General features: G+C 35.7%; 3 protein-coding genes and 1 long non-coding RNA gene across 12 annotated transcripts; 2 read left to right on the plus strand and 2 right to left on the minus strand.

The window, feature by feature from the left end:
- Window positions 1-5140: 5140 nt before the first annotated feature.
- LOC144965082 (fanconi-associated nuclease 1-like) lies at window positions 5141-28355 on the minus strand. 2 transcript variants are annotated; one of them, XM_078899998.1, is made up of 14 exons: window positions 27642-28355; window positions 26403-26543; window positions 25895-26096; window positions 22293-22427; window positions 21103-21201; window positions 18965-19099; window positions 17415-17643; window positions 16859-17020; window positions 13732-13891; window positions 12576-12775; window positions 10034-10132; window positions 8093-8221; window positions 7169-7274; window positions 5141-5677 (listed from the first exon to the last, which is right to left on the minus strand). In XM_078899998.1, exons 1-14 carry the CDS (start codon window positions 28333-28335, stop codon window positions 5643-5645), a joined length of 2526 nt encoding a protein of 841 aa, XP_078756124.1. In that variant the 5' UTR covers window positions 28336-28355; the 3' UTR covers window positions 5141-5642. The 2 variants fall into 2 exon arrangements, with proteins under 2 accessions (XP_078756124.1, XP_078756123.1); XM_078899997.1 differs by lacking the exon at window positions 5141-5677 and having other exon boundaries at window positions 7015-7274.
- A 55-nt stretch (window positions 28356-28410) lies between these two features.
- Window positions 28411-46482, plus strand: LOC144965083 (uncharacterized). 7 transcript variants are annotated; one of them, XM_078900000.1, is made up of 7 exons: window positions 28411-28618; window positions 32136-32524; window positions 34495-34698; window positions 35817-35956; window positions 36924-37078; window positions 37853-37970; window positions 39983-46482. In XM_078900000.1, exons 3-7 carry the CDS (start codon window positions 34599-34601, stop codon window positions 40229-40231), a joined length of 762 nt encoding a protein of 253 aa, XP_078756126.1. In that variant the 5' UTR covers window positions 28411-28618; window positions 32136-32524; window positions 34495-34598; the 3' UTR covers window positions 40232-46482. The 7 variants fall into 7 exon arrangements, with proteins under 7 accessions (XP_078756126.1, XP_078756127.1, XP_078756131.1 ...); XM_078900001.1 differs by having other exon boundaries at window positions 28411-28546; XM_078900005.1 differs by lacking the exon at window positions 28411-28618 and adding an exon at window positions 28679-28750.
- Window positions 46483-49313: 2831 nt separating this feature from the next.
- LOC144965084 (uncharacterized) lies at window positions 49314-52685 on the plus strand. Of its 2 annotated transcripts, XR_013643969.1 has the most exons (3): window positions 49314-49471; window positions 50309-50481; window positions 50775-52685. It is a non-coding gene; the product is annotated as an uncharacterized LOC144965084 (long non-coding RNA). The 2 variants fall into 2 exon arrangements; XR_013643970.1 differs by lacking the exon at window positions 49314-49471 and having other exon boundaries at window positions 50243-50481; window positions 50775-50975.
- Window positions 52686-55542: 2857 nt separating this feature from the next.
- On the minus strand, window positions 55543-61308 carry LOC144965086 (large ribosomal subunit protein eL43-like). The gene is made up of 4 exons (XM_078900007.1): window positions 61270-61308; window positions 59273-59401; window positions 58783-58865; window positions 55543-55636 (listed from the first exon to the last, which is right to left on the minus strand). The coding sequence occupies exons 1-4, from the start codon at window positions 61270-61272 to the stop codon at window positions 55573-55575; spliced, it is 279 nt and encodes a 92-aa protein (XP_078756133.1). The 5' UTR covers window positions 61273-61308; the 3' UTR covers window positions 55543-55572.
- Window positions 61309-72089: the final 10781 nt, after the last annotated feature.

Here is a 72089-nt window from a genome sequence, read left to right on the forward strand (position 1 = left end):
CTCCTGTCCATTCCTTGATATTGTCCATCTAAACTTTCCTTTGTCTTCCTCTTCTTCTTCTTCCTTCAAGGGTGCCCTCCATCGCCGTTCAGCTCATTTTTCTGAATTGAAAAAAATCACTCCAAATACCGGAGCATACTCAATATCTCAATCGTTTCTATGTTACATGTTTGTGTGAGAATATTGGCTATTAAGCTTAAATGCTGGCCAACTAACTTCGCGGCGTTTGTGTGTGTTGAACCCGTGACGTCAAGAAGTTGGGGAGAGAAGGCTCTAATAAGACTAGGGTTAGAAGCGATCTTTTTTGGGGTCGTGGATAGCTCATACGGTAAAGTCACGATCTCCCCGGCCAGGCGGAGTTGTCGTACCAGTATGGTCGCGGGTTCGAGCCCCCATCGCCGCCGCGAAATTTTTATGCTCTATTGTCTTCTGGCACTTTCCTACTCACTTCATTTCTTGTTATTTAGGTCATATCAGCGCCAGTAGAAAGGAAGAATATGGGACAGTAAAAAGTTCTAAAATTACAATTAAAGCACCAAAGAACAAGCAAGACAAAGGGGAATTGGTTCAAATAGGGAACCGATGTATATTCCAAGAGCACACTATGAGTGTACTTAGTTTGAGATCACTAAATGTTTCATCCTCATCCAGACACAAGCACAGGTCCCCGCCAAGAGGAACACACTCAATTGTTTACGAATCATACATATAATAAAATAATACAGTGCATAACAGATAGATGATTTACAAGGAAAACTTATTTTCCCAAACCTCTAACAATACATTTGACTATTTCCTATCCAGCCAGAGCCAAGACAAAACCAAATAATCTTATTCCAAGCATGGGTGCTAGCAGGAAGAAGTGCTGAAACCTGAAACTAAAATCTCGACACTTTGCCAAACCTGAACATGTTCTTACTTACTGATATTTCATCACCGTTTTTATACCATTATTAAATGATTACACAGCAAACATATTGACACAATGAGGAAATTAATTTGATTTTAAAACCAACTTATAATACATAGTGAAATACTTTTATTCAAAACACTGAAACCGGAGGTATTTGACTTCGAGATATCGCGAAACCAGAATTCCGGCATGAACTGGCACCCATGATTCCAAGACAAAGACAGAAAGCATGTTGGAAAACAGATATAGGGTGGGTAGAAGACACAGTATGTATCTCGCTGCCGACTATGGGAGGTCATGGACCCCACCCAGGACAAAGACAGAGAGCAACTTAGAAAATAGATATAAGGGAATAAAAGACACAGTATGTGACCTCCTGTTCACAGTAGGAGGTCAAAAGACTCCACCCAGGGAGTCATATTTGATTTTAAAGTCTAATAAACAAACAAAAATCAACATATTTTATCTTTATTTTTTTCAACGAGCATGATTTCAGTTATAATTTATGAAATGTATTTAACATATTGCTTATTACATGAATGCATTGTAATCATTTGTATTCAACAGAACAATGAGGTCAATAGTAATAACTAGAACTGAAGCCAAAATAATATTTATAAAATGAAGCTAGATATGATAATTATTCCTGTAGCAATATCATTTGATAATAACAATGTACTTTATTCATTCAAAAAGGAAATTTTTGTATAAACGTATAAAATAATGCCAAATGATACAAACATTAACAAAATATAAGTAAATAAATGTGGTAAAGAAAAACTAAGTAATAGGTATAGTATAATAATATTGTAAAAAGTAAGAACAATTACATAGTATTAGTATAAATTACAAGAGCTGTACAGATTACAGTAGACTCGGGATAAGATAATGCCCAGGGGAACAGACAAAAAAATTAACTTAACCGAAAATCAACTTGACCGAAGTTTAGCCAAATGAGCAAAAATGCGGATGAACAAAGCAAGCCATCTAGAAGGCTGGCCCTGAAAAGGGCCATTGTAAATGGATGGCCCTGAAGAGGGCCGTTGTTAATGGATGGTCCTGAAAATAGCAGTTACAAAACGATGATTTCACTTCCTCCTGAAGAAATGAGAAATTTTCTGCTGGTCACACTTCCTGTAAATCGTCTAGATTGAATTGGCTGGTATGCCAAATTCCTCTGCAATAATTTTCTATCGCTTGCCAGACTTTTCAACAGTATCGATCGGCTTGATCTTTCTTTTCAGCGAACTAAACTGAGACTTACAGCCAGCATACTGACCACTAAGAGAGAGAGAGAGAGAGAGAGAGAGAGAGAGAGAGAGAGAGAGAGAGAGAGAGAGAGAGAGAGAGTTGCGTTGTGCCGTATCCATCGTGATCTTTATTGAAGTTTTGTGCTCAGTCAAACGACTCACAACATTCGCCAGCCGGAAATAATGTACCAACACAACCCTATGTGTAACCTTGAACGTTTCGTCTGATTAATAGTTTAGTGAGAACTGCTCATAAAAATAACTGGCAAAAACCAGTGTGACGTCAACGTCCTTGTGCCCATAGACTGAAACTGACCCAAAAAAAAATAAGAAAAAGAAAAAGAAAAGAAATTAAGTCATAAAACAAGACTATGATTATGAAAAAAAAAAAGAAAAAAAAAAAAAGTCGATTACTGTGAGTTGCGTTCAATATTATTGAGCACCACTAATAACAACTCACTTTTCTTTTTCTTTTTTTTTTTAGCTTGTGGTCATCGCCATGTAATGTGACAAAAATTTGTGGTCAGTCTCAGGCATGGCCATCTTCAGTGCTTGTCTGACGAAACAATCAGACCCACAATGTATGAGGATTTATCATAATATACTGACACACTAATGAAGGAATTGCATTGCGACACATGACAATGCCATGCTTATTTTCCAATCGCATGTGACAAGCACAAGGTAGCATTGACTCAGGGTATAGTTTTACGAAGGGAAGGGTGCGCGTGTATAGACAAGTGCCCCCCCCCCCCCCCTATCCCCTTCCCTCCATTCTTACCATTTCCCCCATATCCTACCGTGTTATCCAGCATCCCATGTTGTGTGGGGTTGTGGTGTGTGTTTTGTTTAAGCGAGTAACTCAGGAGTGAATGATATTCATTGTTTTGCCAACAAAAAGGCATGAATCTACGAGATCAGGACAGCAAACATTGAGATCATTTACTTGTACAGAAAGATACATGATCACAGTTTGTGTTTCTCGTCTTACATGTGTTCACATGTATTCATCAAAACATGGATTCCACGAGCTTTTCCAGCTGTCCCATCTAGTTCGTCGAATGCGTGTTGCACTGCATCTAGTAAATTGTATAGATAGTTCGAAGATCACGTCACTCAGGTCGTTGTTATTGTTTTTTGCCATCCGCGTTTATGAGTAATGCTCACTGAACTGTATTAACCTGACTTTAAACATTCATGGATACACACAGTTTTGTTTGTTGGTCCGTTATACTTCCGGATGGCAATGTTATGAGCTTCTTAGCCAAGCGCATACTATCTATATACTGATGTTCACATATAAGTAAACACATTGAGTAAAAGCTAAGTAGTAGATACAGTATAATAATATTATCGATTAACTGAGAAAAATTGCGTAGTATAAATTACATGGCATGTCTGATTATATAAATGTAAAGATGTAATAAACGGTTATATAAATTGATGTTAAAATTGTAGATATGGAGCAAGGACAGCTGTACTGAAAGGACATTCATGGGAGATCTTCAGAAAACGTGAGTGGGGGCCAACTAAAAATTCTAGCAAATTCAAATCAAAATAACAGCATAATATGGCAAATGAGTGATTGTGAATTCTGGTCCCAAAAATTTTTTGAATGATTATTATTCTCAGCAGTGAATAAGAGTAGCCAAGAAACGGAAAGGATGAGTAGTTAGATATTCTAAAAACTGACCTTATAGTGATTGATTCAGGATGATTTCTTTAGAAGCTTGATTCATGAATGCAAGTGGTAGGTGATGATGATGATGGTGATGATTTCAAAATTTTATGCAAACTACATAAGTTGTAAGCTTATAACAGTTAAAGCGAATTGTTTTTATTCAGAATCAAGTATGACGTGAACTCATCATCACAAGCTGGAACTGAAGCTGATAGTGTGTCTGCACGATTTTTTTTAAAATACAATGAATTTATCTCTTACTTTGTGATGCGTAACTTGTTTACATGTTTAACAGTGTAAAATCTCTAATTTTATGACAGTAGTTTTAGAGTAGTTTTTTTAATAGGTCTTAAAGAAGAAAACTTTTTTGATATGGCATCAATACAGCCAAAAATCTATATTCAGTTAAGACAAATTGGTTCAGAGCTTGACATAAATTTTTACAACTTTTGACAGAGGGACAGCTGAGAAAAATCAGAAAAACACGCGCCATTAATAAAAAATCTGATCATAGTTCACTCCTTACAGTCAATGGAGTAGCATCAGATCCATAATACCCTTCCATAGTAACTTAACTAATAAAGTAACAGTAACATCTCAGATCAATGAGGCAAAACTATATATTCAGAGTACTAGTCCCATTCTACAATTGACAGCCATATCAGCAACACCAGATCCATATATGAGGCATAACTATATATTCAGAGTACAAGTTCCATTCCATATGGCATATGGCAATAATAATAATATCAGATCTACTTCTAGCAACTGTAGTAGGAAGGACTGTTTAAGTCTAAGTCTAGTCTAACTCTAGTCTTACGTGTAGTCGGTGAAGTTGACGCGATGAGCAAAAGGACCCCCTAGACTAATACAATAAAGTCAATATCAGCCATATCGAAAAAAAAGGATATAAATATAAAACCAAAGGCCTCAACAATAAGAAACAGTAATCCTAATCAGGATGTATGATTCTGACCACCATCTACTAGCCGACGTGCGAATCGACAACAAGCACGACAATGGGTTCAACATCGTCAGCAGAAATTACAGCCAAATGTTAATTGTAAACATTTGTTAGATACTTATTACTCAATTATTATTGGTACTTACCACTTTTCAAAGATTCTGGCTCAATAAATAATCCAGGGTTATTAAAAGGTATTGAAACAGCCTCTGTAGTCTTTGTTGTTCTTATCTTTCCTAAAGTCTATGATTAATTCTTTAGTCTTACTGACTTTCAGTTCGAAATCGTTATTGTCGCACCAGGAAACAAAGTTATTTATTTTTTCCTTATAATTTCTTTTGTCATTATTAGTAATTAATCCTTGTAGAGTAGTGTCATCTGCAAATTTTAAAGGGGGTATATTTATATCTGAGATTTTACAGTCATTCATATAAAGTATAAAAAGCATGGAAGAGATTACACAGCCCAGCAGTGCACCAATATTTACAGTTATGTTATTGGAGACATCTCCTCTAACTTGTATATATTGTATTCTATTTGTGAGGAAGTCTAACACCCAGGAGATGATAAAAGGATTTATTTTAAAAGTAGAAAGTTTTTGATCAAGGTTGGGAGCTGAATCGTATTAAAGGCGGACGAAAAATCAACAAAAAGAATTCTAAAGTAACTTTTAGACGTGTCTAAATGTTTGTAAATATGTGCATATCACATAAATGGATTCACCAAATAAATACTGTATAAAATATCTGTACGAGTGTAGTTCCACCACTATTACTGATCTCTTGGTGAAAACAAGAAATTTATGTCAGACTTGCTAGTAAAGGATAAGTGGCATCACGTGCTTGGCCTAAGCTTCTTAGCAGCTACAGCTGGAAAAACACAAGAGAGAGAGAGAGAGAGAGAGAGAGAGAGAGAGAGAGAGAGAGAGAGAGAGAGAAAGAAAAAGATGTTACATCTTACAGCAAACAGAATAAAAAATTTTTTTTAAATTTTAAAATATATCAGCTTTCATTTTAGCACCTATGTGACTCATCGTCTCCAAATGGAATTATGTCAGCATGTACAAGATGCAGAAAACTGTATATCAAATCTAAATTACTGATATGTGGTCTAATGGTATGACACTCGCCTTTGGATTGGGAGGTTCGAGTTCGAGTCCTGCTCTGAGAGATGCCTTGTTGAGTCCTTGGAAAAGGCTTTTTACTTACATCCTCTCATCGCACTTGGGTATGAAATGAGTATCTAGCTGTTAACAGCTTTGTCTCTGTCGGAAAAAGAATTGTTATATCACCTAATGGGCATCATGTCTCGTCCTCCATGTTAAGTGTTGCTGTTGGCTATGGACCACTTGTAAAACAAGTGGATATTGCACTATACAAATGCCCAAGTTTAAATTACGAACATTAAGTGGGCTTAAATTGTATTATCAAAAAGAATGAGTGCCATTTGTGAGGCTGGCTGAAAAAACCCTGGAAGATGCTGCAAGCTTCGATTTGAAATATGAGCCAAAATCGATGATAAAGTGTTTCCTATCGCAACAAATTTTATTCAGAAAAAAAATTCATAACTTGGATTCCAATAGACAAAGAAAATTTAAAGTGGTAAATGATGGTCATCCATCTTTATGAGTAATTCTCACTAAACTGTATTAACCAGAGTATAAACAATTAAGGTTACACATAGTTCTGTGTGTTGGTCCATTATAATTCCAGATGGCAATGTTGTGAGTTTCTTAGCCAAGCACACACTATCTATAGGGAGGGGATTACCTTCACAAGCAAATGGACCTGTTCCAATCCTGGATGAAATTGAGGTGGTTTTTTTATGACCATCTGTCCACCCATTGGTGAATGGATAGTTGGGTCTGTTAGATATGGACGGAAGTACTTTGTGAAATCTAGACTAGCTTTCTATCCAAAGGGTAGCAAGCATTTGTTACGCTATAGAGACTGGAAGAAACTTCAGGACTCGTGGCTCTGGATGACAACTTTTGTACACCAATTTCAGACTCTGATGCAACCAGCCGAGTGGTGAGAAAAGTCGACTGTCAGATTACGGTGTTCGAGTAGCAGAGCGCCGTTCTGAAATATACATTTTCTCCCCTTCTTCAGCTCAAAGCTATGAAATAACCGTGAATCCTATCAAAAAAACATAAACGTTTTTTTAAAAGATGAAGATTTGAAATTTAATTTTAAACCCAACACATTTTATTTGGCAAACTAAAAATGAGAAATAGAGAGTTACGATTTGAGTTGAATTTCTCTGTTTGCCAATAAAGCCATGACTCGATAAGAGGGTTTGCCGTACCTATTCAGAGAGTATCTCTTGATAAAATGTCAGATACAAACATCGGTTTTTACCTTTGACATGACACACCTCAGCATCCACACCAAGACCAAGTAAATAATCTAGCCACAAAATCTGTTTGTGTGACAACTTATCTCCAGGACCTTTCACTTCACAGATCTAAAGATATATAGAAAACAAATAGAAATAAAATTTAATTATGAAAAAAATTTTTAAAAATAGAGCTTTTATATGGCGCAATATCCACTAAGCGTGCTCAAAGCACTTTACAATTAATATGAAAATTTATATAGTGCATTTCCACCAATTTGCCATGCTCAATGCGCTTCACAATTTTTCAATTACTCCTCTAACAGGCTACATTTTCATTTCATAAAGTACCAGTTGCCTGTCAGTCATCCATTTTGTACAAGCACAGACTTGCCAACCAACCTCAGCCATTAAAAAATATTTATCATATTTTCCCGAATATTTAGGCTGATTTTCTCATATTAGCCCCCTAAAAATCATATTCTCAACATCAGCAATTATCCAAATTCCAAACTTAATATTCACTCAATTTACGTAGACCTATCGAGCTGATGGAGGGGAGAAAATCCCTGTAATTTCTTTGGCAATCATCTGGCTACTCAAGTTCCCATCAAACTGGCCACTATATTTGATAACACACTCAACTCTTCCACTTTTATTATTCTCTTCCCCCCCCCCCTTCCCCCCGCCCTTTTTTTTGGTTACAAATCCTGACTTTTTGCATTTAGTATATTTTTGTCGACATTCTCATATTATCATATTTTGGACCTCAAAGCGTATTAAATATGAAAAGTCATACTAGTTCTCTCCCTTCCAAGCTCCTGTGTTGACATTCTAAAAAGTAAGATCAGGGAATCCACAGCATGTGTGCTGGGATGATCTAGCGTATCTGCCTAGAATTCCACTATAGAGCCTTCCTCCTCCCTCCACCCCACCCCCTTCTCTACCTTCCAAGCTCCTGTGTTGACATTCCAAAGAGTAAGATCAGGGAATCCACTGCGTGTGTGCCTGGGACATCTAGTGTATCTACCTAGAATGCCACTCAAAGCCTTCCCACCCATGCATGTGACAAGACCCTGAGGAAAATAAAATGTTGACATTCATGAATAAATATATTAAAAAATGAATAAACAAATATATAAAAGAATAAAAGCGTGTGGCAATGTGGTCTAGTGGTATGACACTCACCTTTGGGTCAGAAGTTCCAAGGTTCGAGTCCCGCTCGGAGTGGTGTATAGTTGAGTCCTTGAAAAGGCTCTTTACTGACATTTTCTCACTGTACTCAGGTGTAAAATGAGTACCTGGCTGTTAACAGCATTATCTCTGACCGAAAAATTGTAATACCCGTCTTTTTTTTCTTTCTTTTTTTTTTACAGGTTTTACTACGCCTGCAACACATTAAGTTCATATCAGCGCCAGTAAAAAGGAAGAAAATGAGATAGTAAAAAGTTCTAGAATTACAATTAAAGCAACCATGAAATAGTAAGACAAAGGGAATTGGTTCAAGTAGGAAACAGATGTAGATGCCAAGAGCATACCATCAGTGTACTTAATTTGAGATCACATAACTGTCACAAGCACAGGTCCCCACTAAGAGGAACACACTCAACTGTTTACAAATCATAATGTATATGAAAAACAAAACTTAATACAGGGCATAAAAGAGAGATGATTTACAAGACAAAAAATATCAAAACTCTCAAAACTCTAACTGTATATTTCATGAGAAATCCTTTGACCACCATGCCCCCCGACTGTGGAACTCCATCAATATTGAAACTAAAAATAGTGAAAATCCACTTATCTTTAGAAAACGGTTAAAAACTGAGCTTTTCTGTAGGGCATATAATTTGGACTCTTAGTATGTATTTTATTGTAATATATTATGTTATCATCGAATTTGTGTGGTTTTAACATGCCAGTTCTATATTTGTATATCATACATGATGTGTTGATGTAAAGCGCCAGTGAGCAATTCCAAATTGGAACTAGGCGCTATATAAGTTCATTATAAGTTAAAAGTTCATTATATTTGACTGTTTCCCTCCCAGCCAGGGCCGGGATAAAAACAAGTAATCTCATTCCAAGACAAAGACAGAAAGCATGTTTGAAAACAGATATAGGGGAATAGAAAACAGAGCATGTACTCCCTGCCCAATATGGGAGATCAGGAACCCAATACAGTGTCTCGTCCTACATGTTAAATGTTGACCCCCAAAAAGCGCTTTGAGCACGTTTAGTGAATATTTTGCTATTTAAATGCTCAAGTCTTTTAAATAAAGAAAGAAAAAAATAAGAGCAAATAATCAAAAGGCCATTAAAAAAGAAGTCTCAAGACTGGCTATGAGCAGCTTAAAGTTGAGTCCACGGAAAAGGCTCCAAAGTCACATTCTCTCATGGTGTGTAAAACAAGCACTTGGTCAGTAACAGCATTGTCCTTATCAATAGCAATAGTAGTGCCTTACAGGCATCAATCATATCCATGTCTCCACCGACATCCAATCATGGTGCAACTCAATCATTTCAATTTGCTGCTTCTCAATGTTGGAATTTCTCACCAGTTTTTCTTAGGTCATCCCCATTCCTTGAAATTTTTTGAACACACTACTAAAATCCCACTTATTCCTGGCTTAATCAATTAATGATTTGATTGTTTATATTTTTGTTTATTTCCATTAATGCATGAATTCAATGTAAAGCCCTTAGTGCTTGTTTATATGGGTTAAACCGCTATAATAAGTGCTATTCATTATTAACATGTTAAGTGTTGCTATTGGCTCAGAAGTGAAGAAGTGCTGCGAGTACATAAAGTACATATTGCACTATTGAAAATCTCAAATTCTAACGGTAAATGGAGGTTTTCTTCATTCTTAATTCATTAAGCTCACCTTGACATCATCGACAGAACTAAACCTCTCCCAGTTCATCCCAACACACAGTTTGCCATACTCCTTGCTCCACGTCTCTTCTATCATTTTACTCAAAGACTGAAACAAAAAATCAAAAAGAGATACCGTAACTATTCTCCCATAAACCAGAAATCACAATCAATACAAAGACGTCAATTTTCTTTTTAAAAGTAGGAGTAGTCCTTCAGAGCCATTAGACTCGTTGAGCCGGAGTTTATCCAGATTTCTATAGCGTAAACGGACAATAGCACCTGCTTGCTACCCTTTGCGTAGGAAACTAGTGAATATTCACTCTAACTACATCAATCTCTCATCTCAAATTCGTCTTTAGGGTTTAATTCATCGAATTCTGCTGATAAAAGGGAAACCTGAAACATACATATCATATGTCTTCATTTAATAAATTAAAGCTCCAGAAAGTAAAGAACATGGCAGCCCACATTGTTCTGCAGAAAGACAGGAAAACTGCAGCTCCCGAATTACTATGGCAGCTGCATTGGCTGCCAGTGGACCAGCGCATTAAATTTATATCTTCAACTATTCTATTCAAATGCTTGGAAGGCTCATCACCATCATATCTCTCAAGCCTCAGTGAACGGTATATTCCACAGCGATCACTTCGATCAACGAACAACCTCGAATTGAAAACACCCCGCTGTCGAGTGAAGACTGGTGAACACGCCTTTCAGCATTCTGGTCCAAGGTTGTGGAATTTGCTACCACTTGAGATACGTTCTTCATCTTCACTTGAAGATTTCAAGCATTGATCGAAGACATTCTTATTCCGACAGGCTTTTTTTTGATTATGTGTATAATTAGCGTTGTTCATGTGGTGTGTTAGGGCTTAATCTATGTTATGCGCCCAGAGCCCTCTAGATGAAGGGATGTTTGGCGCACTACAAATCTATACCATTATTATTATTATTATTATTATTTATTTTATAGAGCAGTCATCGAAAGTGTTTTGTCATTTTGTATAACAGCTTGGGGAAGCAATTGCTTAGCAGTGGAAAGGAACAAAATAAATTCAAATATTTAAAAATCCATTAAACGCTATATAAATGATGTTGACGATGTAGATCTTTTATACGAGAAATTTTGTATAAATAAAATAACTAAAATATTAAATGACCAGTATCATCCACTAAGACCATCAGTTATTATGTCAGAAAAAAGTGGTCGCCCTTTCTCTATTTCAACGAAAACAGAGAGACACCGAAAATCTTTTCTGCCGTCCAGTATTAGGCTTTATAACAGCGAGCAATAATCATTTTATATAATTATTTCGCATTTTTACTTTCAAAAAATGTAAATATTAATTTATTAATTTATTTGTTTTGCAATCTTTTCAATTTTCAATTTATAGTGACAGTTTTAACTATTTTACAGTGTTGAAATTATTCATATTATAAAGCGCAGCTCTGGTTATGGAGCTGTTCCTTTTTTATTTATACATCCTATTTCCATTGTATTTTTATTTTATTGTACAAAAAATGTCCTTTTTGGGATGCAATAAAGTATTATTATTATTATTATTATTATTATTATTATTATTATTATTATTATTATTATTATTATTATTATTATTATTATTATTATTATTACATTTTTAATATTATTATTATTATTATTATTATTATTATCATTATTATTATTATTATTATTATTATCATTATTATTATTATTATTATTATTATATTATCATCATTATTATTATTATTATTTCATTTCCTATTCATATTTATCACTTTGCAGGACCTTGAGACTGACATCTGTGTTATCTTGTTCTTTTCCCAAAGTAGATTGGAAATAAAACATTTCTCTGAGGGTAAAGCATATGGAGTATTATTTATCGCAATATCTTTTTGTTGTCAGTCAATCAAGAGTCCTTAGAACTGTGCTCTTCAGTCCAATACCATGCAGTAGTGCAGGGTTGCCAATTCAAGAGGCAAAAATTTACTGAACTTTTATACAAACACGTTAAGCGACCGACCCCTTTCTGAGTGCTGAACTCCGGTAAAAAGACTTTGAGTACTTTCTATTTTTTTACCTTTAGCAGACGACTGGGAAATATACTGAAGCTTTACAACATACTGAATTCCGTAAATATAAGGAAAAGTGGCAACCTTGCAGTAGTATGCGGCTATGTGGTCTTGTGGTATGACCCTCCTTTCAGATCGGAAGGTCCTGGGTTCGAGACTCGCTTGGCACATAGTTGAGTCCTTGGAAAAGGCTCTTTACTCACTTTCTTTCACTGTACTCAGGTGTAAAATGACTACCTGGCTGAAAAAAAATTGTAATATCGCCAGAAGGTGTCATGTCCCGTCTTAAATGTTAAGTGTTGCTGTTGACCAGGGACTCCTTGTAAAGCGCTTTGAGCACTGTTAGTGGATATTGCGCTATATAAAAGATTAATTTTTTCTTTCTTTCTTTTTTTTTTTTTTAATAAGTGTTTTCTATACTGTGGTATGGAGGGAGATTATCTTAATTTTAATTGTATGTAACAAGACCATTTCCTTACATCTGACAGACTTTCCTCAATTGCTTTGAGTCTTTTATCTATAACTTCCTTCCGTGACGTGTAAAACGCTGATGTGGAATACAAGTCTAATGGTTGGGCTTGGTATTGGCTGTGGAAAGCATCTGGAACTGGCATAAACAGAATGTCCCAGAAAAATAATCCAAACAAACTGGTAACAATCGAACCTTCGGCATGAAGACCTGTGGAATACAAACAAGACGAAGACATTTTTGAAATACATTGAAATTCTTAGCTTTGAAAAAAAATATCTTGTGTGATTCATATTGATGCTATGCATTTAGGTAAAATACTCACATCTACCAACGGGATATAATGTACCAACACACAAAGCTATGTGCAACCTTGAACGTTTAAAGTCTGATTGATGGAATTTAGTGAGAACTAATCATTAAAATGGTTGTCTAAAAAATTAACAAAGATCTGAAAGACGTCAATTTCTTTTTATTTATCTAAACTATCTATCCTTTTTATTAATCTATTTATTCAAATGAGATGGCAACAGCATGTACCAAATGACAAAGTGAATACTAAGCTGCTAGAAGCCATGGACTGTAAAAAGTAATGAACAAAAATGTATATAACAGCTTCGAAAAAGATCAAAATTCCAAACACAGAATGTTTCGGATTCAAAACCCTTCTTCAGCCAATAACAAAAACAAATAAAAGCATAAATTTATTACTTAAAATCAAGATAACTTGTGCGGCTATGTTGTCTTGTGGTATGACACTCACTTTCGGATCGGAAGGTCCTGGGCTTCTAGCCTCGCTCGGCACATAGTTGAGTCCTTGGAAAAGGCTCTTTACTCACTTTCTTTCACCGTGTAAAATGAGTACCTGGCCATTAACAGCGTTGTCTTCGTCGGAAAAAATGTCATATCGCTTAACAAGCGCCTGTCTAGTTCTATATGTTACATGTTGCTGTTGGTCAGGGACGCTTTGAGCATGTTTAGTGGATATTGCGCAATATAAAAGCCGATTTAAAAAAAATTATTTTAAGATAACAGCAGAAAAATATTTGGCAATGTTTCATAATAGGACCTGGTTGGCAATGGTTCATACACACCTTTTTTTTTGTCTTACACCAGTGCCTGCCCTCAAATTGTTCACTTTCATACTTTAAAAATGAAATCCTTACCCGAAGGATACCCGTTATTGCTGTAATGTTGCATCACAAATTCCTCCACTCCACAGACAGTCATCTCCTGGGCATTTCCATTGGAATAGGATCCCTCTGTCAGGAAACGAGGCCCTGAAGAAACCACCCCTTGGTGTAGGATTCTGCCCTCTAGGAATACCTTTCAAATAAATTACAATACTCATATGTGTCTATTCTTAGAGATTTCATGGCAAAATAAATATAGTGATTAAAAGTATAATATAATTATAAATCATTTGAAATCTTATTTATCTTGAAATATATGATGAAGATTCTTAGATCAGGAATCTTGTCTTACTTAAGGGGATGGGCGGGTCCTGAAGGCAAAATTCTAAAATGTAATAAGTAGCTGACTTTTAGTGGTAATTTTAGCTTATGTACGTCCTAATTAGAGGAAAAAAAATTGAAAACCTAAATTTCAGTTTTTGGTTACCATGGTAACGCCGCCATTTTGAAATTTGATACCCTATAATGAAGTAGTTTTCAAAACACTAAGGCTTCGCCAAATGACAAGTTATTGACATGAAAATAGGTACACAAGTAGTATTTGAGCCATTCATTTGAGCTAAGCATCGATTTTCTAATATCTTCAATAGTATTGTTTTTATTGATTTTCAAAGTTCATCAATTTTGAAACATCAAAAGTTGACCCATTTTTGGACTTTTGACCCACATTTACGCAAAATTTATAAAATAAATCTGAAAAACAACTGCTCAGTTTTATGAAGCTAGTAATACTGTATGCACATGCGAAAAATCATGCAAAAATGTTTACAAATAAAGGAAGAGTAGCAAAATATATGTAGAAAAAACACAAACAGAGAAAAACGCATTCAAAGTCTCATGCACAGGAAACTCAGACAAGATCATGCATTCATGCGTCAAAATGACCCTGCTTGATATGCAGGCCCTCCTTCTTCAGCCTCCTGTTCTTGCCTTGCCTTTTCTCAGCTTCACACACACACACACACACACACATGCGTACGTACACACACTCACACACTCTCTCTCTCTCTATCTATCTATCTATCTATTTATCTATCTAAGCTATGAGCGGCTTTATGGTCTTGTGGTATGACTCTCGCTTTTGGATAGGAAGGTCCTGGTTTCGAGCCTCGTTCAACGCATAGTTGAGTCCTTGGAAAAGACTCTTTACTCCCGTTCTCTCGCCGTATTCGGGTGTAAAATGAGTACTTAGCCGTCAACAGCGCTGTCTCTGTCGGAAAAATTGTAATATCGCTTAATAGGCGTCATGTCTTGTTCTACATTTTACGTGTTGCTGTTGGTCAGGGACCCTTTGTAAAGCGTTTTGAGCACTGTTAGTGGATTTTGCACTATATAAAATCTCTCTCTCTCTCTCTCTCTCTCTCTCTCTCTCTCTCTCTCTCTCTCTCTCTCTCTCCTCTCTCTCTCTCTCTCTCTCTCTCTCTCTCTCTCTCGCTATCGTTCTCAAGTGCATAACAAACCTCTCGCTCATTCATTTACAACCAATACTCAGTCTAGCTCGACAGTAACTGCATTCATTTCATTTAGAGACCTCAGCGCTTTTTCATTTTGCATCATATTACGAAGGAGTGACAAATTCTAACTATAAAAATTAATAATAATATTACTGTTCCCATCTTGTTCGAGCTGCTGATTTTGCATGTCGTGCAATTCGAGTCTTTCTAGGCATACTTGTTGCGTACGTGTCGGTACTTTTCACAAGTGAAGAAAAATGCAGTTGAAAACAAAACTTTTATGTCTCCGGGAAGAAGAAAAATCACACACAGAATAACAATGTTTACATATGACGCATGCGAAGGTGGGGTTAAAGCATGAACTTTGACTCGCCCGCTAACAACTCAGAAAGCAGTATCAGGTCATGTTATCATCGACTATTTTGATCAGCCAATAAGAACAGCGCTAGCAAGGCAAAGGTCAGTAAATCACTCACAAATTTACTACAATCGAGTCAACCCCTCGCAATTGGGTCAGAGAAGGGGTTTTTGGAAAGGCTCTTGACTAAATATAGATAGACCGAAGACCTTCACAGTGGGCATTTCATATTGAACAAAAATAGACGAAACTATCGATACCAAACTTGCCTATTATTATCGATGTCTTATGCTCATATTGGCCTAATGTTTATATGGCTTTTTCGCTGTCAAGCCAAGCTGTAACATTATATTTACTGACCCCCTTGGACTTCAAGAGGCCAGTTTGGACCTAAACTGACCCACCTGAGAGTCAACAAACACATTTTCATGTAGCAAAGGTTTCAAACTTTTCAAAAATAAAAAAATCTCAAAATCGATATTTTACTCGATTTTTGACAATCGAGGACCCGCCCATCCCCTTAATGTCTACCTTGTTTTCTTAATCATGTTTGAAAATGAAGATAACATTTTGCTTCCAAATTATACTTTTTTAAAAAAGAAGTAGTCTTTCAAAGCCATTGGGCCCATGGAGCCGGAGTTTATCCCGGTTACTAAAGCGTGAAAAGGACAATAGTAATTACTTGCTACCTTTTAGATAGGACGCTAGTCTACAAAAATGTACTTTCCACCAGATCTAACAGACCCAGCTCCCAATCACTGCTGGGTGGACAGGGGGGTCAGAAAAAAAAATATCGACTACACCCGGAATCACTTTCAGTCCCTTTGATTGTGATGCAAGTGTTCTACCAACAGAGCTATCGGGACCCCAAATTAAAAAATCATAACCTTTTTTTAATACTAATTGTTCGAGTTCAATGATTTACATGTTGTTTGTGTGTCTAAGTAAACTATTTGAAAATAGTAGCATTATTTGCCATAGAGTTGATTCACGTTTTCGCTTGTGGTACCTCCTCGAAGAGAAAGTCGAATATATATTAAAATATTCATTGCATTATTCAATGCTAATTTTTCAAATTCCAAATATAAAAACTCAAACTGGAAAGGATCTTTTGACCTCCCAAAGTGGAAGAAAAGAAAAGAAAAGAAAAAGAAAAAGAAAAAATATATTTAAATATTCATTGCATTATTCAATGTTAATTTTTCCAATTCCAAATATAGAAACACAAACTGGAAAGGATCCTTTAAAAGAGAAGAAAAGAAAAGAAAAAAAAAAATAAAAAGTTCACCTTTGGTATTTTCATGACAGGATCGTGATGGAAATCTGATATTCGTTGTTTCAATTTCAGCCTCGGCTTACTACAAATGGATTCAGCCCTTTGGTACAAAGCAAGTCGATGACCTCCGATGACATGCTGGTCTTCCAAACCGGATGCCACAGCATCTAAAGACTGAACTTTTAAAAAAACATTTTTTTAATGAAATTTTTAACCAAAGCATGACGATTGGTGCCTTAGATTAATGACCCTTCAATCATTGGTCGTTTTTGACAGCTTACATGTCAACAACTGTCAGCTCATCCTATGAGAGGATAGGATCTATAGTCAAGGGTGAAGATTTTCAAGATGACTCTGTTAATGTTGCATCACTCCCTCTGACTTTATGAATTCAGTAGTGAGGCAAGGCATAGAGGTAAAAAGAAGCAAATTTATGTTCCAGTTCCTTTTGAAACACACGAAGTGGCAAACACAAACACTAACACACACACATATAAACATACCATACCCAAATCAATATACTTTAGAGTGTACATTGAGAAACAAATCAAATAACAAGACATCAAACCTGAGACGGATTTTTCAGATGAACGTCCAAATTGAGAGCTAATCGTTCCCACCAGTAACCTCTATGAGTGCAGCAGTACAACTTTTGATTGAGTAATTTCTTAATCAAAGTCACTGCATCCTCGTATTCCTTACGCCTCTGGAGGATTTCAATCCCTTGACTCATTAATCTATAGAGGGCAGACATGGCTGTGAAAGACCTCAGAAAGTCTGGTAAATTCTCATTCCATCTGAAAAAGGAAAAAGAAAATAAAAGACACCTATATAACCACGCCTCTCGGACAGTCATCATAATGTAAACAATGGCAGTGATTGGGTAACATCGAAAACTACAATGACAGGTTTCACTATCGATTTTACTACTGTCTAAAAAAAAAATACCCACTTTTCTATCGCGTGATCAATAGAAACAACACAGAAAACTATGTATAAACTTAAACATTTACCATATGATTGAGAAAAATTTTGTGATAACTAGTCACCTGTCTGGTGGTATAAAAACAATAACAACGATCAGAGAAAGGTCGATTTCATTCACGCTATTGTTTATGAACAACTAACCATGTTTGTCCGAGCACATTTAAAGGCGTGTCACTAATTCCATGTTTTGATTGGTCAAAAATCTACTAGTAATTCCCATCCTTGTCTTCTTCATTTTAACCCGTTGGTCAGATCGAATATTAATGTTGATAGCAACAAGCTGAGCCCTTTGGTTTTGTGCCATGATGTAAAAGTTGGATTGTTTTTGTAGTCGATTCAGTGCGTTAATGATGAGTGAATTTGGTGGGAGGAAAAGAATGTGCATTTGGGGGGTCAGTGTGGCTTAGCGGTACAATCTTTGCTTCATACCAGAAAGGTACCGAGTTCGATCACCCACTGTTGCGCTGTGTGGCATTGAGCAAGTCACCTCGCCCTAGCTCAATTTGCGATGCGGCTGCTGCCTGGGTTATTCCAATTTTCCCTTAGAATAGACCCTAGAGACAAATTTCCCAAATGGAATGAATAAAGGGAAATTCATTTTATTTATTTATCTATTTATTTTCAAGAGTATGTTGGGGTTGTTTTTTTTATTCCTATTTTTAAAAAAGGAATTTGATGAAAATTAAATATTTCTTTTTCATTATTAATTAATATTCACTTTATGCTTTTCATGACAAATAGATGAATATTTCTATACAGCGCAATATCCATTAAACATGCTCAATGCACTTTACAAGGGGTCCCTAGCCAACAGTAACACATGCAGGACAAAAAAAGATTCCTGTTAAGCGATATTATAAATTTTTTATCTAACAAAGACGTCACTGTTAACAGCCAGGTACCTACTCATTTTACACATGAAAACAGTGAGAGAATGTGAATAAAGAGCCTTTTCCAAGGACTCAACTATGCATCGGACAGAACAGGACCTTCCTTAAAAATTCGAAGGCAAGTGTTATACCATAAGATCACAAAGCCACACAAATTATTTGTCATTAAATAGTTATCTTTCCAATTGCTACCAAAATAAAATTGCAGTTGAAAATAACTCAAACACTCTTATTCACTTACGTAGTCAACTCTTTGTCTTGCTGTAATTCATCCAACTCCTTTGAAACAAGGCAATAGTTGTCATATGCACCACTCCAATTTCCTTTCTCTATGGCATGCAATAAATCAGATTCAAGCTGCAGGGCATATTCAAACCTGTTGACAGAAATAGTCAAAATAAGCTGTCTGAAGCTTTGACCCAAATAACAATGAACGTCAAGAAATATTAAACTTCAATTTAAATTTTTTTTTTAAATAACCAGAGCATTTATATAACACAATATCCACTAAACATGCTGAAAGTATTTTACAAGGGGTTGCAAACGAACAACAACACTTAACATATAGGACGAGACATGATGCCTGTTAGGCGATATTACAATTTTTTTTCCAACAGAGACAATGTTGGTAATGGCCAGGTACTTATTTTACACCTGAGAATGGTGTAACTACTCAGGAAATGTGAGTAAAGAGCTGCTCAGAGCAGAGTCTTGAACCCTTGACCTACCGATCCGAAGGCAAGACTACATAGCCACACAAAATAAATAACATAAGAATAATGACAGCTGATGTTTTGGATTTTCCCGTTATCAAAACAAATAATTAAACATGTTAGAAAATTGGAACAAGGGGATGATGTTAAGAGAAATAAATAAATAAATAAACAAAGGTGCACGAAATTGTTGCTTTTACAACATCAACAAGTAGATGTAAATACAATATAGAACAGTGAAACAATAGATGGAGACAGAATCTTTCACTGCACATGTCTTGAATAAAGATATCAACAAGATAGGAGTCACGTTTCAAAATAAACGATGAAAATTGACAATAGCAAAAAGTTACTTAATTTTAAGTTGTCTTGACACATAAAAGCACAACGAGATTAAGAATTGTTTAATAAAGTACATTAGGACCATCGACTTACTCTTCATTCCATTTGTAACTTTAAAAAACTTGATCTTTTATATAGCGCAATATCCACGAACCGTGCTCAAAGTGCTTTATAAATGGTCCCTGACCAACAGCAACACGTAACATGTAGAATGAAACAGGACACCTGCTAGAGGCGATATTACAATTTTTTTTAAACAGAGACAATGCTGTTAATAGCTAGGTAATCATTTTACACCTGAGTACGGTGAGAGAATGTGAGTAAACAGCCTTTTCCAAGACACTAAGCACCTAGCAAGGTTCGATCAGAAAGTGAGTGTCATACCAATAGACCACAATGGTGCACAAACTAAGAGGGGAAGGAATGACTCATCACTTAATGAATTTTCTGACCATATACAGCAATTTGCGAATTATTAATATTCAAAGAATGTTTCACATCTATGGAAAATATCCTTTGAATAACTTGAACCAAATTGAGTGTTTCTTTAGTTTCAACACCTCCTTCAAATTGTTGGTTGAATCGTAGCAAATGTGACGATTTTCCTCGGGTTGGTAAGGAGAGGGTTAAACTCACTTTTCTACATCTGGATCAGACCTGCCTATTATCATGAAAAATTTGTAAAATGGAAGTGGCCGAGTGGTTAAGGCATTGCACTGTGACCTGGAGGAAGGTCCTGGGTTCGAGCCCCGCTTTAGGCACTTTTGTTTTTTTCCTTGGGCAAGATTATTAACCCCAAATTTGCTCACATTGGACAACATGGGTGATTCCTGTTGACATCGGACATCCTGTTTGATGGATTATCTATATTCCTCCATGGAATGCCTAGGCGACGAGACCTTATGGTGCCATTGCGAAAGGGCGTAATTTTTTCGTAAAATTACGAAATTTTGGCTCCAGTTTCAGAACTTCATGAGCATCTCTAAATCATTAAAACTTATTGAAAATGAAAGTTGATGTCAGACGACGTAATTTTAAAAATTTTGAAGCGTTTTTAATCCTTGTGGTGGTGATTCTTTTAATTTTTAAAGTTAACTATAGCGACCATAATTTATATATCTTAAAAATTACGATTTTTTAAATTTTCAAGAAGACAGGTCTGCTGGATTATTGTAACACAATATCAAACTGACACAGTAGATCATTGATGACAGACAGGGATTTAAATACCAAGATGTTTCTAGGACATCAAGATGTGCTTAGCCATCTCACCAAACTGTCTTGTTGAAATCATTGCATTGCATTGCACTGTGGGAAATTTTACCTGATGACATCGTCCCTAGTCTTAAAAATTTGATGCTCTTTATTGATTTCGTAAGAAGGATACACGACTTTCCCCATGTTCACCATCAACATTTGGAACCTTGGAGAGAAAAAAACAAGATGTAAAAATTTACTTCATTTAAATACTGTCAAGACTACCATATTTTCATATGTTTAAATAGACTTCAAATGAATATACAATAAAAAATTTTAAAAGAAAGTAAAAGCTAAGTCATTTCTTGGTTTTCGTGCAACTGGAAAAAATTAATAATTAATTTTTTATTTTTTTTTAAATCAATAAAATATTTTTGGAATTAAAAGAAAAGAAATAATATAATTCCACTTATTCATCCAAAGCGGGTCCAAAAAGCTCAGTTGGTAGAGCACTCACTTCACATGCACAGGGACTGAGATCGATCCTGCGTCAAGTTGAGATTTTTTTTTCTGACCCCCGTTGTCCACCCAGAAATGTTAAGATAGCTGGATATGTAGGATCTAGTGTAAAGTACTTTGCGGCCTATCCAAAGGGTAGCAAGCAATTGCTATTGTCAGTTTCAATGATCAATCCACTCAGTTATCTCAACCCCCCCCCCCCCCCCCGCCCCGACACCCCATCCTTGTTTAATTTTTTTAACTGCAAGTTGAGTAGTCTATAATTTATTGTTACCAACTCTTAGTCTGAGTTTGTCATCAAACCACCTGTTTTGAAGTTTCATACTTTATTTCTTAGAGGAATTTTTTCGCTTAAAAAGAAAAAAGTATGTTTTCAAAAAGCCTAACTAGTGAGTCTGTTCTTTAGATAATATTTATTTAATATTTGGTTGTCTTTTATATCTTTCAAAGTGAAAATACTGTATGGTCTGGAATTTTCCTTATTCTTGCCTATTAATTTGATCCATTAATGGTGATGATGATGATGATGATGATGATGATGATGATGATGATGATGATGATGATGATGATGATGATGATGATGATGATGATGATAATGATGATGATGATGATGATGATGATGAAGACAGGACAACGACAATGACAACGATGATGATGATGATGATGATGATGATGATGATGATGACAATTATGATGATGATGATGATGATGATGATGATGATGATAATGATGATGATGATAATGGATATGACAAGACGATGACAATGATAATGATGATGACCCAAATCTCACACTCACAGTTGGCCTTGGCCTCCATTACCACTATCCTCATCCCATGTCGTGTTGACAAGAGAAAACAGAATCATCACTCTAATAAAAACACTTCGAGGCTCTTTCTGCAGTTTGTAGGCACCGTGAACCATTGATTTGGACCTGGAATTTACCAAATAAAAACAGTCGAAATACATGTAGTTTGACTCAACATGAGCTTATTTGCCAGTCTGATAATCCAATTCCTTATGGGCTCATTGTTGTAATGGAAGTCTTAAAAAATGACGCAAAATATTGTCCATTACAACAATGTTAAACAAAGTCCATTAGTGAGTTTGGATGTCCAACCTGCATATATGTAAACAACGATTGGACTGTATTCTAAGCAGAAGTTCGTTTCTAGATTGTATCCTAAGTTAAGGGGGCTTGATACTAAAAATACAAAAATCTTTAACTGGAACCATGTAGTTGATCAAACTAATGATGTTTATACATCTTGTATCTTGAAAATTTTTGGCAAAAAAAATTTATTGAAAATCTCTTCATTGCCATGGAAATGGTGGCCATCTTGGAAAATAAACAAGTTTTTGGGACTACACCATTTTATTGATTCGTCTTTGATTTTGATTTTTAAAGTTGATATATAAAGTTTACACATACTTGTAAATAGCTGACTCATTAATTTTATAACTATTCACTCTCAAAGGCTTTTTTTTTTTAATTCCTTTTGAAAGGTGAATAAAATTTCCTAACTTTTTGGACAATATTTAAAGAAAAAACATTTGTTTACCAAAACGGTTCAATAGAAACAAAATCGAAGTAGCCAGCTATTTGTAGTTATATATCAGCTATTTTTATTCCAAATTTTACAGTAAAATTTTAAAACGTGATCAAATACCAAAAAATGTTTATGGTGATTGGATAACAGCTTTGAAGAAAAACGCAATATTTATCAGATTTAGAGCCCACTAATGTTGGGTGGGGGTTTTGAATTGGATTTTCTTACTGTTTCAAACTATTCATTCAGCAAAAATATGGGTGGAAATGAAACAAGGACTGAATAAATTGATCAAAAACAGCCACTTCCAAAAATGGATCATTTTCACCCAAACTGACCAAATTTGCACCCACGAGCCCCCCTTAAAAACCAAACAGGATATTTAAAAAATAAACATAAATAATGAAAAATATAGATGCCAAGTAAAAAAAAAAAAAAGCTAACCAATGATGCCATTTAGCCTTTCATGTATTTACGTCACTATAAAAATACACTACAGACTATCATTATCAGAGTTTCTCTAGTGTTGTTGTTCTTTTAGTTTTCTCCTTGGTGTACATTGAAATTAAACCAAACTTTTTTAACTGAGTGTTTACAGTGGACTCCGGATAAGACGATGCCCAGGGGAACCGAGAAAAAAATCGACTTATCCGAAAATCAACTTAACCGGAGTGTAACCAAATGAGCAAAAACTCATTTGAACAAAGCAAACCAATCTAGAATAAGTATGTCCCTTCATATCGCGCGGTCTCTGTAGTGGTCATGAGAGGGTCCTACCCCCAAAAGTCCCATAGAGTAATCAGAATACATAAAAATCGAAATTTGAGATAAAAAAGCGGAATCAACTTACTGTTATTGACTCTGACATACTTTGCAACAGAAAATGTAATAGACAATCCAAAAGTACTCAAATGATTAAAAATAAAAAATGTGTAAAAATGTACAGATTGTGTAAAGACTAAGAATGGGGTCAAATAATAATAGAGAACACACAGGTCCTGGCCGTCTGAGAGCAAAGCATTGAATGGATGGATTTAACCTTGTCAGGACCCTCCCCCCCCCCCACACCTAATCAAGCAAACGCGCATGCCGGTATACACACACACACACACACACACACACACACACACACGGACACAGGGCTAAAATTAAATAGGGAAAGAAGCTGACCGTACTCAACTCAAATAATATTATTACCCATTGAAGCCAACATATAATATTACCAAGGTCATTGACCTCACGAATTGGAGTCACAATAATAATAATAATACTTCGGTCAACCCCCCTCCCAAACATATAATATCCGACATCAGCAGCACACACTTTGAAGAGACTAATCAGACATACAAAATGTGTGTTGATTGACCATAGGAGATGACGAAATAAGCCATAGCTCACTTTTTTTTCGCTAGAGATTTTTAAAAAAATTTTCCTCGATGAGAATGCCTTGAATGTATACCAATTAAGTGAAATTATTCCACGAAAAGCGGAAGGGTAGGAGCCTCTAGGTCAAGGTCATGCTTCTTGTAAATCTTCGAGACAGAAATAGCTGGTATGCCAATTTCCTGTGGGATGATTTTCTGTCGCATGCCAAACTTTCCAAATGCATCGAATCTTCCTTTTCCGCGATAGGTTTGCCATTGTAGTTGTAGACTTGACTTGAATTCCTATTGATAAAATTGATACTAATTAAGAGGGCCATTACATAGGATGGCCTGGGATTAGAACCAAAAAAAAATCTTCAACTTGAAGTTGCGACAATGTAAAATTTGAGATGGAGAAATTAAAGTTATTCAATACTGCTCATGTACATTGAACACGGACGTCAGGCAAAGCACCTACATCACATCGATGTGCGCCAATCGTTCACGGATATTCTTAACCACTTAAAATTTTTACTGGTAGCTTTTTTAACCAATGGAAATACTTGTTTATTTGTGATTTTTTTGTAGTCATGAGTGATAAGAACATCGACTTAAGCGACATCGACTTATGTGGATTTTTTTTTTTTTTTACTAATGTTATATAGGAAGAAGGGGGAGGGACCAAGAAAAAAAATCGACTTGGGTAAAAATCGACTTAGGCAACGTCGGCGTATCCAGAGTGCACTGTATATTGAGCAATATCCACTCATTTGTTCAAAGCACTTAACAAGAGGTTACTAGACAACAGCAACACTTAACATATAGGACGAGACATAACGCCTGTTAGGTGATATTACATTTTTTTTCTACAAACGCTGTTAATGGCCATGTACTCATTTTACACCTCAGTAAGGTGAGAGAATGTGAGTAAAGAGCCTTTTCAAAAGAATCAACTATACCCCACTCACAGCAGGATTCAAACAAGACTCTATAGCCCCACTACAGACTATCATTATCAGATCTTCTGTAGTGTTACTGTTCTTTAGTTTTCTCCTTGATGTACATAGAAATTAATACCCACTTGATCAGCAAAAAAGGAAAGGATCATTAAATGTTAACTATCTTGTTCCTTGTGAATTCAATTTGTATTAATTTATTTCTTATGAATAACACTTTCAAAATATCTAACACAGCAAAGTGGTCTTGTGGTATAACACTCGCCTCCAGATCAGAAGGTACAGGGTTCAAATCCCATTTTGAATGGCGCATAGTTGAGTCCTTGGAAAAGGCTCTTTATTCACATTCTCTCACCGTACTCAGGTGTAAAATGAGTACATGGCTGTTAACACTGTTGTCTCTGTCCGAAAATAATTGTAATATCGCCTAACCGGCGGCATGTCACATCCTACAAGTTAAATGTTGCTGTTGGATAGGGACCCCTTTGAGCACCCAGTGGATATTGTTATATATAAAAGCTCAAGTTTTACTTTTTTAGCATAGATGCTGTTACGCCTCCTTTAGATCCAAACATGGAACTGACAGTACTTCTGGTACAAAGCTTGAGGAGCTCCTTGACAATTTGTTTCTTCTGAGTGATGGAAGAAGCCACATGGTACGTTTTAGCCATAGTTTTTATATCACCAGCAGGAAGTGTTTCGAGGACATCAGCAAGATCATTCAAATTAGTCTCTGAAAGGTAAAAACAATTCAATTTGGTTCAAACATAGGCTGCATATTAAAATGCAACAGTCAAAATTTCTACCAACATCTAGACTTTCTCTTATAATTATCAATTAATTACTGTTGATTCTTTTTGTTTTAATCGGGGGGATAATATACATTTAACGAAAACATTATTATTCATAAGTTCACTGATTGTTTTGGTGTTTGTTTGGTTTTTTTTGTTTGTTTTTTTTTAATCTTACTTAATTAATGATGAATATTAATCATCGCAATTCATATATAAGAAAAACAATGTAATGCAAGTCTATTTACCATCCAGAATAAGTTGAGAAGCTGTTAGTTCTTTAAGGTAGGGTGTTAAGCTCTCTGCAATTTCTGGATACTTTATCTTGGTCAACGGGATCCATTTGAATCTACGACCAAATAATCTTACATACAGTTGCTTTGCTTGTTCTGAAATAAATATTTCATTCCAGTCAAATTCAAGAATTTTTTATTCAGACTACAGAGCAACCTTGTTATAACGACATTGTCAGGATCAGAAAAAAATGTTACAGAAAGTTGTCATTATAGCTGAGCAACTAATAAAAGGAGGGGGGAAGGAAGGATTAAGCACTACAGCCATCTACAGTGGCAGTTTTGACCGAAGCAGGCTATCTTGGAAATAATGCCATGTCGTTTCTTGAAACAACAGAGCATGTCATTGCCTCCTCGAATACTAACCACTCCTAGCTTTTTCATGAAGTTGGATGTGTGTACCCAGGAGTAAGATAAATATGTCAAAATCTGGGCACTCGCGAATCCCTCTTGGTTTCCACCAAAAGGTACTCAAGACTCTGCATGGCGACAACCTACGGATCCAGCGCAGGCTTAGAACACTGACAAGGAAACAGTGGACAGCCTGCAACCAAATACGAGCAAGACAAGACAGAACAGCCAACACCCTCCATAGATGGGGATATATTATCAAGATATGGACCACGTGATACTGGATTGCCCTGATACCTCCATCCCAGGTAGATACCTCACGGTACACCAGACAGAGATGACTTTTATGGACTGGATGAAGGACAAGCACATGGAGGTGTAGACAGCCATACAACACTACTACTCCTAGCTTGTCTACAGAAATCTTCACCTGGTCTATAAGGATAGGCCACAATGTTGGTGTGTTGGTCGCTTGACTCTGCTTGAACTATGACAGTATGGCAACATCAATGAATCAATGTGATTATTTGTGAGCAGTAAATCAATCCTCAAAAATTATGGAGGCTTGTAAAGATGAGATTCGAGTTCAAACAAGTAAATAGGGAATAATATTGACTCTATCACTCTATACTTTTTTTTTAAAACAGCAAAAAAAATGTCACCTAACAACATATAGTATCCTATAGTATAGTAAAAATATAAGGGCAAAAAAAAAGCATCTGTAATAATCCACAACAACAACAACAACAAAAAAGAAAAGAATTAATTTTTAAATTCCCTATAGTTATAGGATAAAAAGGTAATTTCTCGTTTTCTTATCAAGACTTAAAACTTTTAATTTACCTGACATTGAAAAATATAAGTTCACGAAAGAGTTATCAGCCTCATTGAAAAGAGCAGAAGTATCAGTTTCAGCTAAAATGTGGTTCAAAATGGTTTCAAAATTTTTTTGATAGTATGGTTCTCTGTATCCCAATCTTTCCCCTCCTGTATTCTCTTCTTGCTTTACGACACTGTCACCATTATCTCCCGATTCAGTCCGGCTTTCTGTTCCATTAAACTCGACTAAATGCGATTCCAATTCGGCTCCATCATCCCCTGCCGTAGCTTTAGAAGAATTAGAATTTATTTTCCTCACAACTTCACTGTCGTCGTGATCAGATTTTCTTTTCAGGGAAAGTTTCGAGCATGATGCTGACGATACATTTCTTACGTATTGTACATCTATATTTTTCTCATTGGTTAATTCACAATTGGTTATTGAGTCAGGTTGGTCAGATAATAGTTCTTCGTCAGCAGATTTAGTGTCAGTCCTCTTGCTCTTACTCTCGTCAGTGACAGTGACAGTGCCAGTGCAAGATTCTGTCTCACTTTCTGAACTTTCAATGTGAATTACTGACGTCTTATTAAATTCTGACAGTGATCTATCACTAGAACTGTTTTTCCTAGATTCATTCTGTTTTCTGAACAGAGCTGAAATTGATCCCATTCCATGTTTTGGGAGTGCTTTCTTCGCCAGTTTAGTTGTCCTGGGCATTGTTTACAATTAAAGTCATGTTTCGCGGAATCATGAAAATACTTATAAGAGTAGCTTCCCTTGTACAATTTTAAATGCCAGTAGGAACAATCACTATAAGAAAGCAAGGAAACAAAAGACTACAACATGAATTTTTATGTGATATCAATATCATTCAGGAAATAAATATTCTAAATCAGTAGCTTTAGTGAATAATTTATTTTAAATTTCTGTAAGCATGATCGTTTTGTTTACCTTTGCTATTATAAACGTTGGCATTGATTGAAAACAGTGGATGGTACTGGCAAGTAAAAATTTAAAGTTAAAAATAGATTTTGCAACGAGAAGAGAGAGCACGAATTATGAATTTGATAGTGTCAACAAAGTTGATCTTCTTTTTATTTATAATCGTCAACCGAGCTCAGCAATATCTTGAGTCAGTCACCCTTACCATCTCACTCAAATCTCGCCGAGAGTAGAACACTTCTGTGAAACGTACCTAATGTCCTTTAAAAAAATCCACTACAGGGGCTCAAGGAGCAGAGGAAGTAAAGGATTGAAATTGAACATTTTAATCAATTTTAATCTGATGGTATCTGTAGGCAGTTTAGTGAGCAGCAGCAGTGGCAGTCAAATTTTGACCCAACTCGCCCATAGGAAAGTTGTGACTGGAAATTGCCGTTCGCGTTTTGGGGGGTTCAATTAAAGATGCATAACTTCGTTATAAAGAGGAATATCGCAGATATTTTGGTATCATTATTTTCGTCTTTCAATTTCCTTTTAAATGGTGCCAATTAAGGGAAAATCCATTAATAATTCCAGAAGTTATATGAAGTTAAAATTTGGCAATTTTCAAATGCATTTATTTTTTTATTTACCGCGTGTGTTTTTAAAATTTAAACGCTTGTTTTTAGAATAACATCTAAACTTTATTCATGCCAAATTTCAGGGCTCTATATCGATGCGCAGACACCTTTTAACTCTGCGCCGAAATGCTTTGTTTACATTATCTTCTCATCATGGCTGCAGGGCGATATCGATATTCATATCGATATTTTAAATTTAGTTATGTATTATGTTAAATTTAGTCCATAATATTTTCAGTACTATAATTTACTATGTTTTTATTTTGAATACATACTTTCCAACTTTATTTATAGGCATTTTATTGTTTTTGTTTTAAAAGTTTGTATATTTCTTCTCTTTGTGAAATCCGATATTAATAATATCGATATTTTAAAAATACCAATTGCTTTGATTTAATTTTATTTTACTTTGCCATGAAGTCATCAAGTTTCTTTCCCATATGTTTAGATATGTTTATCATTTGTATCCATATTTTAAAGGCCTTAGCCTTAATAATTATTATGGTAAGATGTTCTATTAGTTTTGACACCCCCATACCTTGAGAGAGAAGGGGGGGGGGGGGATAAAATTATATTAATTGTCAGTTCAAATGATGTAATAGCAATAAACCCAAAGTGGTTCAGCAGAATTTTTTAAAGTATTAAAAGCCAGAACTTTCCTTCTAATTATAATAGGGAATCTGTTTCAATTTATTTGAACTTTTTCAATCTACCATTTTATTTATATGCAATTAAATTGCCATAGGTAAAAATAAACTCATTATGTCATTACACAACATGTTGATATCTTTTCATTTAAATACTCTCAAACCCTTTTTTATTCTTATGTATTAATTAAAAGAGGGTAATTATTTGCAATTGTTTCAGTGAGATATTGGGGATAAATCCAAAAGTGATAGAGCAAATTCTTTCTTACGTCTAGCCGCGTTTTTGATTATGTAACATTTTCGTCATATTATGTAATAATGTATTAATTTGAAATGTTTATCTTCCTCTTTATTAATGTAAATGCATTGTCCTCGATAAGACGAACATTTTGGTGTACAATATATGATAAGAACTCCATATTGACTGTTTTAATCATTTTTTATTAACATCACGCGTTTTCGGTCACAACTTTGCAATGGTAATTTTGGGGTAAAAATCGGTCTGAAATTTCAGACTTTGAACTGCCGTAACTACATTTCTAATCAAGATAGAAACAAAATTCAAACTGTTTTGTAATCTGTGTTGCAAGCTCTTTCATATGACATTGGTTTCAAGTGTGTGAGATACATTTAGAATTTCTATTAAACTCCCTAGTATCTGAGTAGGAGCGAAGTGAAGTCAACTGTCACTACTGTTACTGTTTGTTAGCAGTCAATCGTGCAGTGAGTTATATCCAAGTATGTTTAACTTTTAAATTAGCTTACGCCGCCGCCCCCTCCCCTTTCATAGTCCTAGAACTAGAGTATTATAGATTCATTGACACTATCTATCTAGCCACTAACACGAGCAGCTAACTTGAGACTTAGATATTAATAGCTAGTCAACTAGGCTAAGGTGACGGAGCCAACTTTTTAGACACTGGGATCCAAGTCTGTATAAGATTTCCTTCAATGCCGAATGACCTTGAGTTAAAAGGAAATATTCTCTTGTAAAATAATCTGACGCAGACGCAACTACTGAGAAAATCAATTGGTTCTTTTTGAGAGGATGTTTTTTATGGCAAAGATCTGTACATTGAACCGAAGACCCAGCACAAAGGGCCTCAATCTACTTGATGATTGGTACTGCCTTAGTCATTGAAGTCTGTCAGATGCTTCCCCTCACGTACAGAATAGCCTCTCGATTCTCCATATAAACAGCTTGACCACAATCATCAAGATACATGAGATAATTGAACAGTCAGTATATATGGGTTTGAATCACGGAGAGAGAAAAGCAGTAGCTGTCGGGGGGGGGGGGGGGGTGCTAAAGTTGAAAGAGCTGTGCTGACATAGTTCAATCAGAGTCCAGTGATCAACACACTGATATAGCCTATCACTATCATTATAGACCTGGTGAAGAGCTAGGAGCGATGGATTTTCAAGCCATAGTAGATAGCTGGGAAAAGACAGCCTTGGTCAAAGTCAAATGCTTTATTCCTACTCTCTGATGTTATTGATTGTTTCTCTATATACTAACATCTTTTTCTGGTGTTAACAACGTTGTGCGGCTATATGGTCATGTGATATGATAGTCACCTTTGGATCGGGAGGTCCAGGTTCGAGTCCCGCTCTGAGCGGCACATAGTTGAGTCTGTGGAAAAGGCTCTTTACTCACATTCTCTCATCGTATTCAGGTGTAAAAATAGTACCTGGTTGTTAACAGAGTCTCTGTCGGAAAGAAATTGTAATATCAGCTAACAGGCGTCATATTTCGTCCTACATGTTAAGTATTGCTGTTGGCTCAGGACCCTATGTAAAGCACTTTGTGCATGTTTAGCGGATATTGCACTGTATAAATGTGTTTTAAAGTTATAGAGAGGCTGCACTGTATGTTAATACATTTAGGGCTTTGTTGTTTTGTGAACTAATGTATTTGCATTATTTTTGTAAAAAAGAAATTGTGCCCTTTCGCACCGGCACCATAAGATCCCATAGCCTAGGCATTCCATGAAGGAATATAGATAGTCCATTAAACAGCATGTCTGTCAGCAGGAATCACTCATGTTGTCCAAGTGAGCAAATTGGGGGTTAATAATCTTGCCCATGGAAAAAACGAAAATGCCTGAAGTGTTGCTCGAACCCCGGGATCTTCTGGATCAAATCACAGTGCAATGCCTTAACCACTTGGCCATTTCTTTTGTAAGGCTCTCTGAAAACTTGAAAGTTTGATTATGGGAGAGCACTCAAAAGTTGCAATGTATTATATAAATACATTTATTTATGATATTTATTTCATTTCGTTTTTTAATCTTTTTTTTAAATAAAGAATTCTACAGCTGATGACAGCAATCGTCCAAGACCAAGAAAACTGAGATGGAAAGATTAAGCCAAAGACATCTTCACTTTTCAAACACACCTATGGCAAATAGATCTTTAGGTGAAGTGGAAAAGTTTTCACTCAATAGAAGTCCAGTTCTCCAAATAAAACTGACGATTTAGGAAGACAAAAATTAGCAGACTGTGATAAAGAAAATCTGGATTCAGAAAAAAACAATAGCCATAATAAAAGTTCCTTATTGAAAACACCAAATGTCCTTCCTGCGGGAATTCGAGGCATCAGGAAGAGGTTGGAACAACAGATTTCTACCAACAATACTCCAATTTTGAGTGGCCAGGAAATTAGTCCTGGATTAGCACAAATTCAAAACACCCCAGGTAATTTGTTCTGTGTACTAACTAAAATCCAAGATCTTAAAAGAATTTTATTTCCTTTCAAAAAGGATGCATGTTATGTGCATCCTCTTTTAAATCTGTGCAACTCTGTGGTCTCGTGGTATGACACTTACCTTCTGATCAGAAGGTCGAGTTAGAGTCCTGCTCTGAGCAGCACATTGTTGAGTCTTTATAAAAGAATCTTTGCTCATATTCTCTCACTGCACTCCGGTGTAAAAGGAGTATATGGTGTTTGACAGCATTGCCTCTGTCGGGAAAAGAATTTGTAATATCGCCTAACAGGCATCATATCTCGTCCTATATGTTAAGTGTTGTTGTTGGCTAGAGACCCCCTGTAAAGCGCTTTGATCATGTTTAGTGGATATTGCACTATATAACAGCTCAGGTTGTTTTGTTTGTTTGTTTTTTGTAACCTGACTACAATTTTTGTTTTAATTTCAGGATTGACAGGAGAAAAAATCTTTGGTGCTAACACATTGAATGCTTTCTTATTTATACATTTGTCCATTTGTGTGTGAGACCAATGTGACCCATCACCCCAAAGTGGTATCATGTGGGGTCCTTTTGATTTAGAAGTTGAAAATTGAATTTGTAAAACTATAAGATTTTAAACTAAGTTTATGTATCTGTTTGATTACTACTTACTTAATCCTCTTCAGGCCTTGACGCTATGAACCCTTGATTTGGCTATGAATTCATTGCATTGTATGTTCTATTTTTTTATTTTTTTTAAATTGATCTTGTAAAGTGCCCAGAACCTGTGTTTTACACGAGACTGAGCGCTGTATAAATGTGTATTGTTATTGAGGCACATAGGGCATCCATCAGACATCTCCATTTTTTTTAATCTGCTGCTTTTGCAATGGCTGTGACAGGCCTGCTTCCTTTATTTCTTTTTTCCATGGTCCGTCGCCAGGTTTCCCTGGGTCTTCCCCGCTCTCTCTTCTTTTCTGCTGTCCAGTACAGGGCTGTCTTGGGAATTGGGAAGTGACCCTTTTTTCATTCTGGCCGCATGCCCAGCCAACGTCATCATCTTCTTTTTATTTGGCTTTCAATGCTAGTGCAGTCATATTTCTTTAATAGATCCATTGTTTTTATGTTTGTAGGCCAAAATATGTTTAAAATTCTTTTTAGACACTTGTTTTGAAATGTTTCTAGTTTCTGTTGTTATGGAGGCTGTTATTTTCCAGCTTTCACTCGATTAGGGAGATTGAACTTTTTGTAAAAAATGAAAAAATGCTTCATATTTCCGTATATTTTGACTTTAAATTCACCTTTCAAGATCTAGTGCACACCCCCCCCCCCCCCATACACACACACACACACACACACACACACATATAGTACCAGATACAAGTACTGGGTCACAAAGGGTCTCCACAGATCGATCTATAATTTAGACCCTTCTTGTTGTTGCAAGTGAGTTTTAATTTGTCTCAACCAATCCAGTTCGAATGGTATCATTACTTCAAATTTCAGTGTCATTCCAATTCTACTCCTGTCTTTCAAATTGAAGATGTTTTTAATTTCACTCGGAAGAGTTAACATTCATATCAGCTTTTACTTTTTGATTTGACCATCATTTTAGTCATAATTGTAACCCCCCCCCCCCCCTTCTCAAAACAGTATTATGTCAGAGTGGTGATAATGATTTACACTGAGTCCATAGCCAAAAAGATGAACTTAGGGTCATATTTATGTGTTTCATTGAGTAACAGCCTTAGGCCGTATAAACCCACAATTTTATATTTCTAATCACATTGTCTAGTTTACTTCCCTATTTAAAATGATCTACCAATTAAAATGATCTTTATCTTGGTGACAACTCTCAAACCTGGGACTAAGGAAGACCTTGCGAGATTTATTTTCTATTATTACAAGTGGTAGTATAAGTATTATTATTATTTTCATTGATATTATTACATGTATATTCATTAGTATTACATTTACAGGTACTCTGAAGAAAAGAAGGCAAGAATTGATAGTGAAGCACAAAGACATCCAAGATCGTAGTGACCAGCTTGGGGTGGGTGGAGGTGTCACCTTGTGGCCAGAGATGGAAGTTGTCAGGTTGACCACCAAAGACATGATCAGCCTATTGAGCAGTGCTCTCATCCTAAGCATCCTTACCGTTCTGATTTTCAACAAAATTCACGGTAATTTGATGTTATCATCAAAGACTTCAATAGTTCCAACTTTAGTTTAGCTATGTAGTCTTGTGGTATGACACTGCCTACTGGTACCAAAAAATCGTAAAATTACGAAATTTTGGCTCCACTTTCATAACTTCATGAGCATCTCTAAGTCATTCAAACTTATTGAAAATGAAAGGTGATACCAGACTATATAATTTTAGAGTGTTGTTTAATCTTTTTGAGGGTAAATTGTTGATTTTTATAGTTAACTATAGTGACTACAATATTTATCTTCGGAAATTTGCGAATTAAAAACTTTTCAAGTAGGCATATCTGCAATATTTACTTCCATCAAATAATTGTCGGGGGTTTCCAGTATTTTAATTCAAGTATGTCATGAGTGCCATTGCAAAAATCTCTGTCCCTAAAATTTAGTCTGGATTCTTACACTTGAAACCAGTGTCCAGTCTAAACATCTCTGCTCTCTCTTTCATCTGTACACATTGGCATGCACCACTCATTCCACCCACCCAAAAGCAAAAATACCCGCACACACTACCAAAATTGGGTGGGTAGTCGCAATATGATATTTGACATCAACTGCATACACTTTTTAACCAAAAAAATTAGTCCTTCAGAGCCGGAGTTTATCCCAGTTTCTATAGCGTGAAGCGGACAATAGCAATTGCTTGCTATCCTTTGGATATGATGCTAGTCTATCACAAAGTACGTTCCACCAAATCTAACAGACTCAACTACCCATTCACTGCTGGGTGGACGGGGGGGGGGGGGGTCAGAAAAAAATCTCAACTTCACCCAGGATCGATCTCAGTTCCTTTGCGCGTGAAGCGAGTGCTCTGCCAACTGAGCTATCAGGACCCCCATACACTTTAAAGGAACTCTCTAATCCATGCTCTAAGTCATAAACAAGAACAGCTGAAAAAAAATAACAACTTCAGTAGGTATAACCTGAAAATAAGCATATCCTTCAATTTGTATTTCTTTATTTTTGTCTGTTGTTTTGGGGGGTTTTTTGTTTGTTGGCAGAGAGAGGGTGTGGATATGGGGTTTTCTAAAAAAAAAAATTGTTTAAAAATTTAATGTATATAATAATTTTTTTTTTTTTTTAACATCCACAGGCAAAACTTTTATACAGTTACAAAAGTTCTTGCAAGATTTAAGAACTGGTTGTGAAACTCACAAGATAGGGGTGAGAAATGATTCCATGTCTTTCAATGACGAAGTCCTCCTGTGGCACAAGTTTCTGCTTTTGAAATCAGTAAGTAAATCGAGCATTTGAGGGAAGGAAAATTGAAACCGGAACTTAGTATCATAGTTGAGTTGTGTTTTGGTTTTTTCTGTTTGTGTTTTTTAAGAGAAAAAGAATCTTGAGTATTTATATAGTGCAATTTTCACTAAACATGCTCAAAGCGCTTTACAATGGGTCTCTTAGCCAATTGCAACACTCAACATGAAAGACGAGGCACAACATCTGATAGGCAATATTGCAATATTTTTTTTCCTCTGCTGAGTCGATGCTGTTAGTGGTGGGTATTTATTTTACATCTGAGTACAGTGAGAATATGAGTAAAAAGTCTTTTCCTGTGACTCTAACAGTGCACCTCTCAGAGTGGGACACAAACCCTGGACCTTCCAGTCCGAAGGTGAACGTCATACCACTAGACCACATAGTTATAATTACTTATTTCTAGGATCATGGTCAGGTCATGAAAATACAGGGATTTTTATCTGTTGAAGTTTTGAACTGTACGGTGCTTAGTATCAATTGATATTGTTAACATTATTATTACTACAAGTAATCTCCAGATTGTGATGAACTTATGGAGTACACAATGCTCAAGTACCAAGTATCATGCAGTACACAATGTTAAGAAGCGTATTTCGTATTTTGTTCCAGTTAGGATTATAATTTCAGGGTTACCAATTCAAGAGGCAAAAATTTACTGAACTTTCACGCAAACACATAGACCAACCCCTTTCTGAGTGCCAAACTCCAGTAAAAAGACATTATGTAGTTACTTTTTTCCATTTAGCAGGTGATTGGAAAATATACTGAGGGTTTATAACAAACTGAATTCTGTAAATATATGGAACATTGGCAACCTTGTAATTTTGTTTACATCTATATTAAAATCAGCAGTGTCCTGCTCGTTAAAAGACAGACCTGAAGGCTAAATCATGCCTTGATATGAATTAACAAGTACGTTGATGCTTTTCTCTTGCAGAATTCCATCCAGAGCTACTTCCATGTTCCAATCACATCATCTCATTGTGTACTCTACCTTGTCAGCTATTTCCTGGGAATGTCTACCCTTGTATACTTCCTCGTTGACAGTATGCAGGCCAAGAACAGGTTGACGCCTTTAAGAATCAAGACGTGGTAATGTTATTTTAATTGTCATTTGAACGTTATACAAATAATACAGTACAGCTTACGTACAATGACAGGTGATTTTTGTAATCCCCGTTCTATGGCCTATATAATTCATATAAATCATACATGGCTATAACGGGGTAATATTTATTAGAACACGGTTACAGGGAGTTTCAAGTTTAGTACCCAGTTGAGAAAAACGAAGTACTCGAGAAGAAAAGAGGAAAGTGGTATTGCCTCCATTCAAATACTGTATGCATAGATATAACGGGACTCGGCGACAACGGGAATTTTTTGCTGGTCCCACTTTCCCTGTTGTATCTGAGTTGATTGAATTTATAATTTATCATTATTACAAATGTGTCTGCTACAACTAGCACAGCTGTACAACAATACCTCTCCATGAATCATTGATCAATTACGAGAGTGGGGTCAACATTTTGAGCTGTCTTTTTCTTCTTTTTTTATCAATTTATGTATTTATTGGTAAATTATTCCATTTATTATTTTATTTATCTCTTGCTTTTTTTTTTTTTAATTTCTTTTTGGTAAGAGGAGGCGACCTGATAGTGAATGTGAAATCATGGCCAAAGATCATATAATAATCTTGACTTATAACCACTGTATTTATTTATCCAAAAGTTTCATCCCTGCAGTGGAGTGTCTTTAAGATTTGTGTGTACGGTCTTTAGCCATGATTGAAATAAAGACTAATTTGAATTATCATTCACTTACTACTTTTTTTTAATAATCAGATTTTGTTTTTCTCTCATTCAACAGGACATGTTTGCTGTTTGTGATTGGAACGTGGACCATCCTGATGGCGTTTGGGCTGTACTTGGCATTTAGACTGGAGAAAGAAGCAGTCAGCTGTGTCCAGAATTACGCCTCCGTTTTGGTTCGTAGTTATCTTCAGTTACTGTATTTTATTTTATCTGGTTTTTGTTTATTTGTCGACGGGTTCAACGATCGTTGTCAACTTGGAATTAAGCTTTATTTTAAAAGCATTCACCAAGAGAGATGACATTCAACAAATGGCCACTGGGTGGGATTCCTGACCTCCCATAGTGGGCAGGGAGGTACTTACTGTGTCTTCTATCCCCCTATATCTGTTTTCCAACTAGCTTTCTGTCATTGTCTTGGAATGAGATTACTTGGTTTTGTCCTGGCCCTTACCGGATACCCTTGGTGAAAGGAAAACAGTCAAATGTATAGTTAGTTTTGGGAGGTGATATTTTTTCCCTTGTAAATCATCTCTCTGTTATGTAATGTATTATGTTTTGTTTACATATTATATATGATTTGTAAATATTTGATTGTATTCCACTCCTAGTGGGGGCCTGTGCTTGTGTCTGGATGAGACTTTTAGGTGATCTCAAACTAAGTACTTTCATAGTGTGCTCTTGGAATCTACATATGTTCCCTATTTGATCCAACTCTCCTTTGTCTTACTTTTTCTTGAGTGCTTTAATTGTAATTCTAGAACTTATTACTATCCCATTTTCTTCCTTTTTACTGGCGCTGATATGACCTTAATGTGTTGCGACATTAAAAATGATGAATTTTGACCCAGTTTGCTAAAATTAGATTTTGGTAGGATGTTGTCATGGGACCATTTGTCTGCATAAAAAATTGCATGAGAACTTCATCTTCAGTTTTTTTCGACTCAAAATAACGTATTTTGTGACCCATAGTATGGTTAAATACTGCCCATTTTTAGTTTCAGTGGACTGATTTCATGAAAGAATATCAAATAGTTTTTATAACTAAGTAAAGGCAAAAACATATCAATGAAAAGTAAAAACTCTCCTCTATCTTCAACAACCAATCATTTTGTTCTTAATAATGTCATGTGGTCACAATCCAATCAGAGTTTACTTTGACTTTTAAATGCGTTTTTCTCAAAACTGCAATTTTCGTCACTAAAAACCTCAGTTTTCAACGAATCTTCTTCAAACTTTCTACAAATGAGTGTCATACAAATACGCAGGTCCTCTAGGAGCCGGATTTTAAAAAAATAAATTTTATGAGTAATTTGACATTATGTAACTTTTTTCAAGGGGAATAATTGAGTAATAACTTTGAACTTCATTTTTAAAGTTTCTAATTTAAAAAATTAAAAGTCGGGCTTCTAGATCCTCTTTTTTTCCTTTTTTCTACCTGTGACCAAAATATTATGACGATCGGTTGATAAACCCTTTGACTTTTTAAGATGTGTTATTTTCCAATATGGCGTCGTTTCCATAGCAACGGGCAACTTTTTTCGAAAAATATTATATGCAATCATCCTTCGCAAACAGGTACATTATGACTGTGCATAGAAGTTTAGGATATTTCATCAAATAAAAAAATTGACCCTTTAGTGTCGCTCCCCCCCTCTAAAAAAAACAAAACAAATGGCAATACCAGTGAAACCCATTTTTGTCTCCGCCTTTTTCATATAACAGGAGATTCGATAACAAAGAATATTTATAACAGCATCAAAGTGAAGTTTGTTTCATTTTTTTTTTCTTTGAACATTACATCATTTACTGCAGCAATTTGTATTCATTTTAAATTTTTTGGCATTTTCAATCAATGAATTGTTTTTGTTACAATTATTATTGATTTACTTCCTGTGAAAGTATGTCTAGTGTTTGTCTAAATAAAGGAATAAAAGACGATGATTTGAAAGAATATTTTCAACATTAGTTTAGACAATTGTTAAAAATAAAATTTGTTTTAAAGTTTACTTTTTATTTTTTTTAGATTAGAAGTTTTTTCAACAAATTGTTTTTACGCAAATACTAAAACTAGTTATAAAAAGTCATTACTGTAGTTGCAAATTACTCTGTAATATGCTTTAGCCCAAATATAAGAATTTCATGACATGCCATTAAATAAAGATCGCATCATTGTTCCATTTTACAGGCGTACCTTGTGTTAACTCCTTTGGACCTGAGTACATACCAATCCGTGTTGTTGTACTGGAGAACCTGCTTGTTAGACAATAGCTCAGATGGATTGATTCGTGTGCTCGGAATCGTTACAGTCAAAGATTTAATATTTTACCTCCATTATTATAGTATACCAGTCGCCACTGTTCTACTGACTCCTGTGATTAAATTAGTCATGAATTTCTGGACTGTGTATGGGAATGATATTATCAAAATGACATAATTTATAATATGCTCTTATTTCCGACTAGTTGTGCTTATTTCTATAGAAAAAAAATCAAGTACAATCAGGATGAGTTAGAGAAAAAAATAACAGCTAAACCAAAAGTGTAAATAAATTGTAAATTATTATAATGTTGTTGTCTTTTCCTCTTTGTTTTTGCTAACAAAAAAGTTCTAACCCCGTTCTTGCCATCAAAATATAAGAACGGGTTCCCATTTATTTTTTACACAGAGCAGCCACAGGCAATAAACGAAATATATACGCATATTTTTTGTACAAAAATGCAATAATATGTATTAGTATTAACATTAAATGCAAATTTCCACATTTAATTCTATGACTATAATATTAAAAGCCATATTAAAATAAAACTTCCTTTATTTGTTCAGTAGGGGAAATTTGTCTCTAGGGCCTATTCCAAACTGAGCTAGGGCGAGGTGACTTGCTCAAGGCCACACAGTGTAATGGGTATTCAAACTCACTACCTTTTGGGTACCGAACAAAGATCGTATTACTGCAGTTCAATTTGGTAAAGTGAACACTAAGCTCCCGGAAGCTTTGGACGATGGGAAACTATTGTAGAAAATTGAATATTACAGCTTCAAAAAAGAACAAAATACCAAACAAGGAAATATTCACGTTCAAAACCTTTCTTCAGCCAATAACAAACAAATAAAAAAACGTTAATACATCAAATAAAATATCGACATAGGGCGGAAGAGTAAAAGTGAAAGACATGTCTTGCCAACAAATACAAATTCAAAATGCCTTGAGCCCATCTGTCCGTATCTAAAGCAGATCATCAGACTTAAAAATCCTACCTCCCCCCAAAAAAATCCTACCTAGCAATTTAAAAGCCAAAGCACGGCCCCTGCGTGTCTTTAACCCAAAATATTTAGCAATTCTATTGACAATAAAAGAACCTTACCTATGATGATTTCTAGATCTAGCAACGAGGCACAGTTGACTATCTCGATTTATAGATCTAATCTACTAGATCTACAAAAATAGACTAATAGAGGAGACACAAAGGCAGAAAATCCAGAGAAATGAAAATAATAGTCCTCAATTGAACAACACCAGTTAAGATTTCGCAAAATGTATAATCCAAAAGGATAAGAGGCACTTCGCGAGATGAAAATGAATGCGGATTAGACGAACGCAAAACCGAAACTAAATTTGAGACTGAAAACGGCGGAAGAAAGTGAACCGTATGATCAAGTCAACCGTGTGGTCAATACTTGTATTAAATTATCACCGACATTGAAGACCTCTCAAGGTAGTTAACTCTCCTTTATTCGAATTCGGTATTTTCCAGTATTTTCATAGGTAGGAAGGCTTAGGTCGACTTGATTCTAGCAATCGGCGTATTCGTTGCAAACACGTTTCGCATTTCCGCTCGGAATCGCACAATCACTTTAAAAATCCGACCTCGGGTGCAATTATCCGACTTTTTCCTACCAATCCGACCTTAACGTAAAAAATCCGACTTTATCCGACTTATCCGACCTCGCTGGACACCCTGTAAAGTGAGGTATTGTTTTTATTGGAGTTTTTTATGTGCTGAAGACGAGTTTTGAGCCTGAAACATTCAGTGTTTGGTATTGAACTCTTTTCAAAGCCATTAATTTATTTTGAATTTGGTATCTGTTTCTGAATAAAATATTAACTTTTTCATTGATTTTACTCTAAAATTTTGATTGGAAAATCCACATCTGCAGAAAAAGAATCTGAATTCTTGATTCATTGGAAAAGACTCTTTACTCACATTCTCAGGTGTAAAATGAGTACCTGATTGTTAACAGCGTTGTCTCTGTTGGAAAAAATTGTATTATCGCCTAACAGGCGTCATGTCTCGTTCTTTATGTAACATGCTGTTGGTCAGGGACCTTTTGTCAAGCGCTTTGAGCATGTTTAATGGATATTGCGCTATATAAAAGCTCAACTTTTTTAGACCAAGGATGGGACTATTGCAGTTTGTTTTGGTTTTTTGATGGGAGGGGAGGAGGAGCATTTTGACTTTGCATGACCATTTAATTTTCCTTAGTGTGCCCAAATGTCAAAAGTAGCACAAGACACATGGTGGCCATGGATGAAAAGATGATCGAAAGGGAAGGGATGGAGCAAATGGGTGTAAATATTTATGTACCTTTTAGCTGTAGCATGATAGTACATTTGGCGATTTTATAAGTTTTATAAGCCTGTCTTTTTTTTAAATTCCTTTTTGATTTTTTTTTTTGTTTTGTTTTTGTTTGATTGTTCTGAATTTGTTAATAGTATTCAATACAACCTGTGTCTAATTATAAAACAATTTTTAAAAAATAAATTCATCAATTCTCCCTCTCTCTCTCATATCGATATTTCTCTCTCAGCCACCCTTCTATCTTCATATTGTTTATAGATATCATTTGGTAATAGAGAGATAATAAGTTAGGCTGATTGATTTAAGAAATGATTGTTTAAAGGCTAATTTAAATTTGATTTGTTGATGGAATATGTTTTGCAATTAATTAAAGATTCTTATTTATAAGCTGCATCCTCACAAGGTTGCAATAATACAGACACTAACCGGGTTTGTTATGTAAAACTTTTGGCCAAAAGTTTATCGTAATCACTTGATATAGTGGGCGACATTATAGGCCTCTAAAATGTTTAATTGGAAATGACAATTCATTAAATATATTTGCAAAAGGTCAGGATGTATCTAATGATCATACGTGCTTTAGGACTAATAATATATTAAATAACTACGAATAGCTATGTTATTGTTATATTTGTATTAGATTTGGGTTTGACTGATGGGCCGATAGATTTTCCTCCTTTTTGACAAATTTTCATTATCATCACTGGGGGACCTGTGCTTGTGTCAGGATGAAGCGGATAATCTCAAAATAAGTACACTGATAGTTCTTCCTTTTTCTTGGGTACTTTAATTGTAATTCTAGAACTTTTTACTAGATCCCATTTTCTTCCTTTTTACTGGCCCTGATATGACCTTACATTTGTTGCAAGCACCGCGAAACCCTTAAAAACAAACAAATACCTTTCTCTTTCATGAACGAATTATGGGTTTTTAATTAGGAAGATTAATCGCAACTTTTTGCAAAATTTTTGCAAATTTTGCTCACAGTGGTTTACCAGCGGATCACTTAGTTGAGATGCTAGGTCAAGAGGTCACTACTCTCCTTCTCTTTACCTGCGCTCTGGTATGGCACGTGCCTGCAGTCAGTGAAGCGAGTAGTCTAATTGGTCTGATAAATAATGGCATAGCCAAGTGACAATTATCTTAAATGTAAACCCATATCACTCATGTTATAGATTGAAATCCCCCTCACACAGTGGACTAAATATCATAGATATCATCAGTATATTTCTTTCTCAGGAAGACAGCAAAGTAGACTCACATTTTCACTACATTTATCATTTAAATCAAATATTTCTGGAATCCCTACAACAACAATCAGACGTTGCAGTTTATTATTATTCCCACCAGTACATAGTACAAACTGTCTACTTTCTGTTGCACTAATGTTAATTCAGTTCAACAAATATGTAACAAGTGTAGGGGTGGGGTATCAAATTTCACTGGGAATATCTAGCAGTCTATGAGATGTCCATGCTATCGTGGGTGATGAATTTGCACCAGTTACACGATGTAAACAATGTCATAATCATTTCCTGGACTCTCACTGACCATGGAACACTCTACAACACCAATTCTACAGTTTTATCATTAAACGTTCCCACGAATATGGTAAAGGAGTGAAGAAGTCATACTTATTGTAGTACAGGAATATATATATACACTCTGCAAGTAGCCCTACAATAATAGTTCTTAAATACACATCTGTTACTGATTTAAGAAATATGAAATGAATAGGTTTGTTTCATTCATGTCTCTGTTGATTGTTGTGGGAAGGTTTTATTGACCGGCTGCACTACTTGTACAATGTGAATATTGTCTGAATGTCTCTTAATTCCAAGGAGGTGCCACTGTTATTTTCTCTATCTTGGCTATGTTTGAGTAACCCCCCCCCCCCTCCCCTCCCGCCCTCTTCTTATTTTCCCCAGTCAAATTGCCTTTGTGGAATACTATCTGTACTAACTGTTGATGTTATATCGTTGTTGTCAGTGATATGAATTAGGTGTAGTGTGACTGTGATGCATTTCTCTTAGCCTGTCTTTTACGTTTGTATGTGTGTATATATGCAGGATGTATGTGTGTATGTATGCATGTTTGTGTGTGTGTGTGTGTGTGTGTGTGAGAGAGAGAGAGAGAAAGAGAGAGAGAGAGAGAGAGAGAGAGAGAGAGATGCCTTTTTCTACCATATTCATTGCTTCTATTATCTACAACGCCACTGTGATGGTGTTGTTGTTTGGTGTAATGACGATGGTTTTGTTTCTATTTGTAATAGTGAAGTAAAACCTACACACACAATATATTGCTTTATATGTTCTTCAGGAGTGTGTTAAATTGTTTAATCAACTTATCTCCATATCTTTTAAATACAATACAAAATACAAATAAAGAGAACATACCAGATGTCCAGCCCATTACATTTATGACCATTAAAAACGTAGTTAAAATGTGTTGAATCAGAAAATGAATGTTTTACTGTGTGTAATAATATTAAGACTGGACAAAGCATTAATTAGTTTCGGAATCCAACGTCTGATTTTAAAGATTTTAATTTTTTATTGTCCGCAAAACAACAAAAATATTTTAAAATAGTAGGGATTTTAAATTGCTTATAAAACCTATCAGAATAATCACAATAAAACGAAAAAAGAATCAACATAACAAGTGAAAGTAGTACTGTCTGTTCCATAAGTTAATATTATTGTAATGTAAGTGGTCATCTAGATATGGTGTTATATTACATCACGAAAATGCAATACTTTGTGTCTTAACCCTAAAAAAGGGGAATCCCCGTCCAGGTAGCCAATTTTACAGCATGCAGCTGCTGTTGTCAGTCACTTGCTGGGTTCCAGCAGTATAACTAAGTGATCCGATTTTATGAAGAAATAAACAGCAGTGTGCTGTTTTTAGCTTGCAAAATTTGGGATTTTTTATTGCAAAAAAATGCCATGTCAGAATTATGTACTGGCTGCGTACACCTTGCAGTACTTGCAGATTATTTTACAAAGTTAGTCTTGGGGTCCTTGATAGCTCAGTTGGTAGAGCACTCGCTTCACAAGGGGACCTAGATCGAGCCCGGGTGCAGTCGAGATTTTCTAAACCCCTATCCACCCAGCAGTTTTTGGGTAGCTGAGTCTGTTATATCTGGTGGAAAGTACTCTGTGATAGTGATAGCCTACCATCCTATCGAAAGGGTATCAAGCAATTGCTATTGTCTGTTTCACGCTATAGAAACCAGGATAAACGCGGGGTCCATGGACCAAATGGCTCTGAAGGACTATTTTTTTAGTCCCCACCACATCCCTTAGTAGCAATTGCTTAGTACCCTTTGGATAAAATGCTAAGTATTTTTTTGCAAAGTACTATCACCAGATCTATAACTATAATAGACCCAGCTTTCTAACTCTAACTAATGCTTAGTAGAGAAGAGGTCAGAGAAAAATTTTGAATGTACAACACGGGATCAACATTCGTCCCTTTAGTGCTCTACCAGCTGAACTACCTTTACCCCTATTCGGCTGTGTGGCTTTACTTTAACTCACTCAGTCCTAGTCCTAGTCCTAGAGATTTCAGCCTCTTTCAAAATTGGAAAAAATTTATTAAAAATGAGCATGTACATAGATAGTTTTATTCAACTACCCACTAACACTAACATGCAAAAACTAAAAACATTAGCTTTGTTACTCAAAAATGTAATAAATAGGCTGGGGTAAAAGTAACCCGGGTAAACTACGGATATAGTTGGTATTAGTATTAGGGTTGAGTGAATTCCTACCCTAAATCAGTATTGTTGTTGGCACTACATCTGTTTTCTTTAAAAAACAATCCTTCCATTTTTATGACATAAGGGGAGCAACTTTATTCTTTTTTTTTTTTTTTGGATGAGCAATTTTTAGTAATGACATCACGGCCACATTGAAGCCTTCTCCAAATTTTATGAACAAAAAAAAAAAAAAACATTGCTGCATATTCTCAGACTCAGATATAATATTAATATCAGGTTTGTCATAAGATAAGCCTTGAAGGAAGTGAGCAGGTTTTTAATTTATTTATTTCTTTGTGAAAAATAAATTTGCAACTCCATTTGGGAGAAAAGAGACTCAAAACAAAACTGTATTTGTCATGAAAACAGATTACATGTATTGTAGTTGATTTTGGTGTGGTCCTCGGAACCTCGATATAACGGTGGCAGGACCAGCCTAAAATCCCTATAAATACAGAGTGCTGTTATAGCCAAAATTCAAGGGACATTGCCCAAAGGGCCTAACCACCATCCCTCCGTGTTGTGCTATGCACAGAGACGCCAACTTTAAATTTGGCTCACAGGAGTTTCAGTCACCACTCGTAGGAATTTCAATGCCGAAAGAGGAATTTCCGAACACAAGAAAAAGGAATTGGAATGGTATGTATTTGGCATTGTGTTTACATATTGTATAGTTCTAAATAGATAACTGATTAGAATTATATTATGATACATAAACACATTGCCAAATACAATCCCAAAGTTTCCTTATTTTAAATGGAGTAAAGCGCCAAAACCTAATGGTAGAGATTGCAGTACTGGTGGTAGTGAGGATGATGTGATGTTAGTGGTTGTAGTAATAGTGGTAGTGATAATGAAGGTGTGATAATGGTTGTTGTAGTAGTAGTGGTAGTGATGATGATATGGTGGTGGTGGTGGTTGAGGGTAGTAGTGGTAGTGATGATGATGTGGTGGTGGTGGTTGTGGTATTAGTGGTAGTGATGATGATATGGTGGTGGTGGTGGTTGAAGTAGTAGTTGTAGTGATGATGATGTGGTGGTGGTATAGTGGTTGTAGTAGTTGTGGTCGTGATGATAATGTGGTAGTGGTTGTAGTAGTGGTGTTGGTTGTAGTACAAATGGTAAGTCGTGGGAGTAATGATAATGTGGTGGTGGTTGTTGTAGTAGTAGTAGTGGTAGTGATGATGATGTGGTGGTGGTGGTTGTATTGTAGTAGTAGTGGTTGTGATGATAATGTGGTGCTGGTGGTTGTAGTAGTAGTGGTAGTGATGATGTTGTATTGGTAGTAGTGGTGGTGGTTGTAGCAGTAGTAGTATAGTAGGAGTAGTGATGACTATGTGGTTGTGGTGGTTGTAGTGGTAGTGATGATGATGTGGTGGTTGTAGTAGTAGTAGTAGTAGTAGTGGAGGTAGTGATGGTGCTTGTAGTAGTAGTGGTAGTGAAGATGATGTGGTGGTGGTTGTAGTAGTGATGGTGGTTGTAGTACAAATGGTAGTGATGATGATGTGGTGGTGGTAGTGATGATGATGTGGTGATGGTGGTTGTCGTACAAATGGTAGTGATGATGATGTAGTAGTGGTGGTTGTAGTAGTATTAGAGGTAGTGATGATGTGGTGATGGTGGTTGTAGTAGTAGTGGTAATGATGATGTGGTGGTGGTGGTAGTAGTAGTGCTAATGATGATGTGTAGGTGGTGGTGGTGGTTGTAGTGGTAGTGATGATGTGGTGGTTGTAGTAGTTGTGGTTGTGATGATGATGTGATAGTGGTGGTTGTAGTAGTAGTGGTAGTTGTAGTAGTAGTGGTAGTTGCAGTGATGATGATGTGGTGGTGGTGGTTGCAGAAGTGGTGGTAGTGATGATGGTGGTTGTAGTAGTGGTAGTGATGATGATGTGGTAGTGGTAGTTGCAGTGATGATGGTGTGGTGGTGGTGGTTGTAGTATGTGGTGGTGGTGGTTGTAGTAGTTGTGGTAATGACGATGTAGTGGTGGTGGTGATGGTTGTAGTAGTGGTAGTGATGATGTGATGCTGGTGGTTGTAGTATTAGTGGTAGTGATGATGATGTGGTAGTAGTGGTGGTGGTGGTTGTAGTAGTAGTAATGATGTGGTGGTGGTGGTTATAGTAGTGGTAATGACGATGTAATGGTGGTGGTGATGGTTTTAGTAGTAGTGGTAGTGATGATGTGATGCTGGTGGTTGTAGTAGTAGTGGTAGTGATGATGATGTGCTAGTGGTAGTTGCAGTGATGATGATGTGGTGGTTGCAGTAGTAGTATAGTGATGATGTGGTTGTGGTGGCTGTAGTAGTGATGATGATGTGGCGGTGGTGGTGTAGAAGTAGTGGGAGTGATAATGTGGTGTCGTTGTTGTAGTAGTAGTGGTAGTGATGACGATGTGGTTGTGGTGGTAGTGATGATGATGTGGTGGTGGTGGTTGTAGTAGTTGTGGTACTGATGATGATGTGGTGGTGGTGGTTGTCGTAGTAGTGGTAGTGATGATGGTTGCAATACTAGTGGCAATGATGACGTGGTGGTTGGAAAGGAGGGGGAGGGGGGTATCCTTGGAGCAAATTGACCTCACCGGAATTTGACGGAAGTTGCCAGGAGCCCGGAATTTTTTTACGGTGAAACCGGAGTTTTGGCATCACTGTATGCACCATCTGCCTGCAACAAGGCCCATGTGTAATATCAACATCACACTGAAAATGTATTAAGGGGGGACCTGTAGTCATTTTTGGTTAAAAAAAATTTTTTCGGCCAAATTGGGCTAGTCCACTTTTCAGGTAGTTTAATTATTCTAGAATCCTAAAATATAAAGAAAATTTCATATTTTCATTTAAAAACGTGTTTTTGATGCAGTTTTATAACGTAGGTATCCACGTTTTATTTTCTAAAGGTCTATATTGTCAAATGTTTGGGTCTTGACAACAGCTATTCAAAGCCTATCCACCCGGTCATGGCGCATATCGATGGAAAGCTTAGCCATTTCTCTTTTTCAATCTGGCAACATCGACATCATGATTATAAACATGAATTATCACAAGGTCAAATAGTGAATACCATTTATACAATGTCACGAGCTCTCATTGATTGATTTGAGAGGTCAGGTCACGGTGCGTCTAAATTTAGTAACAAAACATGATTCCGATCTAAATTTATCCTCGAACGTGGCAATAGTGACCCACAATGCACCACGAAAGCGTCAATGGCCGCTCCCTGACTGTCCCTGCCTTTGTTTACAATATTATGAATTCATTCGCTTTTGGACCTCACTCATCGCATTAGATGATGAACTTTGGTAATTCTTCACTCTATTCAAGTCACAGAATACTCAGTTTACAAGGTAAGCATAAGAAATACACCACATTTTAATTTATTGCTTATTTTTATAACTAAACATGCCTTGTGAGATTGTGTGTTTGTTCGACTGTGCATCAGCTGACACACTCGTTGTTATCGCAAGTTAACTTTATTTTATGAAAATTAACAGGGCCAAACAATAATAAAATACTACTCCCCCCCCCCCCCCCCTCCCCAAACAAAATCAGCCCTCCATGTCAGGCGATAAAACCTAGACCTGATCAGATGTTTCAAGGTTCGATTCCCAGTCAATATGTTTCCAAATTTGTCAAGATCAAGACTGTCAAGAGGGTTCGTGAAGTTCGTGCGACTCACAAGAAGAAAAGACATTCTCAGTCTCAGGATCAGGACCCTTTTTAAAAAAATACTTTTCATTCAGTTATTGTAATTATCTTTATTTTGGCTGATACTGCATACATCGTCCACACTTTTCAATTTTTTTTCTTTATGGGGTGGGGGGGGGGGGGGGGGGGGGGATTTATATCGGAAAATTGGGTTTGGAATGTTATGTTCGAGATATAGTGATACAGAGGGAGAGAAGAGAGAGTAAATATCTATGATAGATAATGATAAGGTCTGTAGTGGTAGCAGTTTTAGTAGTGTTTGAAATGTCTAGGATAATGATAATGACAATGTTAGATAATTTTTTTTTTCCAAATTATTTATTTTATTATTATTATTATTATTATTATTATTATTATTATTATTATTATTTTATTATTATTATTATTATTGTTGTTTTAAACTTTAGCAATGGCATTGGCATATGTGCCATTTTCACTGCAGTGAATTTAATTTAATTTTTTGTTTTCATCGACAGCTAACATGAAAGAATTCAGTTGACTGTACTGGTGTCCTGACAATAAATAAAGATGCTGGCTCAAGGGCTATTCTGGAAAGGTGTGTTGAGGCCCTCCTGTGGCAAACTGATCAACCAGCAAACCATCATCTGGGCCAGCACAGCAGAGTGTCTGCATGTACTTTTTGACACTGGTTAGTAATGTTTCCAAATCTCCATAGCGCCTTTACATTTTTGATAAATGAAAATGATAAAACATCATTTGAAATGAATTACTATTGAATATATTAACTTAATAACAGAAAATTGTTTGTCGCCAAGAATTCTGTTCTGTGGATGTAAAAACAATGAAATTTCAACTGTGTTGGTGTGAATGATGACCATTTTATTTATTGGTCTTTCTTTGACAGATGCATTTTATGTCAATGACTTATAATGTATTTCCAAAAATTGCTAATGAAATATCTCTTTTTTTTTTACCAACCAGAGCAAGATCAACCCTCTTTGTGGAACTACGGTACTAAAAAAGCGGTGGCAAACAAGTGGTGTTGATTTTTCCTGCATTGAGGCGAAAGGAATTTATTTCCAAGGGGTTTGGGAAAGCAAATTGCTTTTTATTCTGAGCTATATCTATTTGCATCATTTAGCTGTTTTATTGTCTAAAATAGAATTGATTTTGCAGTTAAAATTGACTAGATATCTAATTTTATATGACTTGTCTCTCAAGCAGCATTGAAAAATGAGGGTAGCGCGCCATATCATATTTTACGAAATCATATTTCGAGACTTTTTAATATATCTAGAAATCTCTTTATAATCTGTTGTATACAGTAAATAATTAGTTTTTGTGATTACAATAATGAATTCATAAGATATAAATCATATTTGACCTCAAGATTATTTTATCTCTGAATACGGAAACAATTGAATTTTATAGTTTTTTGTTTTTTTAGGGGTATGCGTTAGCGAATCGATTATAAATTTTTTAGACTTAGATTAAATTATAAAGTTTTCTTGTTTTCTTGTCCTATAATGGTCATATTTTGAAAGTTTGATGGATCATTTCTTTTACTTGCCTGCAAAATCAGTCTCAATGTCAAATTATTAAAAAAGTTTGCGCTTTCTCAATTTTCCGATTTATGTCATTTTCTGATTTTCTAGCAATCCTATCTTAGCCATTTTCCTTTAGATCATCTTCAAATTTATTCAGAATCTTTTCTATGATGTCTTTTACATCATGATGGAAGTTTTTGGGGTAAATTAATATTTAGCAATTTTATAATTTTTTTAATTCATTTTTTTCTGTCGATACGCGCCAAATTTTCAGGCAAAATCAAATAAAAATTCTAAAAATTTTATTTTCCAGACTATTGATAAATTCTTCCATCACGATATAGCTATTTATGTGAGAAACATTGTGTTTAAATTTGAAAGAAATTTATATGCTAGTTTTTGGTGCATCTATGTTAGAAATTTTAGGGTTTTACGTCTAATTTTAGCCTATAATGCCCCTTAAAAATTTTATTTTAAAAATTCTGAGTTTTTTTTGGGTGTTTAACATCAAATTATACATCATATTATTAGTTTATGAGATTTAATTGATGAATTTTATAAATATAAAGCATATTTGATCGCTAAATTAATTTTTTTGTAAAAAACCGATATCATTCAATTTTTCCGCAAATTTTTTCTTAGGGGTATGGGTTAGCGAATCGATCATAATTTTTTCAGAATTTGATAAATGTACAAAATTTAACTGTTTTCTTGTTCTATATTGAATATACTTTGAAATTTTGATGGATGTTTTCCTTTGCTTGTCTGCAAAATTAACTTTATTATCAAATTAAAGACAAATTTTGCGTTTTCTCAAAACTCCATTTTGCGTCATTTTCTGATTTTCTAACATTCATATCTGGATTATTTTCCATCAGATTGTCTTCAAATTTGGTCAGAATCTTTCTTATAATGTGTTTTGTACCATGACGTAGGGGTTTTGGGGTAAACTAAAATTGAGCAGTTTTATGAATTTTTAAATCGAATTTTTACTGTAATTCCGCGCCAAATTTTCAGCCGAAATCGAAAAAAAATTCTTAAAAATTTATTTTCAGGACTATTGCTAAACCTTTACGTCATGGTATAGCTCTTGCTGTAAGAAACATTGTGTGTAAATTTGGAAGAGATCTATTCGTTGGTTTTTGCTGCATTACTGTAAGAAATTTTGGGATTTTAGGTCTATTTTTAGCCTATTTAGTCTCACTATGTCTAAAAAAAAATTTTTTTTGGGCTTTTTTTGGTGTTAATCATCAAATTAGACCTCCTACCACCTTAAAATAACAAGGGAATAGCAATATTAGCATTACAATCAAAAATGGATTTTTGACTACAGGTCCCCCCTTAAGCAGCCCAAGGGTTCTACAACGCCTGCGACACTATTCTAGATTAACAACAAATCAAAGCACAAGAGAAAAAGTAAGACAAAGAAGATGTTGGAGTAGGGAACTGAAGTCGATTCCAAAAGCAAACATCAATTTGTATAGTTTGAGATATCCTAAAGTCCCATCAAGAAACGAGTACAAGATCCAACCAAGAGATACACACTCAAATGATTACAAAACATAATATTCAAAACAAAGAAGTTGCAGCACAAGGAAAAAATATCTCCTAAAACTAATACTTGACAACTGACTGTACCCCTCTCAGACAAGGACTTTGGCCACGACAAACCCAAGTAATCCCATTCCAAAACGAAGACAGACAGCAACCTGGAAAACATACGGGGGATAGAAGAGGGCACAGGAAGTGACCTCCTGCCCACCATGGGAGGTCAAAAGACCCCACCCTGGAGCAATCTAAAATCTATGATCACCGATTAGTTTAGCATTGCGGCCGCAAATTCTGCATTTGCACATTTTCGAGATTTTGTAAAGAAAAAAAAATACTTTTTTTTTAAAAGGCGAAAAGACTGTTTTTTTGTCTTTTAATTTGACAGAACGTGAAAGATAATCAAGGGTAGTTTCTTTTTTACTACCTCATTTTCTTCCTCCTTACTGGTGCTGATATGACCTTACATTTGTTGCAAGCGCCGTGAAATCCATAAAAACAAATACCTTTCTCTTTTACTTTCATGAACTAATTATGGGTTTTTAGGAAAATTAATCTCAAATTGTACTGTTTTTAGCTTGCAAAATTTGGGATTTTTTGTGTGCAAAAAAATCGCCATGTCACTTTTTTTTTGGTATGATGGGCCTGTCCTTTCCATTCAAACAAAATCCATGTCGTCGTAAATAAGTTTCCCTTGCAGTGAAAGATCCCATTCTGTTCTAAAACTAAGTCTGAAAGCCACATTGAATATAGAATAGATTGGAGAAACAGTTTGTGATAGTCTATAGCAAACTTCATTTATTTTAGATCCTTTCAGTGGATAGAAATAGAAAAAAAGATTGCAGTTGTTGCAGCCATTACATATGGACAGACAATGAATTCTATGCCTGAGTGACAAGTGAGGTATTTGGGTCACCTGCACCCCCACCCCAAAAGTACGAAAGACAAAGGGGAATGGCTCCTTAAATCACTATTATTACTATAGTACTCGCTGGATTCTTGAACTCTGCAATACGGTATACTGGAGCTGGATGACCAAACTTATCCAAAAAAATTTTTTTTTGTTTAAGGGTTTTATGGCGCTTGCAATACATTAAGGTCTTATCAGCGCCAGTAAATAGGAAGAAAATGGGATAGTAAAAAGTTCTAGAATTACAAATAAAGCACCCAAGACTAAGCAAGACAAAGGAGAATTGGTTCAAATGGGGAACAGATGTAGATTCCAAGAGCACACTATCAAAGTACTTAGTTTGAGATCACTTCGTCTCATCCAGACACAAACACAGGTCCCCACTAAGAGGAATACACTCAAATGTTTAGAAATCATTATATATAATATGTAAACAAAACATAATACAGTGCATAACAGAGATGATTTACAAGGAAAAAAATATCATCTCCCAAAACTAACTTTACATTTGACTTTCCCTCCCAGCCAGGGCCAGTACAAAACCAATGATTTTATTCCAAGTCTAAGACAAAGATATAAAGCAAATTGGAAAACAGACATAAGGGGATAGAAGACATATGTACCTCTCTGCCCACTATTATCTACATAGAATAAGTCATTACCTCCCATGAGCATCAGATTTCAGCACACTTTTTGGCTTCTCCTGAAAGTGTACTTAATTCCAGCGAGTACTGTACCCATCATGCTCTGAACCCGAATATAAGTACAATATAACAAACATAATGAATTAACTTAATTCAGGATTCAAACATTTTAATTTTTTTTTCGTGTTGCTGGAATGAAAATCACCACTGGTTTTAAAGAACCATGAAGCCTCTGAAGCATAAGTTTATACCAGTTCCCTGTAGCAATAACAAAATTGTTTTTGTTTTGTTTTTAAGGGTTTTACGGCGCTTGCAACACATTTAGGTTACATCAGCGCCAGTAAAAAGGAAGAAAATGGGATAGTCGAAAGTTCTAGAATTACAATTAAAGCACCCAAGAGAGAGTAAGACAAAGGGGAACTGGGAACAAAGAGGGATCAGATGTAGATTCCAAGAGCATACCATCAATGAACTTAGTCTGATATCACCTATAAGTCTCACCCAGACACAAGCACAAGATCCAACAAAGAGGAATACACTCAAATGCCTACATTTCATTATACTACATTAAAAATAACAAATATAATAATACATAACAGAGATGATTTACAAGGAAAAAAATATCATCTCCCAAAACAATAACTATGCATTTGACTGTTACCCTCCCAGCCAGGACTCCGAACAGGGCAAAGTAATCTCATTCCAAGACAAAGACGAAAGCATGTTGGAAAATAGATATAAGGGGATAGAAGACACAGTATGTACCCCCCTGCCCACTATGGGAGGTCAGGATCCCCACCCAGCAATAACAATTGCTTGCCGGACTTTGGATAAGACACCAGTCCATCACAATATACTTTCCATTTCCACCAGATATTTGGAACTCCACTACCTAATCACTATTGACTGGACAGGAGGTATAGAAATAAATTATATTTTTTTGCATTCAGAATAAGTACTTGGCTTGTGACACATGTGCGCTGTCAACTGAGCTAACAACAGGACCGACACCGACCCCCCCCCCCCCCCCCCCCCCACACACACACAAACTGGACATGCAAAATATACTTGAAAGTACTGCAAAATAATGAATGGACACATTTCTTTATATATATTTTTTCACATTTTATTTAAATTTCCTTCACTTCTCTAAGACGTCTGATAGAGCTTCTGACTTGAACACCTGGGGTAGTTCTGTAGGTAAAAAGAATAAAGAAAATACAAGTACTGCTGACTTTAAAATGTTAAAAAATATATATATAGATTTACATTAAATAGCCAATTGTGATATCTTTTTATATAATATAATAATATATAATAATATAATGAACTTATATAGCGCCTAGTTCCAATTTGGAATTGCTCACTGGCGCTTTACATCAACACATCATGTATGATATACAAATATAGAACTGGCATGTTAAAACCACACAAATTCGATAACATAATATATTATAATAAAATAATACTAAGAGTCCAAATTATATGCCCTACAGAAAAGCTCAGTTTTTAACCGTTTTCTAAAGATAAGTGGATTTTCACTATTTTTAGTTTCAATATTGATGGAGTTCCACAGTCGGGGGGCATGGTGGTCAAAGGATTTCTCATGAAAAACTAACGATTTTGGGGGTTCCCTTAGGATATTTAAATTAGGTGGATAAGTTCCTGAAGGTAAACAGGAGCGGAATTGTTTAAGCAATTGAAAACATGGGTGAGTATTTTAAATTCAATCCTAAACTTTACAGGTAGCCAGTGTAGGTCCTCCAAAATCGGTGTTATATGCTCGCGCTTTTTAGATAACGTTACCAATCGAGCTGCTTTGTTCTGTATCTTTTGGAGTCGATTAATGACATTATTATCACAACCATAGAGCAAGCTATTGCAATAATCAAGGCGAGTAAGAATCAAAGAGACCACAAGAAGTTTAGTAGTATCAATATCAAGAAGCCTTCTAATACCACCAATAGATCTAAGGTAAAGATTGCAGGATCTAGTTACATTAGTGACATGGGCAGACATGTTTAATTTGGTATCGAATAAAACTCCTAAGTTTCTCACAGGTTCTTTAGTGATGGGAATTACACAATCAGAAAGATTCAGGTTAAGCGTGGAAAGGTCCACGAGGCCCCGTCTTGTAATTTGCAACACCTCTGTTTTATTTTCATTTAACCTGAGTTTGTTGCAACACATCCAGTCACTAATCTCAGAGATACAATTTTCTATATCCGTTATAACATTGAGATGATTGTCGATATTAATGGGAAACAGTAATTGGGTGTCGTCTGCGTAAAAATGGTACTTAATAAAATATTTTGAGATGATGTCACCTAATGGTCTGATATAGAGGGTGAATAAAGAGGGTCCCAGAACTGAACCCCGTGGTACACCAAAAGATAGGGGACAAGGAGAAGAGAAGTCATGTCGATTTACAGACACTGATTGAATTCTGTCAGAGAGGTAAGAAGAAAACCAGTCAAGGACATATTTTTGTGTGACAAGGGAAAAGATCTATAACCACAGATACAACCATTTTCAAATGGAATTATTTACTAAACGCATGCTTGCCAAAGTCCATAAACACAATATTTAATTTCATTTTGCATCAACCCTGTTTTAGGAATAACAACTTTACAATACCTCAGAATAAATGTGGGCTTCAAAAAATATCAATCTCAGTAAAAAAAATAATTTTTTTCCCCCAAGAATTATTGTCGGTTGCGTCGGATGTTACACAAAGATTTAGATACCACAAACACTTAAATGACTGATCATCAGTTACTGGAACAGGCTGATGATACTGAATATACAGAAAATTGGCAACCTTGTTAACAAGATATGTACAAAGCAATAATATAAGTCAGAATCTACATAACAGAGATTATTTACAAGGAAAAAATATCATCATCCAAAAACTAACACTATACATTTAACTACGTATTTCCCCTCAGCCCAGGACTCTGCAAGGGCCAGGACAAAACCAAGTAAAGATAAAAGAGATACTCAGAAAACAGATACAGGAGGATAGCAGTTGGCAAAAATAATAATTCTGAGATATCTCTCATATGGATGGCTTAGGGACAGAAAATTATACACTCCAGCACGGTTTCCTCGAACTTATTTGAATGTCGCTAATTTTTTCCTTATTTTCCTTATTATAATTCCTTTCCTTCCTCAAACTAATTTCACCCAGCCAGTGTAAAAAAAAGAAAGAAAAGAAAATAGATCAATTAAAAGGTTTTTTTCTTGTAACCGGTGACTTTGGCTATTGATGATTTAATGTGACATTGACAGTTACGTTTGTGTGTATCTATCTACACTGCAGGTGTGTGTGTACAACATGATACACACGCACACACACTCAACCACTTAAAGACTCTATCACATAACCGACACCTCTCTGCTTATTATTATCACTTCCCCATTCGTTCTAATTCCAATGCCAGGCGCCGTGAATCGCTAATGTTTGGTTACGGCGATAAATGAATCTTGTAATACAGCACCCCCCCCCCCCCCCCCCCAAACCAACCCCTTATAACATGTCATGTATATAAAATGATAAAGTTCCCATTATTCATCCTCAATCGGAGATTTGTCTTAGGGTATATGCCAAGGAGAGATTGGAATAACTCAGGTATCAGTCGCAGATCATCACCGCAAATTGAGCTAGATGGAGATGGCTTGCTTCGGGCCACATAACGCAGTGACTATTTGAACAAGTTCTCTTTTGTGTACGAAGCAAATACCACACCGCTGTGTTAGACTGCCACACCCCCCTTTCCTCTCCATCAAATCATCTGTCAAGGCACGTTTTCCTTTAACCTTTTTGCTTGTCCCGAGGAGTTCGAAGACAACACCGTGCTGGAGTGTATGTTCAAAGAGAATGATAAATTCGTATTTAAAGCTGTCAAATAAAAATCCTGAATATTCAACAATAACTACAATGTAACAACTCCCTTGAAAACTAGGTGTCATAAACTAAAATTTCGTTATACAAATGCAAAAATGAAATTACAAGTCACATGTGACTTCCTAAACATATTAAATGTCAAAATCAGAAAATAAATTAAAAATTTATGGGTTTTTAAACTTTCATTTCTTGATGTGCGAAAAAGAAAAAAAATCTTGTTTAGTGAAAGAAAAAACAAGATTTGTTTTCATGGACGGCGCTTTGCCTTGAAACAAGCTAGCAAGCCCAATTTTTGATATCGCAATCTTCAAAGGCTGCTGATTTTAATGGTATAAGTTTACCACAAGTAAAAAAAATTCTAGACAGAGACAGTTCCATCAATTCAGTTACATTCCCACAGTAAATAAATAAATGAATGAACTATAATACTTACGAGTAAACCCAGGCACCACCAGCAACCTTCTTAGAACATCTTGCACACTGCCAGATGCCAACAGCTTTCCTTTTCATGGCCTCCTGGAAGAAAACAAAAGAAGGCAAGATTCAATTTGAGCACTTTGCGATGCTTTTGAAAGGAAGTGTACACCAGTGACATATACTACTACTGCAACTGCTAGTACAAAAGAACAATACTACACTCTCTTGGTTCCAAGTGTAGAACCACTGCAGTTGCTCTAGTTCAACAGAACTTGTGGTGAGAAGTTTGACGCAAAGCCACAAACTCAAGAATACTGGGGACAAATTTTGCCAATTCATAAACTTTCAAAATCTGATTAAAAACCAATGAACTGATACTGGAGAAACTGAAATGCAATATTGCGATCATTTCAAATGATCAATTTACCATTTTTAAAAGTCATTTTACAAGGTTACAAACTAAGTCAAATATATAAAATAATATTCAAATTGTTTAGACAACTTACCTTTCCACAGAATGGACATACATATTTGGAGTGCTGAGAGACTTCCAGTTTCTTAATATGTTTTCTGAGGGTGGCACCATAACGGGTACCATATTTACCAATGATTCCAACCTTCTTGGTACGTCTGGCCTGGGAAAAAATTTAAAAGTATATAAATTACTGATAATGGCAGCATTCATTGTGTGTCATACAAGTTTGCATGTCCTTGGGGCATGTGACTTCTTTTTAAAAATAAAAATCATGGATGGAAAATAATTCATGATTTTTTTTAAATTATGTAGATATTTTTTTCACTGTTTCACCAAGCCCAATGCAACGCATCCCACATTGCTTAACTATATTTTCAACCTTAGAAGACTATTAAACAAAAAATCCCAGGCTAATTCTAAAATTTAGTTATATTTAAGTTTTTGCCACTATAGAATAATGCCAGGTCAAGAGCAGTGCTCATTCACACCAGAGTTGACTGGAATAGTATGTAGGGGCAAAATTCTAAACTCAAAACGGCGAATCATGCCTCATCCCCATTGAACAAACTAGTTTTATGAACTTGTCTGCCCCAGTTCCACATTCTACTGACAGTGGTTTTCAAACTTTTTTGCTCACTGCTCCCTTTTACTTTTTCACCAAGCTAATAGGCTATGTCCCAGCACTTACTCCAACCCAACCACCAACCTGACATAGTGCTGTATGTGACCCATCTTCTCAAAACGGCGTTACATTGGGATGAACCAGATAATTAATAATCGAATTAAAGTCGAACTGATCACAATATGAAATCTTGGTTTTCAGCATTCTATACTTCTGACTTCTATATAAATTTTCCTCAATAAAAAAACATTTAAACTCAATCCCAAATCTAATAGTAATAGTAATAGGCCTACTAATACATATGAGAAAAAAAGTTCTGGTTGCAAGAGTTGAATTGTAAACTATGTTAAGCCTTGCCTAAGCTATACTTCGTTCATTGATCCGCTTTTACTTTTGTTGTTTGTGGCCCATTCAGCTTTAAAAATATATTTCATGAAAATTTCACACACCTTAAATTTAATGACACTAGCCCATCAAAATCACCAAATTCCGCCTGTTAAGCCTTGCCTAAGCTATACTTCGTTCATTGATCCGCTTTTACTTTTGTTGTTTGTGGCCCATTCAGCTTTAAAAATATATTTCATGAAAATTTCACACACCTTAAATTTAATGACACTAGCCCATCAAAATCACCAAATTCCGCCTGTGACCCCCCCCCCCCCCCCCCCCCCCCCCCCCCCCCCTCAAACTGTCGTCACCGCCCATCTGAACTGATGAGTACATCTACAATACTTATAACTCAATGTCAATAAGTCAATATCAGTGATCAGATTCAACTTCGGAATCCGACTTACTACTGGGACTGGACTGGGAAGAAAACATCTAATGACTAATGAATGCTGAGGCAGTGGCAGACAGACGGGACGGAAGGTTTTCTTCAGGTGGAGGTGTTTATACTTTCATTTTGTGCCAGAGCATTGGCATTGGTCATAACTGGGGGTTGAGTCATTGAGTCATAAGTCAATGACCAATGACTATGTATGATTAGTATGATTAGTATGGCATAGGACATGATCATGGAAAAAGATGAGAAGTCGGGACCTATTAATTATGGTTATCATGATAGTGATAGGCCTCTATATTAAGCTGTAATACCATTGTCCCATTACGATGAAAGTTTTATTGCCGCATGAGCAGGCACTCCTTTATTATTGCTGTCCCATTGCCCAATAACTTTCACTTCAACTTCAGCTATGAAAAGTAATGATTGTATACGTTTTCAAATAAGTCAGATAACCAACTAAATTAAATTTTATTTGGCAAATATATTTATCGTTCATGTAAATACGTAACATTTTGTTAAAATGAAATATTCAAATATGTCTTTAAACTGCAAACATTCGACATAAATAACGAGATGTCGCGGATCGCATAGGATTTATAACGCAACTAATTGGTAACCCTACCATTGTTGATACTTAGAAGAATCCAAAAGGAAAGTTGAAGAAGGCTATTTCCGGAAATTCATGATTCGGTAGTGATTCAGTACAATAACTTGTAGTACTGAATCACTACTTTATAGAGTAGAATATTATGATAATACGGATCCCATAATAATAATATAATATAATAATAATATTACTGATATTATGTAGATCTGAATGTGGCAACTATCGGGGCATCAAGTCAATGAGTCATACAATGAAGATATGGGAAAGAGTAATTGATAAGAGGATTAGAAAAGATGTAGACATAAGCGAATAACAGTTTGGATTTGTTGCTGGTAAAAGTACAACGGATGCTATAATATAATTTGCCCTAAAAGTGACCTCAGAGAAGTATAAAGAAAAGCAAAGAGAACTACATTGTGCGTTCATTGACCTGGAGAAAGCATGTTATAGTAGGGTACCAAAAGAAGAAATGTGTTACTGTCTAAAAGCAAATGGGGTCACAGAGAAATAAATATATCAAAGTTATCCAAGATATGTAAATAGAAAACAAAACAGCTGTTGGTTCAACTGATCCATTTAATGTAAGAGTTGGATTACACCAGGGATCTGCTCTCAGCCCACTGCTGTTTGCAATAGTAATGGATGTTCTAACAGAGCTCATTCGGCGAGAGGCACCATGGTACATGATGTATGCGGATGATGTAGTACTTTTGAATTATACAAAAGCTGAGGCGGAAAAGGAACTGCGAGAGTTGAAGACGGGTGTTGGAAAGGAGGGGATTAAAGGTAAGCAGATCGAATGTTGAGATGGTCACTTGCCTGGTCAAGAAAAGATAAAGTGAGAAATAAACGAATTCGAAGGTTGACTGAATGAAGTGAAGAATGTATTAATAAAGATGAGAGAAGATAGCTTGAAATGGTTCTTAAATGTAAAGAGACGAGAGAGGGAGTACGTGGGAAGGAAAGTATTGGACCTACAATTGGCGGGAAAGAGGGAAAAGGGACGCCAAAAGACTAGATGGCTGGATAAGGTAAAGGACGATATGGAAGAACTGGGCCTGGAGGAAGATAATGCTCTGAACCGATTAACATGGAGATGTGACATTCATTATGGCAACCCTGCAAAACGCGGGATAAGATGAAAGAAGAAGAAAGAATGCAGATTTGAAAAAGTTTGTATGAAACAATGCCAGAGAAAGCAGAGATAAAAATTCAAGAAACAAGACAAAACATCCCACAAAATTAGCCGGCCTCACTTGAGTTCGGTGAGAACTGTGTCTAAAGGGGATTTTCCAAGAACTCTGTGCCGATCATTGCGGGACCCGAACCACGGACCTACAGGTTGGCGCGTGTTGTACTACAAAACCACAGGTGATATTCTAGATCTTCGATGTTAATTACCAATGTAACATCTTTTCTTGGAACAATTAGGCGTAAAGACACAACACATAGGCCTACTTCATTGTTGTGAAACTTAAATCTCTCGTGTAGTATCGGCATAATATACTTTTCATCGAAGAGGCAATTCGGACTCGAGGATGAATAGTCTCCCGTGGCTAATCGGACTCAAACTCCAATGTGCGTGCGTGGAACTGATAAAGAAATAGAAAAAGAGTTGAGAAGAAATTTTGTTTTGCCCATATCACACAGCTCCTACCCCTACTTTGGATTGTAGAAGGATTGTTGCCAGTCTCACACTATCAGAATAGCCCTTAAGTAATTTTAAATTATTTATTTTGTTCTGATTTTATTTGGACATTGTTTTATGTTGTTAAAACAGCTTTGGATTTATAACAGTTACTTTGACTGAATTTTGTTTCTTTTGAAGAGTTTTAACTCTTTTCTTTTTAATTTCTTTCTGGACTTCCAATTGATCCATGATTTTGTCTTTCTCGTCAAATGAGCGGGTTTAGACTACCTGTTGGTAGTTACTAAAATAGTAATTTTGATTTGCATTGATTTTATGTAATTATCAATAATTTAAAAATATTTTTAAAAACAAAAACAACAACAAACAAAAGCTATACTCCCACTGGAGACTATTCAGACTGTTGACTGCGCATGCGCATTGGAAATTGAGTCCGAATAGCCAAGGAGACTATTCAGACTCGAGTCCGAATAACAGCAGCCATACTTCATTGCTATTTAAATAAGCTCGCGGGTAGTATCGGAGGCTTGCTAGTATGGCGGCGGCTTCTGTTAGCTACGCTACACTATTTATTATGACGACAGGATATTCAGTCAGCAAAGCTTCTTCGACTCCGTACATGTCATGTACTGTCGCAACTCCGCTCTGATATTCTATCAGATGCTTCGCATTATCCAGAACGTTACCAAAATGAATGCAAGCGGGCGAAACCACATATGTTCCCTCTGATGCATGGTGACTATCGTTATTTATGTCTTGTACTGTAGAGTTGTTCGCTGCCACACAATGTCTCCTCTAACTCTTAGTGGTACAGAATTCCAGCATCTTCTGTCCCAGTTCAGAGGAGATGACGTCTCGGCCCTGGGGAACTGTTCTTTTTATTTTCCAAGTCGATCTCCATCTCGTAATTGCATCCCCTTCCCAATCCAGGGAGGATAAGTAGGCTACAGCAACAAGGTCCGCTGTGATTTCATTCAGCTAGACTTGAGGCATCGTCCGTTTTCTGCGTGTTTTGTTTGTTTTGTTTTGTTTTGTTTTGTTTTTTTGTTTTCTTTGGGGGGGGGGGGGGGGGGGGGGGAGTCCTCTTGTGTTGAGTGACAGGAAGGTCACTTGTTGCGTCTTCAAACCCAAATATGTTTTCCAATCTGATTTCTGTCTTTGTTTTGGAATCAGAATACTTCGTTTTGTCCAGAACCTGGCTCGGGTCCTTTCATTGGAGAAAAAAAAAAGAGGGGGGGGGGGGGGGGGGGGGGCGTCAACTGAATAATTATAGGTTTGGGAGATGATATGTTTTTGTTTTTTAAATTTGTAAATAATCCGTTTTCTACCATTATATTTTGTTTTGTTTTGAATATATTATAATGATGCATACGCATTTGAGTATGTTCCAGGTGTGTTTGAGTGTTACAAGATGTGGGAACCAGCTTTGCTTCTAGATGATGCTCTTAAGTGATCTCAAACCATGTAGGCCAACACTGATGGTATGCTCTTGGAATCTACATAAATTCCCTTTTTGAACCGTCCTCTTTTGCCTTACTCTTCTTGTGTCCTTTAATTGCTAATCTAGAATATTTGACTAGCTGAACAGGCGTCATGTCTCGTCCTATTTGTTAAAGAGTTGCTGCTGGATAGGGACCCCCATGTAAAGCGCTTTGAGCACTTTTAGTGGATATTGTGTTATATAAAAGCTCAAGTTTTATCCCAATTTTCGACCTTTTAATGGCGCTGAAATGATAATATGTCACAAGTAGAATAGTGTTTTGTTTTGTTTTTAAGGGTTTCACGGCGCTTGCAACACATTTAAGTTATATAAGCGCCAAAAACAAAAAGGAAGAAAATGGCATAGTAAAAAGTTCTAGAATTACAATTAAATTATCCAAGAAAAGGGGAAGACAAAGGGAATTGGTTCAAATAGGGAACATATGTAGATTCCAAGAACACACCATCAACATACTTAGTTTGAGATCACCTAAATGTCTCATCCAGACAAGCACAGGTCCCCACTGAGAGGAACACAGTCAGCTGTTTGCAAATCATACATATTATGTAAAATAAAACAAAAATAATACAATGCCCAACAGAGATGATTTACAAGATAAAAATATCATCTCCCAAAACTAACTATACTATACATTTGACTGTCTCCTTCCCAGCCAGAGTATCCAGCCAGGGCCAGGATAAAACCAAGTAATCTTATTACAAGACAACGACAGAAAGCATGTTGGAAAGCAGATATAGAGGGAGAGAAGACACAGTAAGTGCCTCCCTGCCCACTATGGGAGGTCAGAAACCCCACCCAGGTAGATTTTGTCAGCCCATCCCATCATCAATAAAATTACTGAGTAAAAAAATAAAAGAAAACATTCAAAAGTCTTGGTTATGAAACAGCATCTTATTTTTATTTTTCGATTTTAATTTGGATTTTTGTTTTTGTTTTGTTTTGGTAAGAGCAAAAAGAAGTTTCCCGATTCTTAAACATACAGTATACAAAATTGCTTTTAAGAGACCACATTAAAGACATATCAATAACATTACATCATAAACTCTCTCTCTCTCTCTCTCTCTCTCTCTCTCTCTCTCTCTCTCTCTCTCTCTCTCTCTCTCGCTCTCTCTCAGCCAGGCGGAGGGTGCTGTGCCGTGCCGGTTGGATCCCGGGTTGGCTCTGACCCCGCGATATTTCTATTCTGTTTTCATCTGGCACTTCTCAATACCCTACATATCTCAGAAAAATGATCGCAGTGTTAGATTGACGTTACTGATTGAAATTAAAGAATTAAAATTCACCCTTTTCAACAAATGCATTTATTTCAACTCAATTTTAACCAGTCAACTGTCGTATTCCGGGAAACACGTATTTAAAAAAAAAAATGGCCAAAAATATCGTCCTTCAAATTAAATATTGATCGATTTAAATGAGCTTCATCTTGGCAAACATTCTCAAACATGGGGAATAAAGAAAAACCCGGCGAAGTCCCATGTTGCATTTATTTCAACTCCATTTTAACCAGTCAACTGTCGTATTCCGGGAGACACGTATTTTTTTTTTTAATTGGCCAAAAATATCGTCCTTCAAATTAAATATTGATCGATTTAAATGAGCTTCATCTTGGCAAATATTCTCAAACATGGGGACTGAAGAGAAACCCGGCGAAGTCCCAGGTTCGAGAGTTGTTTTTTTTTTCTTTCCAAGATGAGGGTCATTTAAATCGATCGATATTTGAAGGACGAGTTTTCTGGCCAAATTTTCAAATAATATCGGTTTTGTTGTAGTTTGTTTTTAAGAGTTTTACGGCGCTTGCAATACGTTTAGGTTATATCAGCGCCAGTAAAAAGGAAGAAAATGGGATAGTAAAAAGTTCTAGAATTACAATTAAAGCACCCAAGGGGAACTGAGAACAAATAGGGATCAGATGTAGATTCCAAGAGCATACCACCAATGTACTTAGTTTGAAATCACCTATGTCTCATCCTGACACAAGCACAAAATCCAACAAAGAGGAATACACTCAAATGCTAACATTATACATTCAAAATAACAAATATAATAATACATGACAGAGAGATGATTTACAAGGAAAAAAATATCATCTCCCAAAACAATTACTATGCATTTGACTGCTTCCCTCCCAGCTAGGACTCCGGCCAGGGGCAGGGCAAAACCAAGTAATCTCATTCCAAGACAAAGACAGAAAGCATGTTGGAAAACAGATATAAGGGGATAGAAGACACAGTATGTCCCCCCCCCCCCCCCCCTGCCCACTATGGGAGGTCAGGAACCCCACCCAGAATATGGACTTTTCAAGAGCACGGCAGTGTAGTGTTAAGCATCGGGTTTAATCCGACACTATAACGTTTTGTGACGATTGGTCACATATCAATATCAATATAAATAAAGTTTACATAATAAGGTGGTGATGATGAGCTCTGAGAAGAGAACAGCTCTGGAGACAAATGGCTCAGGAAATAACTTACTAGTCTTTTTTTTTTTCTTTTAAAAGTCAACAAATCTGTTTACATATTAATCTTACGGTTGTTTTTATTTCTTTTTACTATTTTGTTTGTTTCTTTCTTTCTTTTTACGTTTTACTTATTTATTTTTATACTTTTTGTTTGTTTCTTTTTACGTTCTTCTTTTTAAAAAAAATAATTTTATAGCATGTCCCAGTACTCGTTACATGTTAAGGTCATATCAGCACCAATAGAAAGATAGTGGGATCTTCGGAGCCCCCCCCCCCCCCCCCCCCCCCCCCCCCCCCCCCCAAAAAAAAATAGTGTAAAAATTCACGTGGACCTCTTATCTAACTCTATACGGCAATGAAATACTGCTTGGGTGGGCTTTACTCAACGTGTACTTATTTGCAGGTCTGATAACCCAATTCCTTATAAAGTCGTTATTTATTGTTGTAATGGAAACCTTTTTTTTTTGTTTGTTTGTTGCTTTAGGTCTCTTCCAACACAATTGAGGTTATATGAGAGACCGCTGAAACAAAAAAACAAGCAATCTAACAAAAATAGTACAAATGTCAATCAAAATCATAACCTAAAGATATCATAAGCTAAATTATAAATAACCAAGAACAAACAGGCAGAGGATTTACAGGAAAAAAATATCCCCTGTCAAAAATACAATCACAAACCAAAGAAGCAGGATAGGCTAGTAAAGAGAAGAAGAAACGACATCACTATCGGATCGTACACCCATGCGAACATCATAGGTATATGATTCAAGGGTGAAACCTTAAAAATAACGCAAAATATTGTCCATTATAACAATGTTAAACTAGGCCCATAAGTGGGTTCGGATGTCAGACCTGAATATAGGTTCACATAGGCATTACTTTAAAAAAAATGTTAATACAAATAAATCAAAGGAAATGATAAGATGAATCAAAAATGGCATCTCCGACATTTTAGTGTCCCGTCGTACATGTTAAGAAGTGTTGCTGTTGGCCTGGGACCCTTTGTAAAGCGTTTTGAGCATGTTTAGTGCACTATATAAAAAGCCCAATTAAACATTTATTTTACATCAATAACCATTATTTTATAATCTTTTTTTAAAAAGGAAGAAAAAAGATTAACAAAATGAATAAACAAGTGCATACATAAAATTATTTAACAGATTTAATCAGGGTTGTTATCTGAGTTATTCTGGGAGGGGTTTTTCTACTTAGTAAATCGTTAAAAACGAGAATCGGGGAAAGTAACTGACTCTGTTATCTTGGATACCTTAAAATTGAAGACCCCAATGTGATTAGATGTATTTTTTGTTTTTTTGTTTTTTGTTGTTTTTTTTTAAAAGGGTTTTACGGCGCTTGCAACACATTTAGGTCACGATTAAACGAAAACAGGAAAGTGGAGGGAAAAAAATTTAGTAATAATAATAATAATAATAATAATAATAATAATAATAGTGGTGACACTTAATGTATAGTAATAAACAGTTTTTAAAAGTAAATAATAAATACAACCATTTCAGACAAAAAAAAAACAAAACAAGATGCTGAGAATATCAATTTGAGTTAAAGAGGAATCAATAAATACATTTTCCCCATTATTATTCCATATTATATAAAGTACATAGCTAAATGTACAGCTAACTATGCGCAGATATTTTAGGTCGTGTTCATTAATGCAAACCATATTTTAAAAAATAATAAAACTTAAGATTGTATTAATATGTTTCCCAAAATAGAAAAAAAAACAAAAAACAAGGAAATATAATGTTAAAAAAATATTTTGTGTCGTTATGTAATTCGGTCTACGTGCACTTATTAGCGAGACTGATAAACCAATTCCTTGTGGGCTCATTGATGTAATGGTAATCTAAAAAAAAATTTTTTTTAAATGACGCAAAATATTGTTAATTATAACAATTTTAAACTAGGCCCATAAGTGGGTTCGGATGTCATACCTGCATATATGTACACGTCGCTTTCGGTGAACAAAAACAAACAATGGAAGACTATGTATATAAATACTAATATCATTTCAAATAGACAACCATCCCTTGATCAATAATGTGACATAGAAACACAATAGAATATATTTGAGGTTGCGCCAAAAAAAGGGGCCATTTTCACAAAGCTTCGACACAAACACAAAAAAGGATAAATTTTGAGTAATTTAAAGAATTACATATACAGCTGTTATCCATAATTCGGTGTTTAGTAATTACAAATGGTCGAGGAAAAAAAATAATAAGCCAAGAAAAAAAAGTATTTTGAGCGGCTGACATGAAAAGAAATAGTAAGAATATCCTCTCAAAGTGACCAAAAAATAATAAATAAATAAAAAATAAATAAAAAATTGAATGGGAGGCCAGGGACCCAGTGTCTGCACCTGCTTAAACTTGAGCCTTATGTGCTCATGAAAAAGAGAGAGTAAGAGAACTGATTTCCAAAGGAAGATCCTAGATTGTTTTTTTTTATGTTTTGTTTTTAAGGGTTTTACGGCGCTTGCAACACAAAGATCCTAGATTCAGTTGATGCAATGCCTCATACGGATCACAATTCTCATCAACAGGGAGAGACTGAGACGATTTCTATATCACAAAATGTCCCTTAAAAGAGATTATTTACAGCAGACAAATATTTCTCACTTCAAAACAAAATTAAACAAATCACACTCCCCCCCCCCCCCCCCCCCCCCCCCCCCCCCCCCCCCCCTTCCCTTTATTTTTATATATGGTAAAAAACTCCAGCCGGAGTCTGGGCATAAACTCAACTTATCCTGGAAAGCTTAGTTTAGTCTGGTCTAGCGTTGGAAGTTTTATACGATTAAAAACACTTTATGTTCATATAAGCGTATACAATAAATTAAAAAAAAAACACAAACAAAGAGACACGACCAACAGGGTAATTACAGAGAATAAACAGCTCTATTTGCATTGAAGGCAAGTGTTCTCTTTTACTTTCCTTTTTAGCTAAATGATTAAAATTGATACTTTTGTATTGTTTAGAAATTCTAAATTGATTAAATTGGTAAAAAGGAAAGAAGAAGAAAAATCCGCCTGAGATCAACTCTCTTCCAAGTGTTTTGAGAGATCTTCATATATACATTAAAAAAAATAAATAAGCACAATCACCTTATGTCAAACTTAGCTTCCGTCCACACCACTGGGTGAATTATGGTGGATAGCAGGAAATTTAAAAGAAAACTTTGTGCTGAAATTATTTTTCCCATGTTCAAGTAGATATGGAGAATATATAAAATAAATTCAAATTTTGTGAGAGCCAGTGAAACATCTGATTGTCAACACAATGATAAAGCACAGATCATTGGTATATTATTTACATCAAATCAATGCCTTCATTGCCATAATTACATGCAGCAGAGATATCAGAATAAAAACTTAACTTACAGACATAAAATTGGGTAACTAGTAGAGTTGTAACAGAAATTCATCATTTGTGGATAAAATGGAAACCTTTAATAACATAAATCCTTAGGATAGAGAGAAGTTGTTTTGTTGATGTCCATAAAGATTTAACTGATTCAAACTCTATCAAGCAGAATAAAACCCTCTCGAGTAATGCTTTATCTGTATCTATGTACTGTATGGCCAAAATGTTGTACTCAAACACGTCACACAAATGGTTTATCTAAATAGACAGCATTTCATTAAGAGACACAGGCGGCATGGGGTTTCTTATCGCAGTCATGACAGATAATATTGTACAATGTATGTCATTTAAGTCTCTCCTTACCGACCATTTTCAGTATTTGCTCTGCAGAAAAATTGATTTTTTAAACTCACACAATCTCTCTACAAAACAACTTTATGTTTTTATTAATTAAACAAAGATCATCATGATGTGCAAAATAAATCTGAATAAGAAAAATGTATATTGTGTCGTAACAAATGTGACGATTTGGCTGTAGGTGGTAAGGAGAGGGTTAAGAAAATGGTCATGCCGTTGATGGTGGCAATGTTGTCAAATTGTTATCTCATTACCCCAGGTGTCAAAATTAGCCGTACGGTGATATTGTAATTTGTATGTCAGTAAAGAAAACAATGGTGATGTCAGTGATGGTGGCAATGACATCAAACTGCCATCTTATCACCCCAGATGTAAAATTTAGCCTTTGGATGATATTGTACAATGTATGTCAGTTATGAAAATGGTGAGGTCATTGGTGGTGGCCCTGTCATCAAACTGCTATCTTACTACACAAATGTCAATATCAGTCTTTATTTCTTCTTCAAATTTACAAAACATGTAAAGAAAGACTCAGATTCGGAAGGAATACAAAGTCTCAACGATTTATTTTTCCTAATACTCTTTAATTTGACATACTTAATCATTTTGGAGTTTCTACAACAGCAAATCTCTCATACAATATCTATGGTATAGTTATAGGATGCTGAGAAAGAGTGTATCTGACCATCTGTTATTATTAACAGATTGTCCATTGACTATCCGTTACTCCTGGATAATTATGATTTTCATCCATTATTGAGTTAGTAATGTTTTGGATTAGTCAAGAAAGCAGATCTGAATTATAAAGAACTTTTTCAATTTACTGAAGAAACAGCAAATCAATATTGAGCCAATGGCCATCACAGAATAAAATGTATAAATAAGTCCTGAGTGAAATTATTTACAAATATTGAAGAGAAACAAAAGCATTTGGGCCTAAAGCGTTAGCAAAAAAAAATTAAAACTAATTTAAACATTAAAAATGTTTTTGGCAAGATACCCCATCACGTTTCCATCCTAAGATTTTACACAAATAGCTGCATCATGACTTACCATCTAGCTATTTCTGCGAAATAAACTACATATTATAATTTTTAATATTTACAGATATTTAGACAAACTCATATTCTATTTATATATATTGAAGTTTCAATGAGCACACATCATTCATTAATATGATACGTGATCAATGGTCTCAATAACACTATCCCTGGGTAAACCTGATGCTAAGAAGTGATTTTCACAAGTAACTGCCGTACTTTGGAAAAAGATGTATTAAAACATTTGGCCAGAAAACTCGTCCTTCAAATATCAATCGATATAAATGACCATCATCTTGGCAAAAAACACTCAAACCTGCGACTTTGCAAAGTCTTGATTAAAGTCCCAGGTTTGAGTGTTTTTTTGTCAAGATGAGGGTCATTTAAATCCATTGATATTTGAAGGACGAGTTTTCTGGACAAATTTATAAATATGAGTTTTTTCCA

This window comes from Berghia stephanieae, chromosome 2 (genome assembly GCF_034508935.2).
Source record: "Berghia stephanieae isolate SIO BIC M18660-M18661 chromosome 2, UCSD_Bste_1.3, whole genome shotgun sequence".
Classification (NCBI taxonomy): domain Eukaryota; kingdom Metazoa; phylum Mollusca; class Gastropoda; order Nudibranchia; family Aeolidiidae; genus Berghia; species Berghia stephanieae.

Excerpts from the sequence above, each read along its gene's own strand:
- LOC144965082 (XM_078899997.1), bottom strand. The coding sequence starts at position 28,335 with ATGCCCAGGACAACTAAACTGGCGAAGAAAGCACTCCCAAAACATGGA. Across the intron at positions 17,644-18,964 it reads CAAGACAAAGAGTTGACTAC|ATGGAATGAGAATTTACCAG; the intron begins GTAAGTGAATAA and ends TTCCTTTTTCAG. Across the intron at positions 7,275-8,092 it reads TCAACACAGGAGCTTGGAAG|ATCTGTGAAGTGAAAGGTCC; the intron begins GTAGAGAAGGGG and ends ATATATCTTTAG.
- LOC144965083 (XM_078900000.1), top strand. The coding sequence starts at position 34,599 with ATGGAAGTTGTCAGGTTGACCACCAAAGACATGATCAGCCTATTGAGC. Across the intron at positions 34,699-35,816 it reads GATTTTCAACAAAATTCACG|GCAAAACTTTTATACAGTTA; the intron begins GTAATTTGATGT and ends TAACATCCACAG. Across the intron at positions 35,957-36,923 it reads AGTTTCTGCTTTTGAAATCA|AATTCCATCCAGAGCTACTT; the intron begins GTAAGTAAATCG and ends TTTCTCTTGCAG.
- LOC144965086 (XM_078900007.1), bottom strand. Across the intron at positions 58,866-59,272 it reads TATGTCCATTCTGTGGAAAG|GAGGCCATGAAAAGGAAAGC; the intron begins GTAAGTTGTCTA and ends GTTTTCTTCCAG. Across the intron at positions 55,637-58,782 it reads GGTGGTGCCTGGGTTTACTC|AACTACCCCAGGTGTTCAAG; the intron begins GTAAGTATTATA and ends TTTTACCTACAG.